Source organism: Myotis daubentonii, chromosome 15 (assembly GCF_963259705.1).
Source record: "Myotis daubentonii chromosome 15, mMyoDau2.1, whole genome shotgun sequence".
NCBI lineage: Eukaryota > Metazoa > Chordata > Mammalia > Chiroptera > Vespertilionidae > Myotis > Myotis daubentonii.
In genome coordinates, this window is record NC_081854.1 from 36,035,605 (window position 1) to 36,107,042 (window position 71,438).

Genomic DNA, 71,438 nt, shown 5'->3' on the forward strand with positions numbered 1-71,438 from the left:
TAAGTAGAATAAGACTAGTAATGCTGCCTGCCTTGAAGGATTGTTATGAAAATAAAAAACGGATATAAAATACTTAGCAGTGTCTGCCATATATTTAAGAGCTTAATTAGTGTTAGCTAGTATTCATTTTTAGAGATTCTACCTAATGTAAAATTAAATAGATTCCTAATTACAAAAAATACAAAAATCCCACTGCATTATTCTGAATCAATTTCTTTTTCCTAATTTTATATTAGGCAGTAAATACCTTGGCTATAGACATCCTTGAATGTATATTTACTGCTCCATCTGTTCTCAAGACTACATTTGAATACAGTATGTGTGTCTGGACCATCAAGACATAATAGGTAAGAGTTCCTTGTATTCTCATTTCCTTAAGCAGTTACCTCTGTCTGGGAGGGCCTCCGTGTGCAGCCTCAAGTGATTCCACTATAGACTGGATAATATGATTAGCATCTTCTTTCAGATTCCAATTGCGCACCCTTGCCAAGCACCAAGGAGAGCTGTGGGCTGTGAGCTGTGAGAAGCCAACCCAGGAGCATGCAGCACCTCTATGTAGACCTAACACAGCCATTCAGGCACTGAGCAGAAGTGCCTGCCCTGTGTGCACAGATGCTTTATTTTATTTATTTATTTTTTTAATATATTTTATTGATTTTTTATAGAGAGGAAGGGAGAGGGAAAGAGACTTAGAAACATCAATGAGAGAGAAACATCGACCAGCTGCCTCCTGCACACCCCCCACTGGGGATGTGCCCGCAACCAAGGCACATGCCCCTGACCGGAATCGGACCCGGGACCCTTGAGTCCGCAGGCCGACGCTCTATCCCAGCCGTGGGCAAACTACGGCCCGCGGATTTATGTAATGATGTCTACTTTGAATTTATATTAGTTCACACAAATACTCCATCCATGCTTTTGTTCTGGCCCTCCGGTCCAGTTTAAGAACCCATTGTGGCCCTCGAGTCAAAAAGTTTGCCCACCCCTGCTCTATCCACTGAGCCAAACCGGTTAGGGCTGTGCACAGATGCTTTAAATCACAATGGTGATCCATAAGAAAATTAGCATTAAGCCCTTGCAGACTCAGTGCCTCACTCTAAGATAACCAAAGTGTCTTTGCTAATTAAATCTAAAAACATATTTTTCACATAAAACCCCTACTGTCTGTAGAAAATACCATTGTATTATAAAGCATACTTTAACTCCTTTTTCTGATTGTATTTATGTATCTGTACAGTAAGCCTCTTTTTGATTTTCATCAAAAGTAACTTATGTATCAGTTTTTAAATATCTTTATTCACAAATCAGTATAAAATTGGTCAGTTTGAATGTCATATGTATGATAAAATAGATTATGAAAAGTATATTTACAATGAAACCATTATTTTATATAACTAAATCATCTGATACACTACCTCCTGCAATAACTTAATGGACCCAAGTTTACCCTCTGAATGTACGAAGTTTATGATTCTCCTAGAAAGTTTTTGAATTGGGTATAGTTTCTTGGTATTTCTTTATGTGATCCAAAGCTTAAGAGAAAATTCCTAAAAACTAGCAATTGGAACCAGACCTCTCTAGGATAGAGGACAGGAGTGAGAAAAAGGACATCCTGTCACTTACAGACCCACAACTGCTATGCTTTGCAGGATATGAGGAAGAGGGAGCACACAGTGAAAGAGGAAATAATCATTCCCAACAATTATATTGAACATTTTAAAATTGTCAATATTAAGGGTTCATGTTTAAAATAGCTAGCCATGAAGTGAAATATGTATGCAATATAGTCAGGGAGATGTGATGCTTACAAACCATGTATGTCTTATTTATCTTTAATTTTAAAATAATTCATTCTTTTTTGGGGTATGCAAGTGAGCAATGGAGAAAGTGGTGCATCTGCAATACCTGAAATTAAAAAAAGAAAAAGAGACGATTAAAATAATCACAGGACAAAGATTTGAGTCAGTTTAAAAATGGGCAAGATCATGGACCCTCATTACGTGCAGAAGCAGAATATGCAATATGGGGTAAGATGGGATACCAGACTGGTCATGAGAAAGCTCAGAGGTAATTAGTCAGCAAAGGGAGGTTTGAATGTAGGTATGCTGTTAATTGTTCTAGCTTGCAAAATAAACTGACTACTTACCTGCTGGTGCTAAGGATTTCAATGCTTCCAGAAGATTCGGGCTAGAGAACTTTACTAGGCACCGGAGAGGTTCTTTTCTTTCAGCCAAGATGCCCCTATTTAAGTCACTTTTGAATTTTGTTTCAAGCTGTCAACAAATATATTTATAAATGACTATTAAATATATCAGTTGGAATGGCAACATGTAACAAAATTGGATTACTCATTTCACTAATTATTATCACCAAGAAATACAGGGCTTAATGGATGAGAGAAGCATTAATTTGCTAACTGAAAATGTAGAGGGCAACCAGCATATCAAACGATAGAACACACAAAATGCTAAGTGTGCACAGTGCCTGACACACAGGAGACCTTGGATGGCAGTTTCGCCCGCAGGTGTCCTATTTTGCATTTTTAAAAAAAATATATTTTTATTGCTGTCAGAGAGGAAGAGAGAGGGAGATATAGAAACATCAATGACGAGAGAGAATCATTGATTGGCTGCCTCTTACACACCCCCTACTGGAGATAGAGTCCGCAACCTGGGCATGTGCCCTTGGCCAGAATTGTATCTGTACAACCTGGGACCCTTCGGTCTGTAGGCCGATGCTCTATCCACTAAGCCAAACCAGCTAGGGCCTATTTTGCATTCTTAATGGAAAATTAGCACTATCTTTTGTAACCTGTTATTTCAATATAAAAATGTCATGTCTTTTGAATCACTACCATGATTTCTTTTTTACTTCTCATTATGGAAGATTTAAAAAAAAAAACACACATACACAAGTAAGGCGCACAGTATGAGTCCCATGTGCATATCACCGAGCTGAAACAATGATCAACTAATGGTCAGTATTTTTTCATTTATTACCTTTCTTCCCATTCCCTACAGCTCACCCACACTGGATTATTCTGAAGCAAATCCAGGACATCATAGTATTCCATCTGTAAATATTTCAGTATGTATCTAAAAACACCTAAAAAGGACTCTTTTCATCCCCTTACATTACCACACATAAAAAAATTAATATTATCAAATATCCAAGTATTGCTAATTTAATAGGTACTTGGCTCTTAGATTCTAATTTCAATTTCTTTTAAAACTTAAAGTGATCCTTCGCATTTAGAGGCAGTATGCTGAAATAGCTGAAGACTGAGTAATGCCTGCAACTAACTCAAATGGTTCAGCATCAAGAAAGAAAAAGAAAGCAACTGTGGCAAAATGTTAACAACTGGTGAATTGAAGCAAAGGGGACATGGATATTCACTGTAATATTCTTGCAAGTTTTCTGAAGGTTTGACATTTTTCAAAATAGGAAGTGGGGAAAAATTAGTAGCAGGTATGCATCAATGTGCACCTTGACTTATAGAATAGAACCATTCTAAGATATATGTAAAGGGAAATTTTGTAGATTAAATCTTCTGTATACTCCTTCAGTGGATCTCTAACTTTAGTGTGCAAAATTAGCTAGAGAGGGCTTGTAAAACCAGATGGCTGGGTCCCATCTGCAGAATTCTGATCCATTAGGACTAAAGTGGGGCCGAGAATCCACATTTCTTTTTCTTTTTTCTTTTTTTTAACAAGAGAAAACAACCAAATTTAATTACATACATACAGACGGGAACCCCACATACAGGAGACAGTCAGAGACCCTAGGTACATGAGAGGTTCTGAGACAGAAGAGAAAATGAGTGTAGACATAAGAACATTAAAAAAAACACTAAAAATTTATTTGAACTAAAAAAAGGGTACACCTGGAAGCAAGATCTCAACAGACTGAGGAAAATGCTTCCAGGAATAACAGTTTGCTGTTTCTTTTATGTGCTTCCACATTTCTTATCTATTCCCAAATGATGTTGGTACCGCTGGTCCAGGGACCACACTTTGAGAACCAGTGTCCCACAGTATGAGCTTTCTAAAGGAACTGGATTAAAACCTGCCACTCAGGGAACCAAACTTGAAAGGTGTTAATGAGCTATTCGTACTGAAAACACATAAAACCAAATAAGCATTAGGCCTAAATGAGCAGAGCTATGGCAGATTTGAAGTGTGGCCTGTAGGGGCACTAAGCAGAAAGAATTTTAATGAGGTGTTTAAGGGGAGGAGAGTGTTGTATGAGCATGAGTATGAGATTAATGATCATGACAAAACCTTGAATTCTTGTAATGGTGGCAATGGGCTTGTCCCTGACACTGGTCTTCTTGGTGGGCAGTGGTACACTTCCGGGATGAGCTAGGTTTACAAAACTAACTAGGCTACTGTTTTTTTCTCCATGTGATACCAACTGGACTATATAATGACTTATTTATTCACTCTTTTATTCAACAAGTCTTTATGAGCACCCACTGCATTGTAAGTATTGTTCTAGGTATGGATGGATTAGAAAGGTATAGCCTACAATTTTTTCACCTCAAAAATAATAGATCACAGCCAGTTATAATTAATTGAATTAATATGAAAGATGAAATGAAAAGGCAAATTTAAAATTGCTAAAGGTCTTCTTTATTAATAGAGAAACTTACTAAATATTATAGAAGTCTATTTTAACTCATAAATTGATTATATAAAATTAAAGTGACAAATGAGTAAGAAAGTTTCTTAGAACCAGTTCACTTAGATGTTTTATTCTCTTAAAAAAATATTGATAACTGTAGATAGTTTATAGCAATGTCCTACCTTATACTGTGCAAATTCTAGTCTTGGTTGAGGATAGTCTCCGAAAATTTCTTGAGTCACTCTTTGTACTCTGTTTTTTTCTATTATGTTTTCATGAATGATCCTTGAATCCACTATAGATGGAAGATTTCAAATAAAAGAGCTGTTAGGAGTATATTTCATCCTTAAATTATCCCCCTTTTAATTCCTAACCTTTCAACTTGCTTGTATAATTTAAAGATAATGTTTACAGGTTCTTCTTTTGATTGTAATATTTTCTTATTGTAGAAAAATTGGAAAGCACTGATAAAAAAGAAAATAAAAACCACTAATAATTCTACCACACAGAAATAAGTACTGTTAACAACATTTTATATATTCCTGTATAGCCCTTTTTCAGAGAATAAAAAGTGTATTTTTTAAACTGGGATTATAAAATACACAAATTTTCTTTCCTGCTTCCTTTACTTAACATGAAATCAATAGCCATTCCTATGCCATTGGAAAGCCATAAAAATGTTTCAGAATGGCTGTACCATTTCATTTTATTGCCAAAAAATTGCTAAGAGATAGAAAAGTTTTCATTTTTAAAAGTGTACTTTCAAATTTCAGTTTTTGTTTTAAAACACACATACTGTTTATATCTAGCCCAAGGTTTCTTTCTTGTAGAGGTGTAGTAGCGTTGTGAGTTTCAAAAGTCTAGAGGAAAAAAAGAAAAAGTGAATGTTTTCCTGATTTTAACACCTTGAAGTACAGCTATTATTTGTTTTAGTACATAAAAGTATGTCAAGTTTTACCTTTTTTTTTTTTTTTTGTTAATCCTCACCCAAGGATTTTCCCCCTCAGTGATTTTTAAAGAGAGTAGAAGGAACGGAAAGGAAGAGAGAGAGAAACAGGAATGTGAGAGAGACACATCGATTGGTTGCCTCCCGTACATGCCCTGACTGGGGCCAGGAACGAACCTGAAACCCAGGTATGTGCCCCTGATTGGGAATTGAAACTAAGACCCTTCGTTGCTTGGGCCAATGCTCTACCACTGAGCCACACCAGCCAGGGCTCAAATTTTATATTTATTTTTTCAAGCAAGAAGAGATTTGAGCCCATATCCAGGCTGAGTGGAGCATTTCTCCTAGAGCAGGATATTGGCAGAGACATCTAGGGTGAGCAACGTGGCTGTTTTGCCTGAGGAGCTCTGTCTATACTTTGTTATCATAAAAATGGACGTGGAAGAAATAGGTGGTGAGTACAAAAGCTAGAGAAATCAGGGCACAATTTGCAATGTGAAGTTTTAGCTTTATGCTATGTCTTTATAACTCCAAAAAACTCACTGAGATTCCTTTTGTAAAAATAATTTTCCTATTAAAAGTCTGAATTTTTCAAATCCCTTCTCTGACCTTCCCTCATTAAAGCCACTGTTTTTATAATTAAGTATTTGACAATGTGTATTTTCCTAGGAGCAAAACAGTTGATAGCAATTTGATGGGAATGTGGTTGGTAAGAGGGGAGGGGGCTGCTATGGGAGAAAAATCACTATCTAACTTCTTAATGTTAGATATGTTTTCCTTAGAGGGCTTACACAGAGCCATTACTTCTTTCTATGTAGAAAAGATGAAGTATATAAATATAGGGTAGGGCAAAAGTAGGTTTAGAATCGTATTAAAACACAAGAGTTTAGTCTTGTATTATTTATTAATCATTGTATTATTTTCCATGTTAACAACTGTAAACCTACTTTTGTCCCACCCTGTATAATATATCTAAGAACTCAAAAATATACATAGGGTATTAATGACCCATCTACAGGAGTCTGAACATATGAGCACACAGATACCATGCACAGGAGCAAATAACCCTGAACCTGTAAGGCCAGATCTATTCTTATAATTAAAAGTAAATGATACATTTAATGCATTTAAATAATTTTAACAAATAAATAAATTGTTGGACTTAATAAACCAATGCTTTTTCCTTAACTTCTAACTCCTGTATCACCTACTGGACTGATGGGACAAAAAATTAATTCTACTTTTCTCTTGCAATAGCAGAGAGTAGTAGAATTAATTTTTTTGGAATTAGCTTAAAAAGGCAGTAAGTTATTCTAAAGAGAAAATAAACTCTAATTAGAATAGCTGATCTGGAAACTGGGATCTAACAGACTCCAATAACTAATGAGCAGTATAAAACACAAAATATGATCATAAAAAGATGATAGTGAGGCATTTCATTATTTTGTTTCCTGTAATGTTAACTAACAAAGTTTTCTCTGCGTCAGTAGTACCTGAAGGGATCTCCTTTTGTTGTAGGTGAACTTCCCACCTGCTCAGTTGCTTGTAAAGAGAAAATGGAGACTTAACTTTAAACAGTCACTGATGGGCTCACCTGATTATACTGTTTAAAAACAACAGCCTTAAGAGAGTCCAGATATCGGCTTCTGAAGTCCATTTTCACAATCCGATGGTGTTTGCTAGCAACTGTCAGTGCCTTAAAGTGAAAGTTAGAAAGAATATTAGGATTCCTGTGTCTATTCCTGTATTTACAGTATTTGTCAAAGTAAAATTAAGAGTGGCAGTAAGTGAATACTTTCTACTTGCGAGTGAAAAGAGAAACCCAGAAAAATGTAATCTCATGTCCTGTTACTCAGCTTTTTTAAAAGACAAAAAAAAGGCTAATGGCATTAAAATGATCATAAATGCAAAATCTTTTATACCATTTTTAGAACTGTGTTCCTATTTAAAGTTAGGATTTATAATACATTAAGTTCTAACTTAGGAATAAACAATGACTACTTAAATGTTACCATTTTGGAATACCAGTCTTCCAATATTACAATGATATTGCCACACTAAAATACAAGTATGTATACTTTAGGACAAATACTGAAGAAAAAAGTACATATTAAGTGCAATTTATAAAAGCTTCCCATTATCTGGAGAAGCAAGTTAGAAGGCGAAAACAGAATTAATAAAATACTTACCTGGAACTAGAGGATAGAGATAAGTTTGCCTTAAGATTCACAGTGGAAATAAACATTAGCTTGTGGGGCAAAGTTTAAACTGGCTATGGCAGGGGCGACTCATCTGGCTGTAAGTGGATGAACCACCACTACTAGTATATATTGAGGAAAAGATCCCAAACATAAAGAAGCAGAGTTAAGTGTTAAAGGGAAGTAGAAGCATGTAGCAGAAATCCTTCTGCCATTTCAGTAAACAGCCAAGGAATTTAAATGACAAGCAAGTCTGCCCGCCAGGATCCTAAGGCTCGTAGATCCATACTGTGGAGTGCTCGCTCTACTAGAGATGATGGAGCCTGGATGGTGGAGCTGCTCACCTACAACCAGCTTATGTGGTAACTCTGGCACCAACTGAGGCGCCACTGTAGTTGTGAACAGAGCGTGGAGGCAGCAGCAGTTGCCAGGCCTACGTAGGGATGGCTTATTCGGGGGGAAGATGCTAGGAAGCCAGAGCTATAACAAGAAGCCGGCTGTGAGTAGACGCTCCTTCTTGTGCAAAGAATGTAAGGAAAATGATTACAAATGAAAATAATGTTCATTAATAGGCAAATTATGCAGTCACAAAAAAGTTGTGAGGTGTATCAGATGGAAACACATGGAAATGTTAAAAAAGCAAATGACAGGTGATATGCTATTCTGGTTTTTGTAATAAAACATCTGAAAGGAAATAACAAAACTGTTAACAGTAATTATTTTGGGTAAATAGGATTGGGAAAAAGGATATGAAGTTTTAAAAGACTAAGGGTTGATCTTTAAAGACCTCTGTGTTGGTTGAAGTTTTACATTAAATACGCATTACTTCTAGATGAAAAGACAATAATGAAGAGCTCCGAACCAATGCTTATACCACTTTCCCATAGGCAGAAGAACCACTCTTCCTTATTTTAGGAAATCAAGAATTACATGTGGCATTTTACATAGTGCTTAAACCTACATAGACCTTTGAGATAAGATAATACAACTTTATAGCTGTAGTAACTGGTTCCATACCTGACCCAGAAGGGGAATGCTGCTCCTCAGCCTGGAAGAAGAAATGAAGGCATACGGAGTCTGGGAATAGTACACCACGTAAGTAGGTTTGTACTGGTTTGGCTTTTTATACTGTGTTCCCCAGGCAATTCGAATCCATACTGCATTCTCTTCAGCGTCCTTGAAGGTGACTGATACCTTATTAAAAAAGAAAATTTAAGTTTCCTAATTAAAATCTTGTAGCACCAACATGTGCTTCTAGGGGTGAAGGATGTCACTGTAATCTTCCACACAGTCTTTTCTCCTACTTTTCATTACAGTGTTTTGGGAATCTTTGAGAAAATATTTTGTGGTTGTTTTGCAGACATATATGTTGCTTTGCAAAGTCTTTTGGAAGAAAAAAAAATAAAAACCTACAATCATGGTGTGATATCAGAATTTTTCAATAATTTCTTGGGCTTGTCCTGAAAAACTGTTCCTCTACCTGTAAGAGTTTATGAAGGCAGCCTTACAAATGATATTTGTTATAAAATGGAGCTTTTTTTGCATGGAACATAGAACTAGGATGCACTATTAAATTTAATAGCAACACTAAAATATATACTAATATATATAGGCTTAAAAATATATTAATCCTAATGCTTTTATGCATTTAGCTGAGATGCTACAAATTAAAGGAAAGTTATGTGATGGGAATAGGAAATTCTATTTGGTGTCCATTTCATGGATAAAATGTAGACCTTCCTAAACTTTTAAATATGACTATCAGTTCGTCTGGAATTCAGTAGCCTACTCTTAGTTATTAGCTCCCCCTTGACTCAGCTCAGACCCTGCAAAGGCAGTATTTGAGACAGGTGTACTTGGCTGGCCCATGTCTCTTCATTTCCACCCTCTCATACCTTACTCCAGTAATTTGGTTGTAATGTGACTGCTGGCATTAAGAAGGCAGTTGCTTTGACTTTGCCCGCTCTTTATTTGTCTGCTTTTCCAAATCCCCTTGGTGCATGAGACAAGGAACCCTCCCCAGTCCTGAGCGTGGAGGGTGCATAGCTGTCTGACCCTCCCTGAGTGAGCAGCACAGCGATTGGTCCCAACAAGCGGACCGCTACTGCCTTGAGTGGAAGATAGGGTCTTATTCTCAATAGCCTCTTGGTGTCACGTTACCAAAGTAAAAACACCTGTAAAATCAAGACTAAATAAAATATATGGAGGGAACACTTTAACTAGAGAGAGAAAACTGGTAGCACTCAACATAGTCAAGTAGTCTCTCTAGCCCAGAATGAGAATCTTTTAAATGAGGGCTCCAAGAAGCCTGTGACCTCCCTGAACTGGATGCACAGTCAGGTATATAAATCTAAGTGTATGTTTTCTGGAGAGACATGCTGTATCACATATCAAGATTTTCATAAGGGTCTATACCCAATCCAAAAAAGGTTAAAAATATCAATGGGCTAAAAAAAAAAGATGTCCACAGAATCAGTATAATTCTGAGTAGCTGGCCTCCAGGTTTCATCTCATACTCTTATAGCAAGATCCTCAGAAAAATGAAGGGACTCCTACATGAGGAACAAGAAATATTTCCTTCCAAGAATTTTATGCTTAAGGATGAGCATGGAGAATGGATGTACTTTTACTAGGACTTGGGCATGTTTATAAGCATTAGAGTAGGCATCAGTAGATGAAGGGGTTGAGAATGTGAAAGAAGAGAGAAAAACCAAGATGTAGGCCAGCCGTGGGCAAACTACGGCCCGTGGGCCTTTTATGTAATGATGTTTACTTTGAATTTATATTAGTTCACACAAACACTCCATCCATGCTTTTGTTCCGGCCCTCCGGTCCAGTTTAAGAACCCATTGTGGCCCTCGAGTCAAAAAGTTTGCCCACCCCTGATGTAGGCCCTATGAGGATGTAGGAGATGGGTTCAAAGCACACGAAGAAGGGTCATTTTAAGAAAGGAGAAAATATGTTCACTGAGAAGTGGATGCGTAGAAAGAATGACAAGTTACAAAGGATGAGGTAAAGTGATGGAAAGATCAAAGAATTGTGTATGAAAAAAGAGGGAACACTACTACTCTAAGGAGGACAGCCATAGCATGGCAAATGTGATTTTTTGGCTGCTTTTATATGTAAGGAGGACTGAGACAGAATAACATGGACAGAGAATGAAGGAGAGTTTGCCCAAACCTACGACAACAAGGTGGTGCTTGTGGAAATGGAATGGCAGAAAGATTCTGTGGGTGGTTTTGAGCTGCTCTGACCATTACAGGAGCCACTAGGCACCCAGGGCTATTTAAGTAAAATCTGTTACAGTTAAATAAGATCCTCAGGAGGGGAGCCCAGCCCATGTGGCTCAGCAGTTGAGCGTCAATCTATGAACCAGGTGGTCACGGTTCAATTCCCGGTCAGAGCACATGTCCGGGTTGTGGGCTGATCCCGAGTGTGAGGCGTGCAGGAGGCAGCCGATCAATGATTCTCTCTCATCATTGATATTTCTATATCACCTCCCCTCTTTTTTTTTTTTTTAAACTATCTTTTTTTTTTTTAATACATTTTATTGATTTTTTACAGAGAGGAAGGGAGAGAGATAGAGAGTTAGAAACATCGATGAGAGAGAAACATCGATCAGCTGCCTCCTGCACACTCCCCACTGGGGATGTGTCCGCAACCCAGGTACATGCCCTTGACCGGAATCGAACCTGGGACCCTTCAGTCCGCAAGCCGACGCTCTATCCACTGAGCCAAACCGGTTTCGGCTCACCTCCCCTCTTCCTTCCTCTCTCTAAAATCAATTAAAAAATATTTTTTAAAAGAGAGAGGTGAGCAGAAAGTTTGCATAATAAAAAGTTCTTTCTTGTTATGAACTACAATAGCACGGAATATTATTATTTGAAATTCTTACAAATAAAAAAAGGTAGTAGCACAGATGCATGGAATTGAATTTCATTGAAGTTCAGAAAGATTTTAATCTTACATTTTTTAATGCTCTCTGAAGAATTTTCTTAAATGAACTTTTGAATTGTTTCATATCAAAAAGGTCAATATCTTCACCTGTCAAAATGAAAAGAAAAGTCAAGAAAAATTAAGGGAGCTACAATGTCTTTAATAAATACATTTCAAAGACCCTAAGGCAAGCATTTGTATAACCTCAAAGAGCAATAATATTCAAATCACAGAGATGCTGCTGGTACTCTGACACAGCATTGCCAAATATATTTTCATTTTCCCAAAGAAGAGTAATAATCACCTTATTTTGAAAAAAAGTCATTTAAGAGGAACATACTGCTATTGATTTTTAAATAGCCAAAATATCAAATGTAAATGTTTATTATTATTATTTTTTAGATAAGTTCTTTATTTTTTAAAATCTTTATTGTTCAAAGTATTAAATATGTCCCCCCTTTTCCCCATTGAACCCCTTGGCCCACTAAATGTTTACTTTAAAAGGGAAAATGTTACCTGGTTCTTTAGTCATCTGAAAAACATCCCAAACTTTCTGGTGCCGATGAAATTGAGTATCTGAGAGAGGGAAGAAGAACTTATTGCTATTATATCATAGAACTTTTAAGTACTGTGCTTATGAATTACTATTTTCTCCACCTTCATGTTATTTTTAATAACATGAAGGTGGAGAAAATAGTAATTTATAAATTCGGTTATACATTTTTATTCCAAGATAAATTTTACATGGATGAAATTTACTCCAAATAAAACACGTCATAAAGAATTACTCAGTCTAGTAGAGCTTTAGCATTTACTCTTAAGTCAGATCATTTATTTTATTTCCACACAGAATGCAGCATTATTGAGCATGCCAGGGATGGTGTGCTCCCCATAACTGGTGTGTGTACTAGCTGGCTGTTCCTTTGTCTGGAGCATTCTTCTAGCTCATTGCATACTTCATTCCTGCACCTCATCTAGTCTCCAATAAAATGCCTCCTGGTCACCCTAACCAATCTGACCCCCTCACCCCACCCTGCTTTAGTTTACTTCATAGCACTTACCATTATCCTATAGCACATCATATATTTAGATGGTCATTTGTATACTGCTTGTCTCCCCAACTAGAATCCTGTGGAATACACGACTTTGTCTTGTGCACTGTTGTATTCAGTGTCTAGACACTGGCTGGCACTCCGTATTATATCTGATGAATGAATGAATGATATAGAAGACACCTTTCAGGAATTATAAACTTAAGAGTGTCTTGGAGTAAAAATGGACCTAGGAAGTTATTAAGTTCAATCCCACTACATTATCATCCGGCTTTACTCTGTCCCTGTACTGACCTCCATCTGCATCCCTGTGTCTTTGCACCTAGGACCAAGGTGCTCTGCATCCCATAAAAAGGGGCTGTTGACCCCAACACACAAGGGCACCAACTTACTGTGCTTTTTGTACTTTCTGTCCTTCCTACAGTTTAGTGGGCTTTTCTTTTGTTTTATATTTGGTGCCTAGTGTCCCCAGGTCTCCCCCTCACCCCATTTATAGCAATGGCCTGACAATTCTTGATTCCCTAAGTTTTGTCTAAACAGGTGTAATCTGGCACAATGTGATACCTGCCCAAGAGACAGCATCTGAAGTGCTTTTGTTCCTTTCTGGTATTTTCTTCTTGATTCTGTATTTCAGAGTTAAGATAGCCTGCTAACTGATCTCTGAATAAGGTTGTTATAATAATAGAAATTAAAATTTTTGTTGTAATGATTCCATTAAACATCATGCAAAAGTTCATGATTAAGTGGCAAGGACTTAAATACATGAAGACACTTCCTCAAACAGAACACGTCCTAGGATAATCTATGATCTTTGTGACATAAACGGTCCACCTCTAGTGTTCCCTATCTTACTTAGCAAGGGGCTCCACTGTCCTTCTAGTTGCACCTATAAACCCCGGAGCCAGGTGTGCTCCTCCCACTCAGTCCCCCTAAACCAGTGGTCTCCAAGCAGTGGTCTGCGGACCACTGGTGGTCCGTGAGGTCCGAAAGGTCCGAAAGGTTGGTGACTGCTGCCCTAGACCACACCACGTGCAAAGTGCAGTCAGTTTTAATCCTTACGTCCCTTACAAAATGCACTATAATAAGAACAAATTTTCAGAAATATATTTTCAATTCTATTAATATGCACTTATATATGCCAGTCATTGTGCTAAGAACCTTTCAAGCATGATCTCATTTAACCCTCACAATGATCCTGTGCTATATTATTATAATGTTATTATATTAACAGGTGCTATTATTATTTCTATTTACTAGTAGAAGTCTGGGGCCTAGAAAGGCAATGTGACTTGGCAAAGGACACAGGACTGGTAAGCGATAGAGCTGGGATTTTACACACCACGTCAACTTGAGCCCTTATCTACAATATTACCTCTCTGATGAAACTGTGTTGGTTCAATATAAATACAAATCACCAGAACTTACAAATAATGTCTAAAAGGGCAGCATCATTGACATTCGCATTCTTCTCCTGAAAGAAAAGGTAAAATATTCAGTAAACATGGCTATCGGTTTGATTCTACCCTAGAATCACAGCACATTTAAGAATTGCTTAGGACAGACTATGAGCACCCTCTCAATACTTTATTAACCTGTCTCTGATCTACTCTTCTGTTAAGTAACAAATACACCTTCTGATTCATGTGTAGTACAGGTACTTACACCTGTTCTCCCACAATTTACTCCTCATTCATCACTTTTTTTTTTTTTTTCATTCATCACTTTTAATTTTTGTTTTGTTCTTCTCATCAACAGGGTTTCTTAACTGGGCACTACTGATGTTTTGTGTCAGATAATTCTATGTTGTGGAGAGCTGTTGTAAGACATTAAGAAGCGCCCCTGGCCTCTATCCACTGGAATCCAGTAGCACCCGACTCCTACCGTTTTGACAACCAAAAATGTCTCCAGACATTGTACCCTCCAGAAGACAAACTTCGTCCCAGCTGAGAACCACTATTTTATACATTATACATTTATATGTATGCATAGCATATAGTTTTTTTCAATGTGCACACAAACATCTAATTTACTCTTTCTAATGGCTGAATAATATTTTATGTGGAGTATAATCATCTTCTATGTATAGTTGTTTGCAATTTCTGTTTTTATAAACAATGCTAGTTAATGTCTTTATTTATATATATTTACATATTTATAACTACATACATATGTTTATCAATTATATTTATATACATTTCTTTATTTTTTATGATTTTACCCACATTAATTTCCAGAAGTGGAACTGCTGGGTCATAAAGTATATTTATTTAAAAGTGACTAAGGGAAGGGTATACTGGAACATGGGAATTCTTTGTACTAGCAAATTTTCTGAAAGTCTGAAATCTTTTTAAAGCAAAAAGCAAATAAATAAATACATGTGAAAGAGTATCTCTTTCTACACAACTTGACCAGCACATCTGAGTATTATCTTTTCATCGTGGACAATCTCATAGGTATAAAAAGAATACTGCTCATTACTTGTATTGTCTGTTTTTTTCTCACATGGTATTCACTTTTTTCTTAATGATTTGTAAGCAGTTTTGATAAGGTGAAAAGCCAATTAAAAATTAGTGTCTTCTCCACTATAGCAGTACGTAGCCTCATCACTTCACAGCTTTGCAGCTGCCTCAAATCCCTTTTGGACAAAGGGAACAAAGAAAAAAAACCAAGGCATGATGTTCAAGGTTAATCATTTTGCACACTGTTACCTCACAAAGCATAACCAAGTCATGAACAAGAGATTCCTTTCTCTTCCGGAAGTTTATGGTCTGCAGTTGACTTTCAGACAAAAAATCCCAGGCTTTCAGGATTGTCATCATTTCAGCCATTGGGATTTTCAAGATGGTCCTCTTGATAAACTCAGCAACAATTTCATCCATTTCTTTGGCACTGTAATAAAACAAAAACAGCACAAGTTTAACTTAACAGTTAATTTTTTTAAGCATATTTTTAGCCTGAGATTTTGATTTGTAGGTCAAACACCCAAATGTTTATTTTATTGTTTCTCAGGCAATCTGCAAAGTGTTTTAACAAGAGGATTTAATAACTTTCTCCTTAAGCTGTATATTTAAGTGTCTTTCAGAGTTTTTAAAAATTAGTGCTCTCTCTCCTTTCTTTTCTTTTCTTTTTTTTAATATATTTTCTTGATTTTTTACAGAGAAGAAGGGAGAGGGATAGAAAGTCAGAAACATCGATGAGAGGGATCGATCAGCTGCCTCCTGCACACCCCCCACTGGGGATGTGCCCGCAACCAACGTACATGCCCTTGACCGGAATCGAACCTGGGACCCTTGAGTCCGCAGGCCAACACTCTATCCACCAAGCCAAACCGGTTCGGCTCTCTCTCCTTTCTTGGCTAGAGTATTTTGAACTTTTGAAGGCAATAATATGGAAACCATTCATTCATTTACTAATTCATGTAACAAATTAAGGAGCACTTATGCATGCTAGACACACTCAAGTCACCAAGTAGGGCTTGGGATTCTGCATTTTAGAGTGCCTCAGAAGACTCCAAAAATGTTGGGTAAAGTATGCAGAATGCCATTCTGAAGAATTTTGGTAGAAAGAGCGCACTTAATCTCACTAACAAAGTCGAAAAACTCTTGCGTAAACTCTGATTCCCTGTGATGACCTAATTTCTTATTTTCTAGCATGCAGCTCAGCTCCTGGCTTATAGAAGGTGCTCAAGACATATTTGTTGAATGAACGCATGACAAAAAAGAGCCCTTTTAAGTGACCTTCCTGTAGAACTACACCGCTAAAGAATTGCAACAAGGACCATAAGAAGTAACGCGGGAGGCTGCATGGACCTAAGAGGACGGACGCCAAGGTTAACTGAAAAATCAAAACACCCAACACTGGGCAAAACAGCAATCTAAGGCTGGGCTAGCCGAGCAGGCAGTCACGTGACCGTTCGGAGCGGCTCAGCTCTGACGCACGCCTTCGTAAGCCCCGCCCCCACAGGGCGGATGTGAGGTCACGACCAAGCGTCATAGCCCTCGCCAGCCTCAACCGTAGTTCCAGCCCTTCTGCCTTCAGCCGAGACCAAGCGCCAGTCCCCCGCCGGGGGGCGTGTGGCAGTCCCCAAAAGTTGTCTCAGAGGCTTGGGATGTGGGTTCTCGGGCCTCCTCCACCCTCTGGGGCCCGCTTCCATGCTGTTAGGGGCTCTCTTACCGTTCACATCGCCAGCCGCCTCACTTCTTACAGCTGTTCCCGCCCGCTGTGCCTTCAAAGCCACCAATGGCAGTCCCCGCAGCCCTGGAGCCCCGCCCACCGGGGGGGCGCAAACTTTGGACTGTCTCTCCTTCGCAGGGGGCCGCGTGGGGGAAGCGGCAGAAGTGAAACTCGGCGAGCTTTCACGTCGTTTTTCTCAGCATAGAATATTGCTTAAATGCAGTTAATCTCAGACACGACATCTGACTTGTTGGCTCAGGTTGTTCTTTAGGCTTCATCGTGCCTCTGTGGGCTGACTCCCCCTTCAGTACCCCCAAAATGGGCCCGTCCAGGCCGGGCGGCGCATGCGCCTCAGAGGTGGCAGGCGGCGCGGGCCGGCCCAGCGGGTCAGCTGTGGAGGGCGTAGGAGCGTTCTCCTTGCGGACGGACCGGCTCTGGCGCCCCGGCCAGCGGGACTTGGGGTGAGGCGTGCTCGCTGGTGAATTCCGCTCCAGCTCTTCAGGTGTGGCCGTGAGGCGGTGAGTCTTGGGAGTCGGGGGGGTCAGAGGAGCGCGCTCTTTCCGACCGCGGCGTCCCGGGAGGCCGCGGGACACCCACCTGTCCCCGCTCTCGAGCGCCCCTCGGCGTCGCGTCCTGGGGGGACTTTCCTGTTGCCATTGGAAGTTGGGTCCTCGGGGCGGCCGTCGCCTGGCGCCGGGGATTTTGTCAGAGTCGCCACAGGTGCGTCCTGAGCTGCCCGCCCGCAGCTCTGGCTGAGGACCTGCTCATAGCTGAGGGCACGGGTGGCCTCGAGCTTTCCCTCTCCTGCCTTCTCTCCCGTCGCTCTCGAGCCTTCTGACCCAGCGCGGGCTTCTCCCTTCCCCGAGCCTCTGCGTCTACGCCTGAAAAATGGGTATAAACCCGTTGCATCGATTGTGAGAAGTGATGTCCTTAGCACCGTGTTTGACACGGCGAGCGCTCAATACAATTGCATGGTTATTGCTCTTGCTTATGTAGTTTAGAATTTGCCTGTAGAAGATAAAAGCCTGCAAAGGCGCATCTCAGCTGCAGTGAACCTTGGCACCGATCCGTCTTGCGATGGGACGGTCCCGTGAGATCCCCGTCAGTACATTGTTCAGGGAATGCGCCGTCCATATCCCTTTCATCGGGCTTAAAGATGACCGTGCCCCTGGTTTCACAGTGGGCGCTGTAAGTAAACCCGAGTTCCGGAAACCTTTATGTAAAATTTTAAACGGATAGAAGAAGTTTGTGCCGGTAAAGGAATTTTGTTGTGACCCCCTTTGGATCTCCTTTCCTATTCATACAGGCTTTTGTACTTGTTCAGTTGATTTTAAATGAGCCTTATTTCCATCTTAAAAAAAAAACAAAACACACCACTATGTTGAGGTCTGAACCAATTTTCAAATCTATGATAATCCTAAACTCTACATTCAGCAAACAATTATTGAGCAAATAATTGTTTGCTCAGTTGTATACTGTGTGCATTTATAAGGATATTCCCTCATTAGCCTGTGTGTTCTTTGGGGTGTATGGACTAAGTCCCCCCACGTCTCCCCGGAAATTCACCTGGCGGGACAGAGCGCTCAGCACCTGGTAAGTGCTGGTACGTGTTCAGGGAAAGCTACAGCTTGACCCATTCCTTAGGAAAGGATGCGAGGAAGTCCGAGCCCTGCAGTCAGTCCTCCCTGAGCCCCGGGGTTGCTCTGTTAGCGGAGGGGCCGGTCTGTTCGTTGGGCATACCAGTCACTTAACAGCATTTGTTTAGATGTGGTCACTTTGCAGCTGTGGTAAGTACAAGTAGGTAGGGTAGGTGGCCTCCTGTTATCTGCTATGTCTGCTACCTCTGCTAAACATGGTGCATTATTTAAAATGATAGTTGGAGAAGCACTAATTTAACTAATTCCAGTGCTTCCTGAAATGTGGGCTTTAAGAATGTGTTTTAGAAAGCTTTAAATACTGGTTTACAGGTTTGTCTGGAGAACAGATTTTTTCAGAGTTTTTTGTGGTCCTGCTTTCTGCTTGTTTTTAAAGTGACATTAGAAATTGCAACTGTCGTGTAAATTTATTTTTGGTGCAGCCACACAATAGCAAGATCCAAAGAAAACAAAAGCGGCATTAAAATAATAATGGGTTTTCAAACTCCTTGTAATTATAGACCTGCTAAATGGTATAATTGGAAGGCTTACTCCCTTTTCTTTATTAGTTATGTATTGCTTACTCTTGGTTAGATTATTTCCTGAAATGGTGCCACCTGGTGGTTGAAATCTTCTATCATAGAATGCTCATTAGGAATCTTTCACCTCAAAAGTCTTGGTAAAATAAGGTAAAGGAGTACATATAATATGATGAATTTTTATATTGTCAGAGTACCCTACTGCTTCTGCCCACCCAGGTTACCCCAAAATAAAAGCTAAAATTGCTTTTTATGGGCCTACTAGCCATTTATCAAAATATCAAATTGTCACAGCTGAACAATTTTAAAAATTTCAGCTATTTTGGTATCAATGTTTGCAAAGTTGAGGAAGTGGGTGGGGTTGGCATGGGGAGGGGAGTTTTGTAATTGTGACAAGTTAACCCTTCTGATGTTTTCTAAATGCGAGTGGGACTGAAGTTTTGTTCTTTAAATGAATAATAATGAGCTTTATCCCTCTCTTTCTCACTGCAAACATACATGCTTGAAGGCTTATCACAAATGAATATTCCGTTCCCCTTTGTTTCAGTGGTGCAGCTGATGTTCATAAGTACCTTGGCACTACCCTTTTGAAATTGTTTTTGTATTCCTAGTAGTAACAGGTGTTTATCATTTGAGTGTGAATTTTGTTTTTGGAATTGGCTTAAAGTCATTTAATTGTGAGCTTAGATTTGAGAAGAAACTTAAGAATGTAATGTCAGAATATACTCTGTGGCATCCTTAATTGATGTAGCCAGTCTCTTTTGGGCACGTTTGGACAATAACCAAGAGCTTCATACAACATGGCATTTCATTGTTGGACAGCTCCATGAAGATGACTGCCTCTGTAATTTCCACCTTTTGGTTTATAGTCTTGTTCTTGGAAACACCTCAGAGTAAATTCAATTCAACCTTTTCTATTTTGTGACAAAGCATTTCAGATATACAAATAATACTTTACATATGTCACACACACTGTTCCCTGTTTCAGAGAGTCACGTATATGTTATTTTAAACCTCATGATAACATGGAGGTATAGATTAAGAGTTAATTCCCTTTTAAGAAAGAAGAGACTTGGGTCTTATATCAAGTAAATAAAGTGATATAACTTGTGAATAACTGAGTCCACAATTTTTGCTTTCAAACCATTTTCTCCCATCAAATCCATTGTTTGTCCAACTTAACCAAGTTGTATCTTTTATCTGTCTCCTCTATTGGGGATTCCCCTACATTGGTAAATATTGTCAATTTCATTCATGATTTTCTGTTTAAATCTAGTGTCAGAACCATCACCATCCTGAGCACTCTCCCCAGGAATATTTAAATAGTAAATATTCTGGACATAGCAAATCAGGATGAGTATAGTACTGCTCTTTTTCTTGTTGTAGACAGACCCTCTGTTTCTAATAATACAGGATAATATTACAAGTATATTGACTTCTTTGGAAACTAGGCCTAGAATTAGTACCCGTTGAACTTGTAGCCAACCAAAGGCTCTTTGGGAAATAGTAGTTTTTCTAACTGAATTTATTTCATTCACAAACTACTGGGAAGGTATGTCTTTTCAATTTTGAATGTGGGAAAAAATATGTTGTGATAAGAGATGAACTGCTACTTACTTTGTAACTGAGGCTTAGTTTTGCCATGGAAATGTGGGTAATGTATATTTTGACCTACAAAAAGGCAATTTCTTATGATTCAACTGAATTTTAAAAGGTACTTCCTGTAGTTATTGGGAGGATTATTAAACTTGTGCTTAGCACATAGTGTTTTAACAAATTATTTTGTACATTAATAATGTAGATATGTGCTTATGGCTTTGAAGAAACTTCAAAAATAAGCATTGGCATATATGTTTAGCTTTTCTTTACTTTATAAAATTACTTTGAGTTATACTAGTGTTATTAGAATAGGCTTTAGAAAGATTTTTTGAGAGAGAGAGGGAGGGAGAGGAAGGGATGGGAGAGTTGGGAGAGATGGGATAAAGAAACATTGATTGGCTACCTCCTGAAACCCACGTATGTGCCCTGATGGAATCAAGCCAGACTTTTTGGTGTACGGGACAGTACTCTAACCAACAGAGCCACAACAGCCAGGAGTAGAATAGGCTTTTAAAGATAACTAGTGAAAGGTATCAGCACTTATTTAAGTGTGTTCTAAGAATAATGGTATTGTTTTATGGTTAAACTAGAGGCCCCATGCACAAAACTTGTGGAAGAGCAGGCCTTCCTTCCCCCAGCTGCTGGCACTGGCTTCCCTCCGGCATCCAGGACCCAGGCTTCCCTTACAGCCTGGCTTCATCCGGAAGGTTGTCCGGAAGGACGTCCAGTCTAAATTAGCATATTACACTTTTATTATTATAGATATTTCATGATATTCATTTGTGCTTATATACAACATGCATGCATGTTTTTATCTCTGCAACCAAGTGTCTTCTCAGGTGTTTACTATGTCAGTTAAAAAAGTCATTTTAGTAAATCATAAGTTTGTTTCTGAACTGTAAAAGCACACATTTGAGGGCTGATTGATAGATATATGCAAAAATACTTTGTTAAATATATTTATAAAATAAAACAGAGATATATGCTAGGTGACTAAACTATGTACAGCTTCTTTCAGAAGAAAAAGTGAAGCAGAAATCAGATAACGGATACTATACATAACAGCGTAGTGTTTTGAATCTGGCTTTTTTTCATTTAGCTTTGTGCTTTTGAGGTTCATCCACATTGGCACATGTGTTAGTTAATTTATTTTAACACATTGTATGCGGGAAACATATTTATACGTTTTACGTATTTATATGTTCTAGCAGTGTAGTAGAGTGCGGGACACGTATTAATACGTTTTTTTATAGACTAGCGGTAGAATGCGGGTAACGTATAAATACGTAAACTAAAGTTATCGTAATTTTACTGAACATTGCCATTTGCGCAAAAAATTAGCAAAAATGGCCCACGCCACCTGTTAGCGCGCGATAAAAACTACCCGCAAACAATGTGTTAATTGAGAAATAGTATTCCATTGTGTAAATATACTACATTTGTTTATCCAATTACTTGGTTATTGAACATTTGGGTTGTTTCCAGTCTTAGCTATTATAAATAACTAGAGGCCCGGTGCACAAAAATTTGTGCACTCAGGGCGGTGGAGGTTCCTCAGCCCAGCCTGTGCTGTCTCACAGTCTGGGACCCCTCAGGGGATGACCACCTGCTGGCTTAGGCCTGCTCCCCGGGGGATTGGGCCTAAGCTGGCAGTCAGACATCCCTCTGGCAGACCAGGAGCCCTCAGGGGATGTCCACTTGCCAGCGGGGAGCAGGACTAAGCTGCAGTCGGACATCCTTAGCGCTGCTGAGGAGGCAGGAGAGGCTCCCACCACCACCGCTGTACTGGCAGCTGTCAGCCTGGCTTGTGGCTGAGAAGAGCTCCTCCTGTGGGAGCTCACTGACCACCAGGGAGCAGCTCCTGCATTGAGCGTCTGCCCCCTGGTGGTCAGTGTGTGTCATAGTGGCCAGTCATTCCCAGTTGTTCTGCTGTTAGGGTCAATTTGCATATTACCCTTTTATTATAGAGGATGTTGTGAACATTTACATACATATCTTTGTGTGGATATACAGGGTGGGACAAAAGTAGGTTTACAGTTGTACACTAATCCTATCTAATAAAAGAGAAACATGATAATTGGCGTATGACCGCTACCCTTCCCATTGGCTAATCAGGGCAATATGCAAATTAACTGCCAGCCAACATGGCGGCCAGCAGCTAGGCAGCTTGAAACTAACATGAGGCTTGCTTGCTTCAATGATGGAGGACTCCAATGTTCCCCGCCTGCCGCTTCAGGCCTCTGAGCTGCAACTCTAAGCAACTATGTAACAAGTATAGAAGCTAAACAAAACCCCAGAAACCTGCTTTAGCCCCGGGCTTCAGCCAGCAGGATCGCAACATTGTAAGCAAAGGCCAGAAACCTACTTTCAGCAGCGGAGGCCTAAGAGCTGGAGCCAAGCCTCAAAGCTAAGGCTGGCCCAGAATAAAAAAGAAAAAAAGAAAAAAAGGAGCAGTTGGGAGCTTCAGTCACCCGCCAGCCTGAAAACAGCCATCAGCCCCTCACCCAGACTGGCCAGGCACCCCAGTGGGGACCCCCACCCTGAAGGGTGTGTGACCAGCTGCAAACAGCCATCATCCCCTCACCCAGGCTGGCCAGGCACCCCAGTGGGGACCCCCACCCTGATCCAGGACACCCTTCGGGGCAAACTAGCCAGCACCCACCCGTGTACCAGGCCTCTACCCTATATAGTAAAAGGGTAATATGTCTCCCAGCAACGGGATCAGTAGAGCCGCGAGGCCTCCGGGCACAGGGATCAGCGTGACAGGGGGCAGTGCCCAAACCCCCTGATCGCCCTGGGGCTCTGTGTGTGACAGGGGGCGGGGCCAAAACCTCCCTATCCACCCTGCTCTGTTCGTGACAGGAGAAGGCGCCCCAACCCCCTGATCAGCCCTTCTCTGTGCCTGATAGAGGGGAGCTCCCCAACCCCCTGATCGCCCTGCGGCTCTGTGTGTGACAGGGTGCGGCGCCCCAACCCCCCGCCCCCCCACGGGCCCTGCTCTGTGTGTGACGGGGTAGAGCCATAACCTCCCCATCGGCCCTGCCCTGAGTGTGAGAGTGGCGGCGCCCCAACCCCCTGATAGGCCCTGCTCTGTGGGTGATAGAGGGCGGTGCCCCAACCCCCTGATGGGCCCTGCTCTGTGCGTGACGGGGCAGCGCCCCAACCCCCTGTTTGGCCCTGCTCTGTGCGTGACAGGGGGTGGCGCCGCAACCTCCCCATCAACCCTGCCTTGAGTGTGACGGGACGGTGCCCCAACCCCCCAATCAGCCCTACCCTGAGCGTAACAGGGTGGCATTACAACCACCCGATCTGCCCTGCTCTGTGCATGACAGGGGCGGCGCCCCAACTCCCCAATCAGCCCTGCCCTGAGCCAGACCAGGGGCTGCACCTAGGGATTGGGCCTGCCCTCTGCCCCCCGGGAGCAGGCCTAAGCCAGCAGGTCGTTATCTCCCGAGGGGTCCCAGACTGCGAGAGGGCACAGGCCGGGCTGAGGGACCCCCCCTTCCCCCTGAGTGCACAAATTTTTGTGCACCGGGCCTCTAGTAAATAATATAAGAATAAACTGTTTCAAGTACTCACAACTGTAAACCTACTTTTGCCCCACTCTATACATTGTGTTTTCATTTCTTTTGAATAGATTCTTAGGAATGTAATTTCCAAATCTTATGGTAAGTTTGCATTTAACTTCTTAAGACACTGCCAATTATCTTCCAAATTGTCTGTTCTGCTTTACATTCTCCAGAGCAATGCATGAGGTCCATTTTTTCCACATTCTAACCAATGCTTGGCATTGTCTGACTTTTTGATTGTAGATATTCTGGTGGATATGTAGTTCTATCTCATTGTGGTTTTAATTTGCCTTTCCCTAATGACTAATGGTGCTCAGCATCTTTTCATGAGCTTAATTAACTAGTCCTGTACCATCTTTGGTGAAATATCTATTCAAATCTTTTGTCCATTTATTGGGCCCATTTGTAACATTGGCTTGTTTGTAAGCATTCTTTATTTTATTCTAGATATAAGTTCTTTATCATATATGACTAGCAAATATTTTTTCTTAGTCTGTGGCTTGTGGTAGATTTTATTTTTTTAGAGCAGTTTTAGGTTGGCAGCCAAATTGAGCAAACGTAGAGAGGTCCCATATACTTTTTGCCTCCACACACTCACAACTTCCCTCACTATCAACATCCCCCACTAGAGTTTATATGTTTATTACAATTGATGAATCTAAATTGTGGCATGTCTTTTAATTTTCTTAACGGTGATTTCAAATTGAGAAAGTTTTTAATTTTGATGAGTTTTTACCAATTTTTTTCTTTCATGGGTTGTGCTTTTTATGTATGTAAGAACTCTTTGCCCAATCTAAGGTCATAATTTTCTCTAATGTTTTCTTTCTTAGAACTTTTAAAAGATTAAAGCAATTAATTGGTTCTTCCTTTCGGTTATCTTTTCTGAGTTAAAAAGAATTGGTTTAAAAAAGACAATAGGTGTATAGTGATATATAACTGTAGTACACCTCAATATAATGTTTTTCCTTTGACTGTGGCTGCTAATTTTCTTTGTGAATGAACCAGTTAAACCAATTTTAGGGATTTCAGCTTCTTGTTTTCATGGTAATAATAGCATTTTATGAGTATATCTGCTAAATTTTAAAAATTTATTTCCCATCTGTTTGTTGTTTCTTTTCATTGGTTAGTTAGATTTTAATAGCCAGATGTTAGGAAGAAAGCAGTCTATATTAATTCACACTAATGTGAGATGACTAATTTTCCCTTTAACACTCTCAGAGGAATACACATTTTTAAAGGATTAATAAGCCAGTTCTCTTAATTAGGAGAATTTCATCTGAACAAAATGAGTTGTAATCAGTTTCAGGAATGTGGGGCTTATTAACATAGGCAAGCTGTTTCTGCTTGAATGCTTATTTCCAGGATAGGGTCTATTGAGGAGTCCTGCTTTTTTTCTGAACCTGCATGTTCTCTAAACACTCCTGATAAATTACTGAATCTGTTCAATCTTTGGATAAGGAACTTGAGGCTCAAGTTTGATAATTTGCCTAAGGTCAACATTCTTTTCTGATAAAGGTTCTTACTAAAAATATGAAAATAGTTTTAGGTCACATTAACAAATAAAGTCACAGACATTCAAGACACTCTTGTATCCACAGGTTGCTCTGCTGTGCTCCATCACCTCCTAAAGATGCATCCTGACTTATCTCCACACTTGCACACTGAAGAATGCAACGTCTTGATTAACTTACTTAAGGAATGTCACAAAAATGTAAGAGTTCAGAAAAAATATTATAAAGTAAAAATGAAGCTTAGGTACAACACACTGATGTAATTTAAATGTTATGTCCACTAATGGAAGGGAACAGTAATGTCTTAGCTTAGTAAAGACTAGCAACTGATGCTGTGATTTTTTTATAAATCACTTCCTTTTATGATTAGTAAAAATCAAGGATGAAAGTTTGTTAGGGATCTTTTGAAATGATATGCATTAGTTAGAATCCATATTCTTACAATAAAGTACTTTTCCTAATTACAGGGCACTAGAACAATATGTTCAGCTCTGATTCTTCTGATTATAATGGAATTAATCTAAGATTTTCTGTTCCTTGATGTATGTCATTCTGTATTTAAAGGAAATTGAAACATTTTAATAATTAGATATTAATAAATTTAAATTATGATTGGCTTAATTTGACAGATTTACTTGTTAGTAGAATGGAAGTAAAATTCCATGGTTAAAACCAAAATAGAAAAAAGCCCATTTTTGGAATGCATTAAGTTGAGCTGATATTTTTTACAGATGTTGAATATGTAGCTTTTTCCATTTACATCATGCATGAGACAGTGATAAGCGTCTTTAACTTTGCATGATGCATTATTTTCCTCATGATATTCTTAAACTATAGATATACCAAATTATAATAGTAGTAAGTGTGATTTAAATGAGCAAAATTTTAAGACTGAAAGTAAGGAAGTAAGTAAAACCCATGACCTGTGAAGTCAGGTATTTTTACTGGTTCAAAGAATGTTGTTGATGATAGTAGGCAAACTATTTTCAGCATACATTTAAATCAAGAATTGGTATTGTATGTCTTCTTAACTTTAGCTGTTGAATGGTTATGTTGTAGTATCTCATTTGGTTTTAAATTATTATTTCCCTAATGGCTGATGATTTTGAGTATCTTTTCATGTGCTTATTAGCCATTTATATAAAGTCTTTACCAGTATTTTAAAAAATTGAGTTCTTTGTCTTATTACTGAGTTGCCAGAGTTACTTTTATCATTGGGTATACAAGTCTTTTGTCTGATAAGTGTATTCTGAATATTTTCTCCCAATCTGTGGCATCCTTTTTCATTTTCTTAAGAGTGTGTTTTGGAGAGAAATTAGTAAATTTGATGAAGTCTAATTTACCAGTTTTTTCTTTTGCTTGTGTTTTTTATGTTCTACGGATCTTGTATATTTCCTGGTCACAAAGATTTTCTATTTTTTCTTTTAGAAGTTTTACATTTAGGTTTGTGATTCATATAATGTTTTAATTTTTGTGTATGGTGTGAAGTATGAGTCAGTTTCTTTCCCTATCAATACCCAATTATTCCAACATAACATATATTACTTATTTATTCTTTCCCCACTAAATTACCTTGTGCCTTTTTAAAAAACCAACCGACCACTTGTGAGTGGGTCTATTTCTGGGCTCTCTGGTCTGTTCCACTGAGATAATATATGTCTATTCTTAACACCAGTTAATTCTAAAGTTATCTTACTGAGGTCAAGTGGACTATTTTGTACTCTTCTCTGTCTTAATTTACTTTCCACAATGCATCTAGAGCAGTGATGGCCAACATATGACACGCGTGTCAGAAGTGACACGTGAACTCATTTTTTTGGTTGATTTTTCTTTGTTAAATGGCATTTAAATATATAAAATAAATATCAAAAATATAAGTCTTTGTTTTACTACGGTTGCAAAGATCAAAAAATTTCTATATGTGACATGGCACCAGAGTTAAGTTAGGGTTTTTCAAAATGCTGACACGCCGAGCTCAAAAGGTTCGCCATCATTGATCTAGAGTGATCTCTCAAATACAAGTTTAATCATTATTCCACGTTTAAGGCTCCCTTTGTCTGTAGACTAAAATCTTCTTTCTTTCCTTGTGTTGCAAGATTTTCATGAAACTGGCCCCTACTTACCTTGTGGGCTACACCACTGTCCTATACCTCTGTTCTTCCCCTCATTCCTGTTGTTCTTTCTGCAGTTATACTGGAGCATGTTTCTCTCTTGTAAGCCTTTGCACTTACTTTTTCCTTTGCTTGACTTAGAACCTTTCTTATAATCTTCACTTCCCATTTGCTATACCACTTGTCATCTCCTAGGTTTTATTCAGATTAATTTATCACTTCCTCTTCCTTTTCTTCTTTCCTGGCCTAGATTCTCTTGGGATAATTAACCTGCACTCCAATAACACCATGCATAACACAGTTCCTACTTTATGGCAGTTGTTCTCACACTTTTTGGTCTCAGGACTCCTTTATACTTAAAAATCATCTAAATTAATCAAATTAATTTAGAAATTAAAAATAATTTAAAAATGATAATAAACTCATGTTAACATAATTAAGTTTCATAAAAAGCTCTTAGTTTCCAAAAAAAGAGTGACATTGCTTTTGCATTTTTACAATTCTTTTTAATGTCTGACTTAATAGAATACAGCTGGATTCTCATACCTGCTTCTACATTCAATCTGTGATGTTACACTTCATGTAGTCTCTGGAAAATTGCACTGTACCCTTATTAGAGAAAGTGAACAAATCAAATAAGATCTTTGATTATTAGGAAAATAGTTTTTTACCTATGCATCTCCTAGAAAGGTCTTGGGAACTCCTGGATATTCCTGGACTATACTTTGTAAACCATTGCTTTATAGCAATCACTTCATTTTTTGTCTCCTCCCTTTGACTATGTGCAATGAGAGTAGGGCCCAGGTTCACCTTGCTTACTGTGTATCCTTCTAGTGCCTGGGACATTGTCTTCCAGACATTGATTGATTGATTGATTGATTTGCTTATTCAATCAATTGCTTAGCCAGTTTAGTTCTCTAGAAATAGACATCAGACACTAGTGCAGCTGTGGGCAAACTACGGCCCGCGCGCGGGCCGGATCCGGCCCATTTGAAATGAATAAAACTAAAAAAAAAAAAGACCGTACCCTTTTATGTAATGATGTTTACTTTTAATTTATATTAGTTCACACAAACACTCCATCCATGCTTTTGTTCCGGCCCTCCGGTCCAGTTTAAGAACCCATTGTGGCCCTCGAGTCAAAAAGTTTGCCCACCCCTGCACTAGTGGCATATGCTATGTGTGTAAAAGAGAATTGTAGTACATGGACATGTCTTTTACCAATTCCACTAGGCATTTTGGGTTTTTCACATAATGTCACAAGAGTATAATTCTTATTTGGGCTCAATATTGAGGTAAAAACAAAAATATAAATTAGTTTTTTTCTTGGATTTTTAAAATAAGATGTATGTATATGGGATGGAATAAATATAAGCTGAACTATGAAATACTGCCTTGCATTCTAAAAGTCTAATCCTTTCTGTTATTTCTACTTGACCAGAGGGGGTGTAAGCTGCATTGTCCCTGCTTATTTGTATTTAAGTATTTAGGGAAAATACACAGGAAATATTTATTCTGAAGAGGTCATTAGGTAGCCAGTAGGAGCTCTTAGCCTATCTTAAATGCTTGCCAGAAAAACTGACTATTTTCCAATGTGGACCAGAAAAGCACATTTAAAGTGGTAGTGAATTAGGAAAAAAAGTAATAGCAAGAGGCATACCTTACTAATTATGAGTTGTCTGGTTTTCATGAAAGTCTTAATTAGAAAGAAAAGGAAAAGAAGTGCTTATTATTACAACTATAAGTTCAGCATTTATGGCATTATTATAGGAAATCACCATGCTCTCCAATCTACCCTTAAAAATTGTGGACATGCAAACACACTAGATATGGCCCTACTAAAATTTAGCTTCTTGACTTCAGTCTTCATCTTAATCTACTTTGGAACACAATTTTTGCCATGATAATAGTTATAGGACTTGAATCCACTAGGAGATATTTATTTTTGCTTTTCAAACCAAGCAGACTGAACTTCAGACATAGACATAGATTTCCTTATATGTATTGTGAATTAGTGGCTTATTTATGTGGCCCATATAGGCGATCTAATAACTGTTACGTGTTTCGGATTTATTTTGATGACATTTTGAATGGAGTCAAATGAGAAAATGACTTTGGCATCAAACATTTATTTAGTAGCTCTTCTACAAGACAGTGTGTTAGCTAGTGAAGGAAATTCATTGTGTTACTATGGCCACACTGCTCTTTGACATTGCTCCCTGTAATGGAGAATGGATTATGCTTTTATTTTAACATGCTTTTAAAAAAGGAGGTATTAGGAAATAAAATTGTTTACATACTGTCACTATGAGGTTTTGGCAAGCAAATAGACTTCCTGTTTATCACGGAAAAGTTTTTTTTATTTTTAACTATAGAGTATTTATCCCTCTTTTTTAGGAAGGCCAGGATAAACCTGTTTATTTGTATATTTTATACTTGGGATTTAATTATTTGCTTATTAACAAGGTGACACATTAAACCCATGATCTAAGAATAAGCATTTAAATTCTATGTGCCAGAGACCATAGCACATTATGGGATGAAATATTTTATCCCTTTTCTTCCTTTTAGCACAGCATTCTGAAATTTTTTGGTCATTGCAATGATCTTGATCGGGAGATGAGAAAATGCTTGAAGAAGGAGGTAAGAAAAGTGTTAAAGGATGGAAATCGTTCAACAATAGAACAGAACATTTTAAAACAGTATGATATATTACTGCTGTTATTAACTCCTTCCCCTCCCCTCCCCTCCCCCCAATTTTAGTATAACAGAATAAAATAGATTTTATATGTATGTCTATAACCTAGGGGAGAAATGAAAGCCTCTTCTGGGGACAATTTTAGAATACTGCTGTTGTTCGGCATTCATATACATGAAACAACTTCCTTTTTATAATCCTTGTAATTCCTCTGGATGAATTTTACCGTTTGGGAAATTGACTTTGTATGCTATATGATTGTCTAACCACTATGCTATATACCTGAAATTAATAAAAAAATAATATTGAATATAAACTGTAATTGAAAAAAAATAGATGCAATGGTAAAAGAGGATTCTCTTCATTGGAATTTGATCTATAATTGTCTTTGTTTAATTTTTTAAAAGTTTAGGAAGTTGATTCTCTTTCAAACAAAAAAGACTTGTCAGTCAGCTATTGGCTACAGGTAACTAAAACTCTCTGGACCTCAGTGTCCTTATACAACACCAGTAGCCCTGTGCACGAATCCGTGCGCCAGTAGCTCACTGCCACCCTCCTGTAGCTCCCCTTGCCCCCCTTCATAGCTTGCTGCCCTGCCCCTCCTGTAGTTCTCTGCTGCCTGCTTGTAGCCAGTAGCTCACTGCTGCCCTCCTGTATTTCTCCCCACCCCCCTCTTTCCTGCCCCCACCCCATAGCTTGCTGCCCTACCCCCTCCTGTAGCTCTCTGCCACTTGCTTGTAGCTCGCTGCCCCACTCTCCTGCTGATCCGTCATCCGGTTGTTATGTAATGACCATTTGCATATTACATCTTTATTATAAAGGGCTAGAGGCCCGGTGCACAAAAATTTGTGCACTCGGGGGGAGGGGGTCCCTCAGCCCGGCCTGTGCCCTCTCACAGTCTGGGACCCCTCGGGAGATAACGACCTGCTGGCTTAGGCCTGCTCCCGGGTGGCAGAGGGCAGGCCCAATCCCTAGGTGCAGCCCCTGGTCAGGCTCAGAGCAGGGCTGATTGGGGAGTTGGGGCGCCACCACCTGTCATGCACAGAGCAGGGCCCATGAGGGGGGTTGGGGCTCCATACCCTGTCATGCACAGAGCAGGGTCGATCAGGGGGTTGGGGAGCTCCCCCCTGTCACGCACAGAGCAGGGCCCATCAGGGGATTGAGGAGCTCCCCCCTGTCACTCACAGAGTAGGGCCGATAGGGGAGTTGAGGCACCGCCCCCTGTCACACACAGAGCAGGGCCGATCAGGGGGTTGGGATGCCGCACCCTGTCACACGCAGGGCAGGGCCGATGGGGAGGTTATGGCTCTACCCCGTCACACACAGAGCAGGGCCTGTGGGGGGCGGTTGGGGCACCGCCCTCTATCACCCACAGAGCAGGGCCGATCAGGGGGTTGGGGCGCTGCCACTGTCACACTCAGGGCAGGGCCGATGGGGAGGTTATGGCTCTACCCTGTCACACACAGAGCAGGGCCCGTGGGGGGGGAGGTGGGTTGGGGTGCCACACCCTGTCACATACAGAGCAGGGCGGATCAGGGGGTTGGGGCGCCGCACCCTGTCACACACAGAGCTGCAGGGCGATCAGGGGGTTTGGACGCTGCCCCCTGTCATGCTGATCCCGGTGCCGGGAGGCCTCGCTGCTCCGCTGATCCCGGTGCTGGGAGGCATATTACCCTTTTACTATATAGGGTAGAGGCCTGGTGCATGGGTGGGGCCAGCTGGTTTGCCCTGAAGGGCGTCCCGAATCAGGGTGGGGGTCCCCACTGGGGTGCCTGGCCAGCCTGGATGAGGGGCTGATGGCTGTTTTCAGGCTGGCGGGTGACTGAAGCTCCCAACTGCTCCTTTTTTCTTTTCTTTTTTTATTCTGGGCCAGCTTTAGCTCTGAGGCTTGGCTCCAGCTCTTAGGCCACCGCTGCTGAAAGCAGGTATCTGGTTTGTTTGGGTTCTATAATCGAAACACTGTTTCAACTCCAGCTCTGAGATCCCGGCTGGCTGAAAGCAGGTTTCTGGGGTTTTGTTTAGCTTCTATATTTGTAACAATGTTTCAAACTGCAAGCTCAGAGGCCGGCAGCGGCAGGCGGGGAACGTTGGAGTCCTCTGTCACTGAAGCAAGCAAGCCTCATGTTAGTTTCAAGCTGCCTGGCTGCCGGCCGCCATCGTGGCTGGCAGTTAATTTGCATATTGCCCTGATTAGCCAATGGGAAGGGTAGCGGAGGTACAGCTAATTACCATGTTTCTCTTTTATTAGATAGGATGGTGAGGCTGGACTTAGGCTCTTGACAGCTTTCAAATTTTGAATTTCTTTATAATTACAGACAGTCCTCAGGTTACATTGGACTTGACGTATGGTTACGTCACCATCTCCCATTTATTTATCAAAAAAAAGTTTCGTCATTTCAATGTATGTACATATGTGCTTTATGTTCTTTTATTATTTATTTACCACAAGTAAAGGTCGGGAATTACCTTTCTTTTAAATTTTTTTTACTGTTTCACTTCATTACTGCTGTGTATGTGCTCCATGTGAGTGATGTAGGTGCTTATGTAGGTGGGTTCCAACTTAACGGCGAAAATTGCATTACGTTGCGCTGTAGGAATGGATCTCCAACCTAACCCGAGGACCTACTGTATGGTATATATAAACCACAGGGATCTAGTTTGACTTATTTGGAAAGACTAATTTTCTGAACCCAATTTTAGGCTAAGACTTGAACTTGGGCACATAGTCAAAATACCTAATTCATTGTATTTTTACAGGTACTGCTAACCAAGCAAAGTGCATTTTAAATCTTTGAAAATAAATTTAATGTTATTTCTGTTTTGTACATCAGATATTTTATGTCTAGAAACTTTAAAAACCTATAACTACTAATAATCTGACCTTCAGTTTTCTGTATCTTTGAACTTTCCCCCCCATTAGCCTTATATTGAAAGATATCCTATGTAATAAAAGGCTAATATGCAAATTGTCCCCTCGGGAGTTTGACTGCTCGCTCTGACGTGCACTGACCACGAGGGGGCAGCATGGAATGAAGGAAGGCCCCGGCCGGCAGCCGGGGGAAGGAAGGCCCTGGCTGGCAGCCAGCAGCCGGGGGAAGGAAAGCCCTGGGCGGCAGCAGAAGGGCCCAATTGGCCCTGATTGCTAGCCAGGCCTAGGGACCCTACCTGTGCACAAATTTCGTGCACTGGGCCTCTAGTTATCCTATATAATAAGAGACTATCTGCAAAGTGATCGAATGGCAGAACGGCCGGTCACTATAACGTGCACTGACCACCAGGGGACAGACACTCAACACAGGAGCTATCCTCTGGTGGTCAGTGCACTCCCACAGGGGAGTGCCGCTCAGCCAGAAGCTGGCTTCATGGCTGCCAAGCGCAGCGGCGGTGGCGGGAGCCTCTTCTGCCTCCATGGCAGCACTAAGGATGTCCGACTGCCAGCTTAGGCCTGCTCCCCACAGAGAGTGGGCCTAAGCCATCAGTCAGACATCTCCCAAGGGCTTCTGGATTGCGAGAGGGTGCAGGTCGGGCTAAGGGACCCCCACCCCCACCCCCGCCGAGTGCACAAATTTTGTGCACCGGGCCTCTAGTTAGATATGATATTTGAAGCTGTCCAGCATCTATCTTTATTTTTATATTTTCTACTTTGGGCTTTTTTGTTTTGTTTCTTTTTTCTTCTTCCTGGAATCCCTTTCCAAAGTGTCTTTACTGTTTGAAGAACTTTCCAGAGTTCTGAGTTAAGGGTGATAATTTTCTTTGTGAACAAACATGTACATAGAAAGTGTTATAAACTGATTTTTGTAAAGAGTTTTTCTTTATATGCAAAGGCTCATTTAGATGGAAACTAAACTTAGGGCTCTGGTCCTTTTTAATAAGATTATGGGAAAACTAGAGGCCCAGTGCATGAAATTCATGCGGGGGGGGGGGGGGGTCCCCTCAGCCCAGCCTGTACCCTCTCCAATCTGGGATCCTTTTGGGGATGTCTGACTGCCGATTTAAATTGGCAGTTGGATATCCTTCTCACAATCCTGGACCGCTGGCTCCTAATTACTAACCTGCCTGCCTTCCTTGTCGTCCCTAACTGCCCACCCCCTGCTGGCCTGATAGCTCCTCACTGCCTCTGTGTGCCGGCCTGATCACCCCTAACTGCCCTCTGCTGGCCTGGTCGCCCCTAACTGCCCCCCCACTGCTGGTCAGGTCGCCCCCAACTGCCCCCTCCCTACTGGCCTGGTTGCCCCTAACTGCCCCCCCCCCCCCCCGCTGGCCTAATTGCCCCAACTGTCCCCCTTGCCGGCCTGGTCGCCCCTAACTCCCCCCCGCTGGCCTGGTTGCCCCTAACTGCCCCCCCCCCCCCCCCCGCTGGCCTTGTCACCCCCAATTGCCCCGCTCTGCCAGCCTGGTTGCCCCATCTCCTCCCCTCCCCCGCTGGCCTGGTCACGACTCATAGCCCCCCCCCCCCCCCCCCCCCCCCGCTGGCCTAGTTGCCCACACAGCCTGCTGTCCAGTAATTTGGTCGTCCCTCACTAACCCTCCTGCCGGCCGGGTTGCCCCTAACTCACCCCCTGCTGGCCTGGTTGCCCCTAACTGCCCCATGCAGCCTGCTGTTCAGTCATTTGGTTGTCCCTCACTAACACCCCTGCCAGCCTGGTCGTAGGCAGCCATCTTGTGAAGGTGTGATGGTCAATTTGCATACCACTGCTTTATTATATAGGATAAAACCCACACTATTGTATTTGATATAGCTGTTTATTTCTCACATGCTTTCAGTTGTGTATAATAACTTTTTTCCTACATTTATATTTTTATCTCCTTGTAGATCAATGATTTTGCCATTGGTGATCATCAAAAATTTTCTTCCGAGGTAGTCCTAAACTGTTAGGGACTATTTGGTAGAGTGTTGTAGAATCTACAGTATAGATACTCTTGTCTAAGTTTGTTTTCATATAAATTTCAAATTTTCTCCTTGATTTATTTTTTAACTCCTCTGTGTGGTTTTTATGTTGCTTTATTACTTCATTTATAGACATTTTTCTTTCCTTTCATCCTTCAATCCTCTGAACCCATGCTCATTTGTTTTCTCTCTGCTTTCAATGCTTTCTAGTTTACCATTTATTGCTTCTAGTGCTCTCTTCCTATTTCCTTGATGTGTCATTTGAGTACTTCATTCCTTGAAGCTTTTAACTAGAAAAAGGATCCGCCCAATTTTGTTGAGCCTCTCTTTGATGTTGTGTGTTGCTTTTGTTCATTTATTGAAATAATCACTAATTTTACTTCTGTAGCATCCTCTTACTTGTGTTTTGTTTGGTTTTTGGTTAATTGACCTTCCATTCTATCTGTGTTATTCAGTAGAGTTTTGTGAATAACATTATATTCATCCTTTTCTCTCTTCTTTTATTCAGGGGCCATTTTGACTCACTTAACATGTATTTTAATGTAGACTATATTTTAATTTGCTCTGTGCTTATTTTATTGGTTCGCTACAAAGTATTATCTTCAGAACTCTTACTCTTAAGACCCTCCTCCCAGCCTAATTGCTGGAGGCAACATGTGATTAAAAATATCAAACATTTTTCTCAGAGCATATATCTATCCATGTTCTGGACACTATTTTCCCCCCTAAATTTTTTTTTTATATATCTATATATATATTTTTTATATCTCTCTCTCTATATTTTTTATTTCAGAGAGAAGGGGAGAGGGAGAGAGAGACAGAAACACCAGTGAAGAGAGAGAATCACTGATCGGCTGCCCCCTTCCTCCCACTCTATCCTTCTTCCCCCCCCCCCCCCCCGTCCCTCCTCCCCCCACCCTCATGCCCCACACTGGGGATTGAGCCCGCAGCCCAGGCATGCTCCCTGACCAGGAATCAAAGTGTGACCTCCTGGTTCATAGGTCGACACCCAACCACTGAGCCATGCCAGCCACGACCCTTAAATTTTTTAAAGCAATAAAATACATTTTCCCCTTAACAATCTTAAGAGGAAATTTAATGTATGACAGGTAAAAGGAATGGTTTTTGTTAAAGGGACCTGGTGCTTCATCTATAATTTGAAGATGCCCTTTGATGGGGAAGAAAAAAAAGTTTGAAAACTATCATCCCAGGACATACGTTAGAACCCTTCAATCAAAACTTTAGACTTAGAAAAACTTCTTAAAGATTATCTAACCCAACTCCTTATGTTTGAGGTTACTGGACCAGAAGATAAAGTAACTCAACATCAGGAATCGCCACACTCGGAGTCAGGGGAGGGGATCCAGTCAAGTCCTTGGTTAACTCTATCACTAATCTTTTGTTTCTGTGACCTCTTTCCATATCTCTGTCTCCTAAAAGATTTTGATGTCCAACAGTTCACATATACTCAGTGTTCCCCCTTCTGCTAGGTATTCTTCATTCGCCTTTAAAATATGTCTATATTAGTATATATATTATAAGCCTCTACATAAGTACTTATAAGAGCACTTAAAATCAAGTTTCTCTGCTTTAAATAAATGCTTTTTAAAGTGCCACGCTCTGTATTTCCTATTATTTATAACCTACTAGCCAGATCAGAATACTAGGTTGAAAACATTTAAGGTTAAAACTGCATTTAGAGCCACCTGATTACAGAAACATAGAATTTGGGGAGAATTTGGGGAGAATTTAATTCAATGGCTTATCATGTTGAAAAAATCCTGGGAAGTTCAGCTGACTATAAGTTTCTATATGAATCAATAGGATAATATGGTTGCTAAGAACCAGTTACTCTTTTAAAAAAAGAAAAAGATATATTTTGTTTATTGATTTCAAAGAGGAAGGGAAAGGGAGAGAGAGATAGAAACATCAATGATGAGAGAGAATCATTGATCAGCTGCCTCCTGCCTGCTCCCCACTGGGGATTGAGCCCACAACCTGGGCATATGCCCTGACCGGGATTCGAACTGTGACTTCCTGGTTCATAGGTTGACGCTCAGCCACTGAGCCACGCCAGCCGGGTGAGTCAGTTACTCTTGGTAATATTTATAGAAATGTAATGTGTCCAGGTCATAAGAACTAGTAGGCCCATTGTACTCCACATCTGTCAGACTACTTCTAGAGCACTGTATTTAATTCTGGGTGTAATATTTTTTTAAGGAGTATTGATATTAAAGTACTTCATAAAGGTGCTTTATAGAGAAGATAATAGAAGTCAGAAGCCAGGTTCTGTGAACAGTTGTAGAAACCAGTGACATTCAGCCTGCAAAAGAGATTGTGAATGGGTTATCTGTAATCAGATATTTGAAAGACTATAACAGGTGAGAAGAAGTAGAGGACAGTGGGATAATTTACTGGGAAACACTTACTGGTTCAACATAAAAAACTTTGGAACAGTTATTCGAACAATAATTAAGTAGATAGTGAGCCCTCCTTGTAACTAGAAGTGTTCAATCAGGTTGGATAATTAGATTGTGAGCTCCTGGAGAACAGGGACAAAACTCATTCATCTTAAATATTTACTGAATTCATATTTTGGGAGGAAATTAATTCGGTAAAGACTTAAACATCTGTTAGAATGTAGATACTGTATTATATTAAATGAACTTGTACTAGATAGCCTCTAGGATTCAGGGAAATGAAGAGTTTTGCCCGCAAAAACATTATTTTTATTCTGCAAGTATTTTATTTAATATAATGGTAATATAATCTACTCTTTTCTCCCCCTTCCTTTTATTTTCCAGTACATGGAAAAGAGGACCAAGAGCAGGGAGCTTGGCAATGCGATGCGAAAGAGACTTTCAAATCCTCCAGAGGAATCTGAAACATAAATTATATTATCACTGGATGCCTTGGCTGAGAGAAGATCTGAAGACTCTTGGTTGATAAAACCAAAAGAATTCTATCTCATTTGGTCTCCAGAATCTTTTGAATAGCAAGTGACCCATGAGAAATCGAGGCATGGAGAAATACAGAAACCCTGGATTCAGAATATTTTTGGGGCAGAGCCTTTAGTACTCTGATTCCTTTACCAACACACCTGACTTTTAATATGTTTCTTTCCTTTGCCTGCAGCCATTTAACACTTGAGTAATTTATCACCCTCAATAAAATAATTGATTTTTAGCATATTTTCTCTGTTCTGTTAGTCTCTTCTGGAATTAGGGAGAAATGGTTCCATTAGACTTTCCCTTTTGACAACATGGCAGTTCTAGAGCTTAAACATTGAAGATACAAGCTATGGCTCAGTGGTTAAGCGTCGACCTGTGTATCAGGAGTCACTGTTTGATTCCAGGTCAGGGCATATACCTGGGTTGCGGGCTCCATCCCCAGTAGGGGGCATGCAGGAGGCAGATAATGGATGTTTCCCTCTCATTAATGTTTCTATTTCTCCCTCCCTCTTCCTTCCTTTTTCTCAAATAAGTAAAAACATCAAATCAAAAAGATACAAGCTAAGGCAAAAAGAGTTTGAGGAAATTCCCAGCTGTGTTAACTATATGAAAATGTTGCGACTTTCTTGTTCTTAAAAGAGCTGTATTCTAAAAGGGTGTTTAACATTGACAAAATTACTTCTAGTCAGGACTGAAGTCTTGGTGGACTTTGGTTCTTGTTTGGTTGAATGTGCCCACCCTGGATGCCAGTTAACTCCTGGGCATTAACCTTAGGCTAGCATACCTACTCTTGCTGGGTACAGGGCTCTTCTTCCCATACTCACTTTTCAGCAGCATTCTTTCTGCCTGGTGTTTCTGAGACCTGTGAGAATCTGAAAGTCAGCAATGTCCAGCCACATTACAGCATGGCTTGATCTTCTTATCAGATAAATTGTCAACAGACTGTGAACTGTGAGCTCCTTCTCTTGGAATCTTTGTGTTCAGCATGAGGCCTTGTTGGTGTCAGTGTTTAATAAGTGATTTCTGTATCACAAGAGGTGTTCAAGAGGCTGGACATTCACTTAGTGAGGTGGTTACGTGGTAGGCAGTTAGACAGACATGAGCAGAGCAAGGACGATGGGCCAGGTACAGAAGATCAGCAGGATGGAAAGCCCCAAGTGCCTAGCAACAAACAATTGTAGGGGGGACTTCACCCCCCTGGGGGACTTTTCTTCCCCTAGCATATCTGATCATGAGGTTTGGACCCCCTGACCTTTCCTCCTTAGAGATAATATCTAGGCATCAGCAATGTTCCAGGTCCAGAAAAGCAGCAAAATCAGACCCCTAACCCCATGGCTGACCTCAGGACTGCTGCATTGAATAATGACCCCCTGCCCTGGTGCCAGCCATTCAATCAATGTAGACAACAACCCTGAAAGGACACACCTGGAAAACTGCTGAATATTCTATTGAGATCTTCCCTGGAACCTCCCTTAAGATTTCCACCCTTAAAACCCTTAGGATGTAGGACCCAGTTCGCTTACGCCTTCCTTCCCAGGGCGTGCTCCCAAGCGCCAAGGACCCTTCCTTTACCTCTATAATTTGTTTCCTAAGTCCATTTCTTTTAGGATTGCTTCTCCTACCTCTGATTTATCAAATAAATGTTCTTTTACTGTTTGGGTCTTGGCTCTGAATTCTTTCCTAGCCAGAACCCAAGTACCGAGGTTGCTGAACTCAGGATAGGTCTGACCCCTCTGGTCAGACACCTGGTGCTGTTCTGCGCCTACAACGGTTACACAGGATAACAGATATTTGATGAAGGGTTGGAGGAAGAAGCAGAATTAATTCGGAGGTCGCTTTCAAGACTGAGGCTTACAAATATTCAGTCGTGTTTCCCCTTCTCCCTCCCTCCATGTCAGGCAGTACAGATACAGAAATGAGACATTTTGTCCTTAGAAGCTTGTAGTACTGACAAGTTGACTATTACAGTAGTGTAGTAAGTGACATGATTAGGTAGGTGTCACAGAAAACAGGGCATCCATGCCCAGCCTTCAGGACGAAGGAGCCAAGCCAAGAAAGCTACTCAGCACAGGTGACCTTTGACAAATGAAGTGAAAATGGAATACATTCTGGGGAACATCAAGTCATTAGGCATGACTGGAATATGAGAACTGTTAGTGGAGGAAGATCAGAAATGGCGTTTAATTTTGGAATTTTTTTCTTCATTGCTGTGACCAGTTGCAGATTTTACTATGGTGATTTGGATTTGTAGAGGGGGCTTAGGAAAGGGATATGTTTCAATTTGTATTTTTAGTAAGATTTTCTGGTTGTAGTTTTGTAACTGGACAATCAGTGGGTCCGTGCTACCTGTCACTACTTGAGCCAATTCAGCAGAAACAAGATTGAATCATATATGAGCATTTATTCCAATAATGCCAGCAGTATGGGAGAGCAGCAGGTCATGCACAAAAATCTGCTCTGTAGCCCCCCATAAGCCAGCTGCTTTTATAGGGTAGGACAAAGATTACATGGGGAGTAGGCAATGCGGGCTGTGATGGGATTCCATTGTTTGGGCTGAGCAACAAGGTTGTTAATCTTTCCATGATAATAAGCAGTTCTTGTATGAGAATGGACCACATTCCAAGATTGACTCCCAGGGCTCTGGGGGCGTATAACTCCCAGTGAGGTTAGAATGTCCTTTCTTAACCAATACAAGGCAATCATGATTAATAGAGCATGATTAATATTTCCCATAACCATAGCTAGTCCTCAATATTCTATTTGCCCCTAACAGATTGGAGAACACACCCAGGGAGACCAATTAGATTTTGCCCTAATTTAGGTGAAAAATGAGGGCCTGGATTAAAAGAAGTGTCTTGGGGATCAAGAGCAGTGACTAGTTGAGGGGAATCAATCTCTCTCTCTCTCTCTCTCGCTCTCTCTCTCTCTCTCTCTCTCTCTCTCTCTCTATATATATATATATATATAGTGGGGCCTTGACTTACGAGTGTCCCGACTAACGAGTTTTTCGAGATACGAGCCGTCTCTTGGCTGATTTTTTGCTTTGAGTTGTGAGCTAAAATTCGGGTTACGAGCCAGCTTCAGATACCCCACCGCTAGTTGGCACAGCGAATGTCACAGTGAACCCAACAACATCAGCCCAGCATCATGTGTCTCACTCATTCACTTCTTGATTTGACATACGAGTAATTTGAATTACGACCTCCATCACACTGTGTATATATATATATATATGTCCTATATAATAAAAGCCTAATATGTTAAGTGTCCCATTGTCCAGTCATCCATTCAACCAATCAAAGCGTAATATGCTAATGATATGTTAAGGCCACTCAAGCACTTGCTATGACGTACACTGACCACCAGGGGGCAGATGCTCCAATCGGTAGGTTAGCTTGCTGCTGGGGTCCAGCTGATCGGAACTGAGCGAAATGGGCTGGACATGCCCTGGAGCCCTCCTGTGGTCCCTCCCCCGCTGGCCAACCTCCCACGTCCCTCCCTGGCCCTGATCATGCACCAGTGGGGTCCCTCGCCCTGGCCTGTGCCCTCTTGCAATCCAGGCTGAGGGACCCCCCCACCGAGTGCATGAATTTCATGCACTGGGATATATATATATATATATATATATATATATATATATATATATATATATATATATAACTTAAATAAATAAATAAATAAAAGGCTAATAGGCTAAGTGTCCTTCCCTCTGTCCTGGTAATAACGACATGTAGCAACACCCGGCTTCCTTTCCTTAGCGACCACTAGCCTCCTTGCACTTTCTTTAGCCCAGGAACATGACCTGCTTCATAGCCAGGTGGAAATACTTTACACTGTAACCAAATGTTTGTGAAGCATTTTCCCATGCCTCATCTCATTTGATCCCTAGAGTAGGTAGATAGGAGACTCAATGGAATCCTATTTTCTTTTCATTAGCCAGAAAATGGAGATTTAGAAAGCTTAGAAACTTGACCTGACTGAAAAGAAGTAAGAAATGGCGGACCTTGAAAATGACTTCAGGTTTTCTCGCTGCGCAGAATATAGTCAAACACTGCTGCAGTTAAATATTTTACCCTTTGTTCTCCCTGCGTGATCTACAATAATAATCTGCTTCGTGTTGATATTTACTGCTGTGTTGCTGACAGTTACCTGAAAGAGAAGTTGGGGTGCTTCACTGGGCTGGAAAAAGTTTAGCTAAATCAGAAAGCAGGTCTAATTAAGCAAGTTTATTCTCTCTATATAAAAGACTAAGTTGACTCACGCATGCATGATACATATAAAGCTCTCGCTGGCACCAATCAACGTGTGTGTTTCGATCTGTCATTGTTGATCTTGAATTTGGTTGACACTTCTATTATAGAGAAATAGCAGTCTTAAAATATTTCTTCTAATTAATTTCCTTTCAATGTGCACAAATTCATGCACTGGGCCACTAGTTTGAATATAAAATCAGCATGACTGACAAAGTATGGGGTATAAGAAAAGTCTAGGAGGTCTCAGGCATTTGATTTGTGCTTTCCTGCTGCTGATGCCCTGCCCTGCCCTGATGGGAGGGGGTGCAGGAGAGGTGTGGTGTGAAGTGCTGAGTTTGAGGTGTGTGGAGATGGCTTTTATTCTTCGTGTACTCAAAGGTGGAGCTTATCAGAGCCCCCGGATTGGAACAGATTTAGGAGACAGCAGCATGCAGATGAGAGCTAACAGCCTGTGGCCAGTGTCGTTAGTGGTCCGCGAGAGTTTTGTAGAGCAGAATGGACTTTTTGGGCCACTTGATTTTTAAAATTATGTAAGTACTACATTTTTATAGAACATTCAAACAATTTGTTTTACAGAGCAAAAGGTATCCTTTATATCCCAGTATCACGATTTCCTAGAAGTATCTATAATTGACAGTTGGGTGGAGCTTCTAGGCATTTACATTAATATATCAGGATAGGAGAGGGAGCCCCAGGTACAGAGGAGGAGCAGACATAGAGGTAGAATGCAAACCATAGTGAATGGTGCCACAGATTACCAAGGGGGTTACAGAGGGAGGAGTGTCACTGCATCAGAGCTGAAGTGGCAGTTGATTGGCCTCCTCTGTCTTCTGTAACCTTAGAGCCCTTTGGTGTTGTAAGGAGTGGGTGGGAGCTGAAGTGGAGCTGGAAGATATAAGCACATTTGAAAAGACTTGGCTCTGAAGGGAAGGACAGTGTAGGATTGAGAGAAGGTCTTACAAAGTCAAAAGAAAATGGAGAGTGCCACTTGGAAATGACCATATTTTGAAAGAATGTCAGGAAAGAGGGAGGGATTAATTTATTGAGCGGAATATTTGAGGATGCAGGTATGGATGAGATTCAGGGCCCATTGGGATGGTGATGATGCTTTTTTCTAGAAAACAAATTAGAAACTGAAAACTTGAAGCACTGTAGGACACGCAGAATATTCTTTTCAGAAAGCGTTAAATGCCTGTTTGTGCAGAATGTAATGCTGTTTCTTCTACAAAAAATTAAGAGCAAGGCTCTCTTTCTGCTCTCTGAGGACCAAAATCGGATACACTGTGTTCACCAGTGATATGCCAGTAAATGTTTAATGACTGGCTTTCAAAAACAAAGGCACTAATTTGTAGCTTTTGCCATTTTTTAAAAACTGATTTTTAGAGAGGAAGGGAGAGAAACATCTATGTGAGAGTAGAACATCAATCAGCTGCCTCCTGCATGTTTCCCAACGGGCATCGAGCCTGCAACCCTGGCAAGTGCCATGACCTGAAATCAACCAGCAACCCTTTGATTCACAGGACGATGCCCAACCAACTGAACCACGCAGGCCAGGTTGCATTTGCCATTTTCTGTATTGTAAATATTCCTTCTGGTGCTGTCACTGAAGGTGTAGTTGGGAAGAGGTGTCTTAGTAGGTTCTCCTGAGCTTCCACCAGTTGACTCCAGCCTCCCATGGCACACCCCTGCTGTGCAGAAGGAACTGCAAAGAATCATCAAGTCAATTGCCCACTGATGATCACCTTTCCCACCTCTAATGTTTTGTCAGTTGAAAGCACCTGTAATATGAGATGTACACTAAAGAAATACTGTTGTGACTCGTGTGACAGAACAGCTGTAGTTGAGGACTCCTGGAGTTCAAAGAGCCTCCAGGGGTATGTCATCATGAATAACCATATGCCAGGTGGATTAGGAAAGAAATGACACCTGCCTGTGCCATTATGGATGGTTGGAATTGTGCCCTGGCAGCAGAGTTCAAGAGCTCAGACACCCTCATCCCTCTTCTTTATAGTCACATTACCTTGATAGCCATCTCAAGAACTGTTGGGACCTGCAATAATGAGTCTGGGCTTGTCTGTAAATTGTTACCTAGCTGTATGACTTCTGACAGGGTGCTCAGTCTGGATTTCAACTCTTATTTTTAAAAGGAGATTGTTGGACTGCTTTACTGTTTTGGTTACCACTGAATCCTTGTTATCTCAGTCCTAAGCTCTAAATAATCAGTAGGAGGTAGCTTTGTGTGCAATAAAAGATGCTGTGACTGAAAAGGCAATTTGACCTGGGTTTTTGTCGTTTTGTGTCATTTTCTTTTAAAATTTCCACCCCATCTTGGTCTCAGCTTCCTGTCCTCACCTCTCTCACTGCTGTAGGGCTCCGTCTTTACTAACATTGGTATACCACATCCCTCAAGAGTATTGAGGCTAAATTGAAGCTCACAAAGTCCCTCTCAAAACTTCTCTCCTGCTCCTGTCTGGCCTTCCTCCAGACAAACCTCAGTGCTGCCAGGGAAACACCGGCGCACACTATTGTTCAGGTCTTACTCTCTGAATATTCCAGGTGTTCTTAATCCCTGTAGAATAATATGCACACCCAAGACCCTGGCAGTATGAGGCCTGTCTGCCTTTTTAGATCCTTCTAGGAAGGGAGTTTGGGAAAGAGAAAGCTGGAGCATTGGGAGCAAGGGATAGAGTGGAATGAGGTGAGAGGAGAAAGGTGGGCAGGGGCCTTGGGAACCACAGCAAGGAACCTAGATTTTATAAAGCCAGAGAGCTGGGTGAAGAATAGTTATGGTTAAACTAATTCAACCCAAGTTTAGTTACTTAAAAATTTTTAAGCCTTAGGTTCCAAATCTGTTAATGACAGATAATATCAGTACTTATCACGTAGGTTTGCTGTGAGGATTAGTTAAGATAATGTATGTAAAGCTTTTAGAAAATTAACTGGCACAAAGTAAAGGCCCACTCAGTATTTTTCTTTATGAGTGCATCCAAATCAGAGTATTGGAAACAATGCCTACAATTTAGTAGAATGCATCAAATCACTTGGGGTGGTCTATTTGGGCAGGGCCCCAGCACAGGGAATGGGGAATTAAAGGGTAAGGAGCTTGGAATGAGGAAAAGGGAAGGGCCTGGTTGCTAGGCCTTAGAAACTCACCATTCCCTAGCTCCCTGTATATCCTTTCTTTTCTAGAATAAGCAAGTCCCATTGCCCAGCTATCTGCATTTTTTTTATTTTTTATTTTGTTAATCCTCATCTAAGGGTATTTTTTCCATTGATTTTTAGAGACTGTGAAAGGGAGGGAATTTGGATGGGAGAGAGAGAGAAACATCAGTGTGAAAGACGTATGATTGATTGCCTTCTGCAAGCATCCCAACTTGGCAGGCGATCAAACCTGCAACCCAGATACATACCCTTGACCAGAAATCGAACCCAAAACCCTTCGGTGTGTGAGCCAACACTCTAACCACTGAACAATAGGCCAGGGCTGTCTGCATTTCTTTCCATTTTCATATCATGACCTGGTTTAGGTAATGTTTCCGGTCTCACCTACTGTTCCCAGCCCTCTGTGGATCAAAGTGAAATCTCTCTAGATCAGAGTTTTCTCTCTAGAGCAAGCACACTTTCCTCCTGGTGATTTCTGTCTCTCTGTGTGGTTTTCTTTAAATTTATTAGTTATTGCCACTTGTAACTGAGAGCACTTCCCTGAGATGGCTTTTGTACTGAAGTTTTTGAGAATGGTTCCTATTGGTGATATGTTATATTGAGGAAGTGTTGATGGGACATATTGTAATATTGAATATGACAGCAAAATCTTAACTCTATAGCAAAGCCATTATGAAATTCTCAGGACATTTGCCTTCTACACCACTCTGCAGGGTAGAGAACTCAGAAAGTGAGGCATTCTGTATAGAGCTTTAGACCTATTTCCCAATATTCATACAGTGCACAAGGGTTCCCTTTTCTCCACATCCTTGCCAACACTTATTATCTCTTGGCTTCTTGATGATAACCATTTTAACAGGTGTGAGGTGATGTTTCATTGTGATTTTGATTTGCATTTCTCTGATGGTTTGTAATATTGAGCACTTTTTTCATGTACCCGTTGGCCATTTGTATGTCTTCTTTGGAGAAATATTTAGTCAGTTCTTCTGCCCACTTTTAAAAACCGGGTTTAATGTTCTTGAGTTGTAGGAATTCCTACAACTATATATTTTGGATACTAACCTCTTATCAGACATATGGTTTGCAAATATTTTTTCCAATTCTGTACATTGCCTTTCACTTTGTTGATTATTTCTTTTGCTTTGCAAAATCTATTTAGTTCGGTGTAGTCCCACGTGTTTTTGCTTCTGTTGCTTTTACTTTTGGTGTCGTATGCAAAAAATTGTTGCCAGGACCAATGTCAAGGAGCCTTTTCCTTACATTTCTTCCCCTAGGAGTTTTACAGCTTTGGGTCTTTAAGTTTTAATTTGTTTTGTGTTCATTTTTGTGAGTGGTGCTAGAATAAGAGACTTAAAACACATAAGAACCAAATGCAATGTATGAATCTTGTTGGATTCTGATGGGACTAAATCAACTGAAAAAAGACATTTGGGACAGTTGGAGAAATTTGAGTATGATTGGGTTTCAGATGATGTTAAGAGATTACTGTAATTTTATTAAGTGTGATATGGCATTGGCATTATGTTTAAAAAGGTGTCCTTATCTGTTAAAAATGCATTATTGAAGTATTCACAGGGGAAGTGATAGATATGTGAGGTTTACCTTAAAATACCAGGAAACAAAGTGAGTGTAGGGGGATTAGATAAAACAAGATTGACCATGAGCTGATACCTGTTGAAAATGGTTCATAAGGATGTATTATACTTTCCTTTCTTCTTTAATGAATATTTGAGAGTTTCCATAATAAAATTTTTTTTTAAAAGTCCTGGATTTTTTTTTCCTTTAAGAATAAACACCTTTATTACATGAGTTAAAGTAGGAGGGAAGAGGATTTCTGGGCCTTGATTTTCCTCAGATAGAACTGCAGCTCCTTGCCCTCGAGCACGTAGCCATCTGCTTGGCTACACTGGCCTGGTCTTGAAACAATGCATGAAAGAAGCTTGCCCTGTTGGAACTGCTCCTCAAGAAGACTGCTGATTTTGGTATTTCTTTTCCTTTTATTGTATTTGTTCTGAATTTTCTCTGATCTTTTTTTGTTTAAAATATCTTCAGGAGTCATCTTGGCCCCCTTCTTGCAGTCCAGGGGCAGTGCTTATTGGGACTGTACCACTGTTGGTACAGTGTGCTGTCAATGAGCACGATGCAGTTCTTTACTAGGGTCTTGGTGCGGACCAGTTCATTGTTGGATGCATTGTAGGTAACATCAATAATCCTTGTTTTGCCGTACAACACTCTGAGCCCCAAGAGAAGTTGCCCACGTCCAGCCTCAAGGCTCGGTACTTCTTGTTGCCTCCCCACACTCTGTATGCGGCGGGATCCAATCTTAGTGTTGCAGCAGTGCCTCCCAGCTCATATTTTCACTTTTTGTGGTAGGGTTTTCTCTTGCCCTAGGTCTTGCTGCGCTTGTGCCAGTTGTCCCGAGAGATACCCATGGCTTGGCGCTGGCTGGAAAGCGAGTCCTAGATCCTTAAAGTCAAGAAGCAATTTCATCTAGAAATTTAACTTGTCATGAATATGTACTCTTCTAAGAAGAGGACTCAGAACTATTGGTTGTTTCATTCCTAAATGCTTAATGTTTATTTTGATCTTTGTGACTAAAAGGGCTCTGGGTTCTTCTGCTAAAGACAAAGGGCAGCCTTTTTAAAAAAGTGAATGTTGATAATAGAAATGCTGGGAGCAGAATAGGAATATGTTCAAAATATGATCTATATGCCCACATTGAAGCTTACAACTATTTTGAAGACTTTTTATTTTCACCCTAGGTCCTTATTTTCCATGACAAATTCACATAAATCCACAATGTCTATTTTAGATTTTGTTGAGAGTCAGAATACTAGCATAGCCAGGAGTTTGGAATCAGGCAGACTTATATTCAAATATCCCAACACTGTGACCTGTGAACTGTAGTGATGGAGGATTTACTTAAATTTACTTAAACTCTCAGGACCTAAATTTCTTCCAACTGTGAGGGGCTAATTATAGTACCCGTCTCATAGCATTATGATTAGAATTAAATGGTTACATTCACATGTGAGATTTAAATTATGTTCTTGGGATACTATGAATATCCATAGAATCGTGTGTGTGTGTGTGTGTGTGTGTGTGTGTGTGTGTGTGTGTGTTAGAAAACCACTAGAAACTTTAGAATATGGCCATATGAAGACAGATGCCTTTTGTCTGCCTTTAAAACCCCTTCTCAATCATGATATATAATCACCTGTGTCAGAATAAGGAATTTAATCCTCGGAAGTGAATTTGTACAAAATTCCTATATTTCTGGAGTTGAGCATTCAGAAGTGCAATTCCAAATATTTGTCTTGTTTCCTTTGAACTTGATTTGTCTTCTCAACCTCCCCACTAGAGAAGAGAGTGAGATGTGAGAACCAGGCTTTAGGGACCATTTGATTGAGTGAGGATGGTACTGCTAGATGTCACCTGGGCTACACAGATGAGCGAGACTCAGCCGGTGTCCTTAAGAAGGCCTGAGACATATGTGTATATCTTCAGAGAAGAAGGAAGAAGAGGTGGTGTTAAGAAAGGCAACTTTTAAAGTCAGAATTTTTCATTGGAATCTTGGTTTCTCTGCATATCTTTGGCAAACCTTACTTCTTTGAATCTCATTTTTCTCAGTTGTAAAATGGGGATCTTTGTTTTACCAGTTGTTGTGTGTATCAAAGGAGAACTATGACATTACTTTTGAACTATAAAGAGCCATACAGACATTAGTTGATCTTTTATAGAGAGGGAGTTTCAGACTTGGGATCCCAAGAGGCATCAGAACAAGCTGAATGTTCTATAGACTCTTGGAGGCTGGGTCTGGGAAGGGCCTGAAAGAGGGTGTTAGCCCACTTTCTCTTGTTCTTTCACTCTCTTGTTCTGACACCCTGCACCCCCGTGCTTCCCCCCCCCCCCCCCGTGTTGCTCTTGGGCCCAGACAAGGAAGCTTCCCAGCATTGGGTCCAGTACTGTCCAGTAGAACTTTCTATTATGGAAATGTTCATGTATCTGTGATATGTGATTCGGTAGCCACTAGACCAGGGGTGGGCAAACTTTTTGACTCGAGGGCCACAATGGGTTCTTAAACTGGACCGGAGGGCCGGAGCAAAAGCATGGATGGAGTGTTTGTGTGAACTAATATAAATTCAAAGTAAACATCATTACATAAAAGGGTACGGTCTTTTTTTTTTTTTTTTTTAGTTTTATTCATTTCAAACGGGCCGGATCCGGCCCGCGGGCCGTAGTTTGCCCACGGCTGCACTAGACACATGTTGGGTTCTTGAAATGTGGCTGTGTGATGGAGGGACTGAATTTTAAATTTTATTTTATTAAAAATATTTTTTTAAGATTATATTTTTATTGCTTTCAGAGAGCTGGGAGGAGAGAGATAGAAACATCAATGATGAGAGAAAGTCATTGATTGGGTGCTTTCTGCACTCCCCCCACTTGGGATCAAGCCCACAACCTGGGCATGTGCCCTGACCAGGAATCAAACCGTGACCTCCTGGTTTATAGGTAGACACTCAACCATTGAACCACCCCGGTTGGACTGAATTTTAAATTAAGTCAAATTAAATTATTTAAAATCCTCATCCTAGGATATGCTTTTATTGATTTTAGAGAGAGAGGGAAGGAGAGAGAGAGAAAAACATTGATGTGAGTGAGAAAGAAACATCGATTGATAGCATCCTCTACATGCCCCGACTGGGTACAAACCTGCAACCTAGGTATGTCCTCTGACCAGAAATCGAACCTGCAACCTTTTGGTGTACAGGATGACACTACAAGCAACTGAGCCACCTGGCCAGGGCTAAATTTGATTTAAACTAATTAAAAATAGCCACATGTGGCTAGTAACTACTATATTAGACAGCACTGGAAACATTCTGAGAAAGTTATAAAGGGTACCTAAGCAGGCCAGAGACATGACTTGCCTTCTTAAGAAAGCTGTGAGACTCAGAAGACCTGGTCCTGGCTCTGCCTCCCACTGTGCGTGTGGATTTATGGCATCTGGCCTCCCCTCTGTTTAGCTCCTGATCTGTAAAGGGAACAGAAGGAAGATTGTATTAAATTCTTTCTAGTGCTAAATTCTTGACTCTATTGTGATTTGCCTTTTATTGGTGTAAATATTACTTCACATAGTAATATTTAATGGTGGGTTTGCTTCAAATAGCATACTGTGGCTGTGTAATTGTATGTGTGAAATTTGTTGTCTGCCCACATGCTGTCCTAGGGAAAATTTTCTCAGCTTTCTGAATGGGGACTTGAGTTTTATAAAAAATAATTCTTTTCCTGCTCCTGCTCTTATTTATGCCACACTATCTTTACTAAATAAGTGATTAACTCATGAATGTGCCCCAGTTTATACACTACCAATATTGAAATATTCCCCATATCACCCCTAGTCTCTAAAACGTGTGTAAGAGAGCTTCGACTGGGATTTGAGTCAGGAAAACCCAAACTGTATTGCATGTGATTGAGAGGAGAGAGCATTTGTTGGATCAGCTGGGTAAGTGATGTTTCTCAAGTAGCATACTCATAAATTTGAAAATATAAAGGATTGGCCTGCCACAGCCCAAGAACAGCTTGTAACTCTGATTTGGAATGTCATATTTTACTCTTACTTAATTAAATCTGAAAGCAGTGATTGGGGAAGTGGGTTTTGTAAATATTGCTCTGAAGCTTTCACATTTCAACAGAAAACAGATGCCAACTATTTTCATGATTATCGATGTTCAGTTATTGGAATAAAACACAAATCTAAGCCTTAGTACAGCAAAATGCCAGCAGTGGCCTGGGATGATGAGGGTGGGGGAATAAAAATGAATTTGTCAAGTTTGAGGAATAAATTGGCTAGGAAGACCTTCCCCCCCCCCCCCTTCAAAAGAGGCCTGAAAATGAAATATTTATCAGCAGAAGAATATAGAAACACAATTATAATTTAATCTGAGTCATAACACAGTGTTGTTCAACCAGGGAACAAAATAACTTAGAGGCAGAATAAAATTACTTCATTTGTGTCTCTGAAGAACACGATGTTCTGTTTGTCTGCTTGTGTCCTTGGGTTAAATGTCTGAGTGTCTATTCTTGTTCCCCAAGTGGTCAGTAGCTTTATTACTGGCCATTTGTCTAGAGTTGCTTTTCAAATAGTAATGATAATAATGATAAGTGTTTATTAAGTACCAGGTTCTATGCTTTGTGCTTTAGTTGTATCATCTCATTTAATCTTTACATTACCCTATAAGGTGAGTATCATCACCCTCATTTTATAGATGAAGAAACTGAGGCATGGAGAAGTTTGGCAACCTACCCAAAGTCTAGGTATCTAATCTACTAGGTGTCACAGCTGAGATTTGAACCCATGACCTCTGCTCTAGAGCTCAGCTCTTAGTCACTTGCCCGCTCCTCTCCTAGAAAGATGGGCTTGAGAGCTTCCTTCACTTCCTCTCAAAAGCCCATGTAACTGCTTTGGCAAATTTTGCCCTGCCATGTTCATTCATGGTCACTGTCATTAGGGAGGATTAAAGTGCATCAGGTTTTGGCTGCTTTGTGATATCTGAGCATTTCTGTGTTTTGTTTTTTACTCTGACTGTTCTTCAGCCCCACTTAGATCCCTAAATGGGAGATGATGCAGGATTCAATAGCTTCTCAGGGATAGAGAACAAAATTTTTTCCTCACACCTAAAGAAAATTTCACTTCTGGCCAGGGGGGATATTTTTTCTTCAGATTTTGAGTCTGTTTATGACTGATGAGTTAACACCCCGGTTTTCAAAGTATGCTTGTAGCTGGCACTTGAGTTCTATGAGCTGGTGCCACAGAATACTGCGTTCACACATGCATTATTTCACTCTCCACGTATTTAGGGTGCTCCCAGTCTGTACCAGGCCCTGTGCTAGGTGTTGGGGACATACTTGTGAACGTCACAGGCCTCACTCTCTGCCTCCCAGCATCCACAGTGTTTTCAGCGAAGGCACTATTGACATTTTAAGCCAGACAGTTCCTCACTGTGTGGGACTGTCCTGCTCATGGCAGGCTGTTCAACATCCCTGGCCTGGACCCAATACATTCCCAAGCAGGATGCCTATAATGCCAGCACACATTTCCATACGCCTCCAGAGGGCGCTGCTTTCCCTGGTTGAGAACCACTGCCTGGAAGACAGATTTGGAACAAGCATAAGTTTGAATGCATTCCCCCTCGTGTGGGTGTGGTACTAAGAAATTTGGCTCATACTAAGGACAGTAGAAGGAGGCATTTGCAAAAGCAGAGGGAAAACCAAACCCATTTCTCAGTGTCCTGCACTGAGAAGTTGGTGTGTTTATATGCTCCCCGCTGAGGTGGGACCAGGAAGCCTGCGTTCCTTCTCTTTTTCATCCCCTTCTCCTTGCTTACCCACCTACTTCACTACAACCCCTACCCCCAATCTTTACCAAAGGGTAAACCAGATAGACCTGAATGACAGCCTGAGCCAGGGGCTGAGGAAGACCCTGGAAAGAGGCATAGTGAGGGGTTAAGTGACCAGGAGTACTGTGGGGAAAGGAGAGAAGAAGCAGGACTCCTTGATAAGACTAATAGGCAGCTTGAGGACAAAGGTAGACACCTTTCCCATCCTCTAGACCCCGTGTGTGTGCTAATTCAGCTAATAGCAAGGTTTTCCCTATACCCTGCCTCCTCCTTACTGTTAACAACATAAATGTGATGGAATGTAATTTACCAGTTTTCTTCTTTTATTGTTTATGCTTTTTTGTGTTCTAAGGATCTTTGTATATTTTCTGTTCACAAAGGTTTTCTATTTTTTTCTTCCGGAAGTTATATAGTTTTAGCTTTTACATTTAGGTCTGTGATTCATTTCAAGTTAATTTTTGTGTATGGTGTGAGGTATGAGTCAAGATTTCTTTCTTTCCCTATGGATACCCAGTTTTTCCAACATCATTTGTTCAAGAGACTATTCTTTCCCCACTAAATTACCTTACCTCGGTGCCTTTGTCAAAAATCAATCGACCATTTGTGAGTGAGTCTATTGCTAGGTTCTCTGGTCTGTTTCAGTGATTTAGATGCCTAATCTTTTTTTTAATCCTCACCCAAGTATATTTTTCCACTGACTTTTTTAGAGAGAGGGGGAGAGAGGGAGGGGTGGGGAAGAGAGAGAAACATCGATTGGTTGCCTCCTGTATGCACCCCAACCAGGGCTGGGGATCAAGCCTGCAACCGAGGTATGTACCCTTGACCAGAATCGAACCCAGGACCCTTTAGTCTTCGGGCCAATGCTCTATCCACTGAGCCAAAACAGCCAGGGCATAGATGCCTCTTCTTAAGACCAGTTATCTTACTGGGGCCACCTGGTCCCCTGATCTTTTTTACTGTTAACAACATAGCAAAGGATTTATGTAGAAAAGAGTAAGGCTGGGACCTTGCCCTCCCTGGTGAAACCTGTCAAGTGCTAAGCATTGTGTGGGGCTGGGAATGAATGAAGCAAACGCAGTCTTTGCCCACATGGAGTTTGGAGACTAACAAGAGCAACAGATCATTTAAGGAAGAAAAAAGCCTAACAGCCCAAGTACCCAACAATAGAGGAGTGGATAAAAAAGCTGTGGTACATTCATGCAGTGGAATACTATACAGCAATAAAAAATAAGGATCTCTTACCCTTTGCAACAGCATGGATAGACCTGGAGATTATTATGCTAAGTGAAATAGGCCAGTCAGAGAAAGACAAATATTGCATGATCTCACTTATATGTGGAATCTAATGAACAAAATAAACTGACAAAATAGGTCCAGAGGTATGGACGCATGGAACAGACTGACAGATCTCGGGGGGGAGAGGGGTGGGAGGATGGAACGAGAGTAAAGAACTTATATGCATGTACAGACAACAGTGTGGTGAAGTCCTGGGGTGGGGCAGGGGCTGGGTGGAGGGTGGGGTAAGGGGAGAAAATGGGGGACATCTATAATGCTGCCAACAACAAAGTTTTGAAAAGCCTAACAAATTTTAAAATTGGGCTCAGATTATGTTGGCAAGGGTATGGAGATGTAACTTGGTATAGCTTCCATTGAGAATAACAAAAGTTAAAGATGTACACACCTTATAAATTAGTAATGCCACTTCTATTTATATACCCAAAAGAAACTCTTCTAGGAATACACAGAGTTGTGTATTGAGAATGGTCACAGCAGCTGTTTTGTAGTATTCACAGAAAAAACAGTTAACCTAAATGTTCACGAACAGGAGAAGGAATGAATACATTCGTTCATTGGGAGGCGCCTGTGAAAAGGTGTGGACTGGAACCTCGCATATTGCTGTGGAAGTGTCTCACAAACCTGATGATGAACAATGAAAGCAAGTTGCAGAATAGTGTATGTACAATAGGATCCCATTGTATTAAGTACAAAAACATACAAAAGAATGCACTATTCTGCGTAGGCATACAAACATAGTAAAAATAGAATCAAATGCATGGGAATGATAAGCCCGAATTTAAATTGGCAGGAACTCTTAGGAGGAGGAAGGGAATGTGATTGTGCAGGGGGAATGCAGGCATCTTCAACCATGGCTGTATTTTTATTTTAAGGTAAAAGGGATGGTGGGCACATTGGTATTGTTGCATTGTCATTTACATACAATACCTACCCACCATCTGTTCCCCTCCTTGTCCTTCCTGACGGAACCTCTGTTTTGTTGACTTATCTACCCCCCTCCCCCCGCCCCCATTCTATGCATCCTGTGATGCTAAAGGAAGCTGACCCACCCTCCTTAGTTTGAGGATGACCCATCATGCTTACCAGCAATTGGTTCAAATAGGGCATGTGTTTCAACTTGGGCTAATGAACGTGGAGAGGTTTTGCTGAAGTCTTTTGGGAAGCACCTAGTCTAAGATAAGAGCAGCAGGGAGCCTCTTTCTCTGTCTCTGTCTCTTGTCTTTCATTCTCTGATTCTTCCAGGACCCAAAAGAGGAAGCATGGAGCTCTGCTTGCCTATGGCAGCCTTCCTCCAACAATGAGGGGCGCAGCCTTCCTCCAGCAATGAGGGGGGCAGCCTTCCTCCAGCAATGAGGGGTGCAGCCTTCCTCCAGCAATGAGGGGCGCAGCCTTAAAAAGTTACCAACACTGGAGAGATGGTTCAACCTGTTGACTGTATTGCCCCTGCTCTGAGGTCCAGCCCACCTTTGCTCTTCCAGAATGTGAGCCAGTAAATGTTCTGGAGGCTCAAGTTCCTTTGGATTGGATTTTCCATCGTCTTGCAGCATTCTAACTGTTCTACATAGGTTGCTATGGAAGCACACAGCAATCATTTGCTAATCAGTAGGAAACTTAACTCTTTCTTAATTTACTCAATTTTAAGTTTTCCTCCAATTTTTACTTAAACAATTGTAGCCAGGCCCTGATGGTTGGCTATCAGTACTAGCAAGGAAACCCACGAACAAGAAGGAAACCAAATATTAATGGGAAAAATCTCAGGGTCTGTGTGGTTAGTGTCAGATTGTCTTTTTCTGAGAACATGTGTATTAATTTTCTGCATCTGCTGTAACAAATTACTACAAACCAGGTGTCTCAAAGCAGCAAAAATTTATTCTCCCACAGTTCTGGGGGCCATAAGTCTGAAATCAAGGTGTTGGTAGGGCTGTGTTCTCTCTAAAGCAGTGGTTCTCAACCTGTGGGTCGCGACCCCTTTGGGGGGTTGAACGACCCTTTCATGGGCGTCACCTAAGACCATAGGAAAACACATATATGATTACATATTGTTTTTGTGATTAATCACTATGCTTTACTTATGTTCAATTTGTAACAATGAAATTGGGGGTCACCACAACATGAGGAACTGTATTAAAGGGTCGCGGCAGTAGGAAGGTTGAGAACCTTTGCTCTAAAGGCTCTGGCAGGGATTCTGTTCCGTGTCTCTTCCAGCTTTTGGTGGCTGTTGGCATCACTCAGATCTCTTTACATTGTTTCCTCCTTGTGGTTCTGTGTCTCCACTTCTGTCTCTTACTAGTATAAGGACACTTGTCATCGGGTTTAGTGCCACCTAGATATCCAGGATGGTCTCACCTTAAAATCCTCAATTTAATTATATCTGCAAAGACTGGTTTCCCCAATAAGGTCACATTCACAGGTTTTGAGGGTTAGGACGTAGATATATCTTTTTTTGGGTGCCAACATTCAAATCACTACCACATAGTGCAACTGCTCTTCATTGTGATTTGATGGTGCAAACAGGTAACATGGTCCTATTTTCAACCTAAAAAAGGTTCCTAATTCATAAAAATAGGAATAAATTGGTTGGTATTCACTAGTGTTGCACAGAAAGCATTGTCTTATCCAAGTTGGATAATTGCTTAGTTAACACTTGAGAGGTGGTTTAAAAAATTTTTTTAACAAAGGAAATGAAGGTGTGGGGATGTAAATGTTGGACAACATGTTCAACATGTTGACAGTGTAAGTTCCGGGCTCCGGGGGAGGCAGGCAATGCTCAGGCTCAGATATGTCCTAAGGCAAATGCGGACAAAGAGGCCCAGCAGCAGATACAGGTTTGCCAGAAAAGATGTATGAATAAAATTAGCAGAGAGCAGATGGGTGTGAGAAGGGAAAAACCAGTCACGTTTTGGGGCCATTCACTCTCCCCTGAGAGGTGGTAGTGAGACCCCAGAAAGACAGCTGTGGACCTTGGAAAGGAAAGAAAGGATATTGGACTTGGAATCTGAGAGACCAATTCATGTTTCTGACATATTTCCATATGATCCCCGGATCTGCTTATCTCCCTAAATTATAGGAAAATTGCACTTCCTGACACAAGTTTATTTCATTAAAACATGGGGATGATGATGCATACTTCTCAGGGTTGTTATGAGGATACTTTGTCCTCCATGAGAGAACCTTGCTCATGATGTAGGCACAGGACGTGTCTGTTGATTGAGAATCTGAAATGTCTTCAGTGAGTGACAGGTGGGGAACACCTACAGTGTGGACATGTCATCATAATTCTTTAGACTCATCAAATTCTACAGGGCTCCAACTAGAAATAGAAAGACCAAGATAAACACCTTGGACTTCAGATTCTAGCCTTGATGCAGTAACTGGTATAGATTAACTAATCCTCTGCCAGAAACAACTATAAACTTGACAGAATATATGGAGAAACTTATCTCAGGCAGTGGAAATAAGAATAGCAAGACTGTGATCCCTGAGAGAGGGGGAAAGCCAAGAGTGGGGTCCCATAATTGTCCATCTCCTTGCCTGGGGACAATATTTCAATTATGGCAGGCAGATCTGGAATTTGAGCAGAGCACAAGGGTCCCACAGACTGAAGGAGGCATAGATCAGAGCTCAGGGCAAGTGAAGAAGCTAGAATCCACAAACAGGATATCAGAGAGCAGGGAGCTATGTGTGGAGGTATTTTCTGAGCCTGTGGCTGAGACACATGTGTGAACCAAGACCCACTGAGGCTCACCAGAGAGCAGCTGCTACAGGGTTGAGAGCACAGTATGAGGCACTAGAGCAGTGGTTCTCAACCTGTGGGTTGCGACCCCTTTGGGGGTTGAATGACCCTTTCACAGGGGTCGCCTAACACCATCGGAAAACACATATATAATTACATATTGTTTTTGTGATTAATCACTATGTTTTAATTATGTTCAATTTGTAACAATGAAATTGGGGGTCACCACAACATGAGGAACTGTATTAAAGGGTCGCGGCATTAGGAAGGTTGAGAACCACTGCACTAGAGGATGACCAGGGCTGGGGCTCAGTGGACTTTCAGCCCTGCCATAGTGGAGATATGTCATTAATGGTGTGCTAATACCCCTGGTGTCTGGCTGAAATGCTAGAAAGACCACACCTTAGGAGAAAGGATTATGATCTAGAGCAGGGTTTCTCAATATTCATCCTACTGACATTTTGGATGGGAGAGTTCTTTGTTGTGACGGTCTGTCCTGTGCATTTTAGCCTATTTAGCAGCATCTTTGGCCTCCACCCATAGGTACCAGTGTTGCCCCACCACCAACTTGTGACAGCCGTTGTCAGGCATCCCCTAGGGGCAGAATTGCCCCTGTTGAGAACTACTGCCTATCCCCTAGGGTAGAACCTACTTTGGATCTTCCCTAACAAAACCCAAAGTGAAGTCATGACAACATTTGCAGTAGAGGCAGAGTTTGGAAATTGAGTTCTACCAAGTTGGAAGGTCTTGGGAAACACTTTGGTCACTAGCAAATCATAAAACTGAACCTACGTTTGTTCAAAATGACTTGCCAGTAACTAAACTTCAGAATCAAAAGCTTTCAGGGGAAGATAACAAAATGGAGATATGTATATAATGATTTGTACCTTACTATATATTAATCACAACATCCAGTTTTCAATCAAGAACACTAGACATACAAAGACACAGAAAAATGTGATCTTTAGTTAAGAAAAAAGCAGGCAATAAAAACTAAACCCAAGATGGCCCAGATATTGGACTTTGAAAATGAAAGGTTTAAAGCAGCGATTATAAATGTGTTCAGAGAATTAAAGGAATAAACAGATAAGTATTTTGGCAAAGAAATAGAGACCACGAAAAAGAACAAATGGAAATTCTAGAAGTGGAAGTAAAAACAAATGAATAATACCTAAAATTATTTAGCAGCAGATTTCAGATAGCAGAAGACAGGGTCAGGGAACTTGAAGACATGAGTAATAATGATCCAATCTGTAGAACAGAGTGAAGAGATCTACAAAATGAACTGAGCCTCAGGTACTTGTGGGATAATATCAAATAGTTTTAAATATATGTCAGTAGAGTCCAGAAGGAGAGGGAGGCTAAGAGAATTTACCTCCAGCAGACCTGGATCACAAAAAGTGCTAAAGGATATCATTCAAGCATAAAGGAAATGATACTAAAACATATAGACCAATGTAGGGACCATGTACTATTAAAGCAATAGCCAACAAAAATTGTATAATCAAAGCAAAAAAAGTTCTAAGCCTCCCATGCTGTCCCCAGTAATATTCAAGGGACTCAATATCACAATCACAGCAACACTCCCTTAAGTCCTATCCGTGGTTTTTAAATATGTCCACAAGTTCTTTGACACTATCCCCTTCCAAAGACGGAGTCCTATCCCCTTCCCCTTTAGTGTGGGCTGGACTTAGTGACTCCCTGTAGAATACAGTGGAAGTGATGGTGAGTGATTTCCAAGGCTGGTTCATAAAAGGTCTTGCAGCTTCCTCTTTGTTCCCTTCTGGAGCACTCACTCTGGAGAAGTCAGCTGCCATATTATGAAGACACCTGGGCAACCCTCTGGAGAGCCCTTGTGGTGAGAAACTGAGGCCTGCCCACAGCCCCTGAGTGAGCCATCTTGAGAGGAGGTCTTCCTGTCTATCAGGCTTCAGATGACGGCAGCCCTGGCTAATATCTTAACTGCACCCTCACGAGTGACCTTGGGTCAGAATAAACCCAGCTAAGTTTCTCCCAAATTCCTGACCCACAGAAACAGATAATACATCTTTATTGTTTTGAGCTGTTAAATGTTGAGGTAATTTATTATGCAGGAATAGATAATGAATTCAATTCCTTTCCTTGGTGTATTTCAGTTACCACCTCTCACACTATGCAACAGTTCAAAAATATCTCATCCTGTTTTCCATTTTCTATTCTTCAAAACTCTCACATATACCCCCACTGTTCAGGCCCACTTCTCTCCCTACCTCCTGCTACTCCCTTGCTCTCTTGTTAATTGTTTGCTTGGTGTGTGTGTGTGTGTGTGTGTGTGTGTGTGTGTGTGTGTGTGTGTTTTGTTGTTGTTCCATTTGCAAATCCCTTTCCCCATTTCTCTGATCTCTCATTGTTTAGTGGATTTCTCCAGTAAGACCCCAAAGTAGAGGAGAGCATGGGAGGAGGGACAGAAGGAAGAAACTCTGACCAAGTAATGCCAGCTTTTCTTTAATAGGAAATGAATGGGAAAAGCTACAAGCACACATATATCAATCATTTTTTTGTCCCTATTACATTAGTATCTATAACCAAAATTTGTTATTTGCTTACTATATATATAGTCAATACTGTGTTAGGAGCTTTGGATGTGTGTATTTAATCCTAAAAATATCTCAATGAGGTAGATGTTATTATTATCCCATTTTTCAAGGAGAAAATTGAGGCATAGAGAAATTAAATTACTTGCCCACAGTCACAGCGCCATCAAGTGACATGACCAATATTTAAAAGATTTGTATAACTCCAAAGCCCTGGCTTGGGTCCCTGTGCATATTGCATCAAATTGGGCTCAAATGGACCCAAACTCATTTTAACTTTTACAAAACCACAGGGCTGACTTCTCACAGATTCAGTTTCAGCTAGGCATTTTTAAAACCCATGTTGCCTAATCTTCCTTCTTGGGCCAGAAAGAAATCCAGGTTCTCCAGCTCATACTGAACTCACAGTGGCCTTTTTCTGTCTTCAACCTCAGATGGGACCTGTGAGTGGAAAATTCCTGGAATGTCTAGGTTTTGGGAGTGAAGTCCAGTTTGTTCACACAGACAACCTGAGGGAAGACATTATGCTGATCACCACCTTTCCATGTGTCAGTCATTGCAGTAGGTGGCAGGACCATTTCCCCCACAGACTGAAATTACACACCCTTGGTGTGTTATCAACATATAAGCCTGCAACATTGTGAGTTTTGGCATTGAAAAGCAGTTGTTTCTGCTGCCCATGCTGTTTAAGGTTCAGGAAGGGCACATCTTTTTAAACAAATGCTTATCTATACTAATAAAAGGGTAATATGCAAATTGGTCATGACCAGATATGCTAATTAGTCATGACCAGTATGCAAATTGACCACCACTCCAACACACAAGATGGCTGCCCCCATGTGGCCACAAGATGGCCTGCAGGGGAGGGCAGTTGTGGGAGATCAGTCCAGTAGGGGAGGGCAGTTGGGGGTTACCAGGCCTGCAGGGGATGGCAGTTGGGGGCAATTGGGCCAGCAGGGGGGGCAGTTGGGGGCAACCGAGCCTTCAGGGGAGGGCTGTTGGGGGAGATCGGGCTGGCAGGGGAACAGTTAGGCATCGATCAGACTGGCAGGGGAGTGGTTAGGGGGTGATCAGGCTGGCAGGCAGAATCGGTTAGGGGCAATCAGGCAGGCAGGCAAGAGAGCAGTTGGGAGCCAGTGGTCCCGGATTGTGAGAGGGATGTCCTACTGCCCGTTTAGGCTCGATCCCAGTCGGACATCCCTCGAGGGGTCCCAGATTGGAGAGGGTGCAGGCTGGGCTAAGGGACAACTCCACCCCCCAGTGCATGAATTTCGTGCACTGGGCCTCTAGTTTTTTTATAATTAAGAAAGTAACACAGCCCTGGCCCAGTAGCTCAGTTGTCTGGAGCATTGTCCTATACACCAAAAGGTCATGGGTTGATTCCCGGTCAGGGCATATATCCAGGTTTTGGATTTGATCCCCAATTGGGGCTACCAATTGATGTTTCTCTCTCACATCAATGTTTCTCTCTCTCTCTCTCTCTCTCTCTCTCTCTCTCTCTCTCTCTCTCTCTTTCTCTCTCTCTCTCCTTTCCTCTTTCTCTAAAAGTAATGGAAACACATCCTTGGGTGAGGATTAAAAAAATAAAATAAAGTAGCACAGTAACACAATAGAAAACAGAAGGGGAAATTATTCACAACCCAATGCTCTGAGAAAATGATTATTCTTATGACACACCCATTGGGCCATTGTATTCTGGCCTTTTGCTAGGTCCCTGTTTGTGCTCCAGATGTTGAAGGTTTTAGCTCTCAAGACTTTCTTTTTTGCCATTGAAACCTGGCCTGTCTGTAGCTGAAACTCTGTCTTTGCTCAATTCAGAGAGTCTGGGAGCTTTGCTCTCTCCCATCAGCCCTGCTGGAGGGCTGCCTGGGATGAAAGGTAGATTTGTCATATGTTCCATTGTTCTAGCACATGCTTGTTTGTTGGTATAATTGATTGTGTTATTGTTTGCAACCATCTTCCGTGCTGTGAGGGTATTATGCATTTGCACCCTGTGCCACGTGATTTCCAGGAGTGATTCAAGTGAGAGGAATACATATTTCTTCCAGGAGTTATTCCAGTAGGTGGAAATATTGTCAGACTTGGCTATGTGACTTATTTTGGGCAATGAAATGTAAATGGACATGATTTATGCTATGTCCAAGGAGAAGCTTTCCATGAGATTGCATAGTTTGGCTTTCCTGCCTTCTGCCATAAGCTTCTCATGTCCCAAATGGTGGCTGCTCCTGCAGCCTGAGTCCTAGAGTGAGAAGACACATGGAGCAGAGCTGAGCAGAGATGCAACTGAGCCGCAAATCTGAGTGCAAGAAAGAAATCTTGTTGTTGTAAGTCACTGCGATTTTTGGAGTTGTTTGTTACAGCAAAATACTAATACTTTGGTTCTCTAAGTAAGCTAGGAATCATTCGTTTTTTGGGGCAAACATTCCTCATTGGAGGTATTTAAACTACTTCTAGATCCCTCCCCCAACTGAGGCATAACATCTCTGCTTTTACTGATAGGATTCAAAATTGGCATGCACTTTCATTATGTTGATGGAAAGCAATATAACATGGTGATTGAGTTAGAGCCCTGGCATCCTAAGTTCTGCTCTGCCACTCACCTGTGTGTGACCTTAGGCCTTTTGCTTAACCACTTTGCTCCTTATTTCTCTCATTTTGGTAAAAGCACTATAGCCTATCTTAACGTTTTCATGTGAAAAATAAATGCAAGGAAAGGTATTTATGAAGTTTAATGTTTTTGCACTTTCACCCACTGACTATCGGTCTAGGCCAGTGGTCGGCAAACTCTTTAGTCAACAGAGCCAATATCAACAGTACAACGATTGAAATTTCTTTTAAGAGCCAAATTTTTTAAACTTAAACTATATAGGTAGGTACATTGTTATTAACTTAATTAGAGTACTCCTAAGGCTTAGGAAGAGCCACACTCAAGGGGCCAAAGAGCCGCATGTGACTCGCGAGCCACAGTTTGCCGACCACGGGTCTAGGCTATTATGAGAGAAGTAAAGAACTTCTAGAGCTGGAAGCTCCTGTTGCCCATCTCTCATCTCTTCTGGTTTCTGATTGACTTTATTATCTCTTCTTGAAGATGAGCTTTCTCTAAAACCTAAGAGGCGTCTTTGCTGTCTCTGTTTATACAATCCAGGGAAGAACTCCAATGACTTGACTTGGGTCATGTTTCCATCCCTAAATCAATCTCTCTGTCCACGGGATATCCGAGGGAGCTGTGCCTAGATTCACATACCCTTGGCCAGGGGCAGAGACAGGGCTCACTGCTAGAACCATGTGGAAGGGGTATCAAGACAGTAGCACCATAACCAAAGTTACCACCAAGACCCACGTGCGATTATCCCTTGAATGTGGTTTACTGTAGTTGTTGGCAGCATGAAAAACACAAGGTCTTGGCAGCTCTGTTACCTTGAGGAAATTTTTTAACCTCTATAAATCTTGGTTTCTTTCTATAAAAATGGGGATAATAATTACTCTCTCACAGGTTTGTCATGATTAAATCAAATAACATGAAAGCATCTGGAAGATGATAAAAAATACTAATTCTTATTCCCCAAATTCTGTTATACTTGCATTGGGGCTGCCTAGGACAGTGATGGCGAACCTATGACACGCGTCTCAGAGGTGACACGTGTACTCATTTTTTTGGTTGATTTTTCTTTGTTAAATGGCATTTAAATATATAAAATAAATATCAAAAATATAAGTCTTTGTTTTACTATGGTTGCAAATATCAAAAAATTTCTATATGTGACATGGCACCAGAGTTAAGTTAGGGTTTTTCAAAATGCTGACACGCCGAGCTCAAAAGGTTCACCATCATTGTCTAGGACGATGCACTCCCTCCTGTCCCTGATGTCCCCATTGCTCACTTCACAACGAGAAGCACAGCTCTCAGTGGAGCCACGTGCCCCTATCAGTTGCTCTCTGCATTTGCTCTCTAGAAGCAAGCCACATGGGATAGCTGATTATCAGAGGGTAATGTCCTGAGAACAAGACTGGAATATACAAAAGAATTTGGGTGCCTGAAACACTTTCACTTACTACATGAGCAAATGTTCACCTACTTAGCGTAACAAACCCTCCTAAGAATTGCATTGAACTTTGGATACTCTTCTGTGCAAGATGCGCCATCGCACATACAATTTCAGGAGATTCACAAGACTCCAGGAAGCTCAGCCATAGGACCCTGGTTCAGAGCCCCAACCCCAGATGGGGAATCTGGCCAAGGGAACTCTGATACCTGGATGGTGCTTGGATGGGCACTGCCAACTTCTTCTCCACTACCCTTCTTTGTCCAGGCACCCATGTCTGACCAACTCTCCTTGTGATGGACACTTTCTATGTCAGGTCTTAGAGCCCAGGCACAATGTGTACCTTCAATGAGTCTTTGTTCAGTTAGGTTGCAGTCAAGTCTTGCCAGCCACAGGGCCATTCTGCCTCCAAGTTGATCCTATATTTTTATCTTGGTGCATGGCATATGGGATTTAAAGTTTTTCTTAAAGGGGTATTCTTACTTCAATGTTCTTTAAGGGTATCAGGATTTTTGTTGTTTGTTTTTGTTTGTTTGTTTGTTTTTGTTTTTTGGCTTGCCATAGATGGAAAATCCATGTTCAAAATGGCTTAGGCAAAAAGAGGGAATGGCTTACACAACTGAAAATTTTGAGTTGTGTCTGACTTCTGACACAGCTGCATCTGGGGGCTCAAATGTCACCATGGGAACTTGGTCTCATTCTATGCACAAACTCTGTTTTTGTTTGTTTGAGGTCCACTTCCAGGCAGTATTTTCCTCACAGTGGCAGCATGGCTGCCCATAGTTCCAGGCTTGCATTTTATTAACTCTCAGAAATGTAAACAAGCCCACATCAGACCAGCTTCCCATGGGAAAAAAGCAAACCTAAGAATATCTCCTTTCCCCATCTTCCACCAGAATGTACTCATTCACTCATCCTATTCTGTTTGAGATGGTGTGGCAGATAGAGGGAACAGATTGAGACATGACTTGCAGGATAAATGCAAAACAGTAAAATATGTGCTTAGTAGAATTGGGGAATCGGTGAAATGGGAGCTCAGAATGGTAAATTTCTGCTTGTGAGGGATAGCAAAGGCCTCTCAGAATAGGGGATGTTTGAGTTTGGTCTTAAAGCGTAAGAACAAGTTTTCTAGGTAGAGAAGAGGGTGAAGGGCATTCTAAGCAGAGGAACATCATGCAGGAAAAGGCAAGGAGGCTCAAAGAAGCAAAGACTGTCCAGGAATCAGTGAAGAATTTCATGTAGTAGCTAGAGGAAGGTGCTTGGGTAGGATGTTGAGAGATAAGAAGAAATGGGACAGAGTCACATGGGAGACAAGAACTTGTTTATCATGATAAGGAATCTGGTTTTACTGAGAGGCAAGAGGCAGGGTATAGAAGAGATTCAAGCTCCTGACATAGCCAGATGTAAGGTTTTAGAAAGAATCCCCTTAACATGGAAGATAGGTTGGAAGAGAAAGGCCTAGAGGCAGGTGGCATCTTCCTAGAGGTAACTTCCCCAAAAGAAATCAAGCTGGTATTAACTATAAAGAGGAGAAATGGATGCCATGTGACCCCCAAATGACAAATGTCCACTTATAACCCCACTGCTTTATTTTGGTCTCAGTTTTCCTCCTGAGACTGTTTGCTGCTGGGAGGCTAAGAGAGTTACTTCATCTAAAACTCTGGCACCCTCCATCTGCACCAAAGCAATTGCTTTTTAAGTGTTCATTATTATTTTGTACCAATAATCCAAAACAGTTCTTTAGGTAGTGGGCACGGGGCCAGACTATTTCATAGGAAATATTTCAGAAAAGAGGCATTTCCCCAAGCACTTGGTTACTTCATGACTCAGGGCCTAAGTAACTTTGATGACATAAATCATTCCTGACCAGGTGTGGTTAGAGTGGAGTTGGCCAGCACCTGGAGCCATCAACTGGCGCCCCGCATAAAGCAGCTTCCTCATAAATGAAACTAGCATTTATATTGAGCCTCCACCAGGTGCCAGGAGCACACGGCATGTGCCCGCTGCCCCTTGAGGCATTTCACACACGTTTATTTTATTTAATTCTCACCCTGATCGTGAGATGTAGATGGCATTTTCTCCATCTTAAAAGCAAGAAATATGGGAGACTTTCCAAAGGACACGGGGTGGAGAGTGGCAGAGCTAAGCTGACAACCTGAGGCTGTTGGCCTACCAGTCAGGGGCAGATTCTGGGAGGCTGACTTGGACCAGGAAGAGAGAGAGAGAGAGAGAGAGAGAGAGAGAGAGAGAGAGAGAGAGAGAGAGAGAGAGAGAGAGAGTGTGTATGTCCATGTGGGCATCCAGCGGCCTGGAGGGGACATCAGTGGAGAGGCGAGGGTCCCAGAGCACCAGGGGTCTAGTTCTCTCCCAGGATGAAGGGAGCCTGGTCTCTGGCCATAGATCCCATGGGGCGCCTTGAGATAAACTGAGGAAACCGGCTGATCTCTTGGAGAAGGCAGTGCCCCAGTCTGTGAAGGGATTGCACCTTCCTCAGGGGAGCCAGAGGGGACAAAACGGACAACTTCCGCGCGCGGAGGAGGGAGCAGTAGCGGGATCCTCCCGAGTCCGTGCGTCTAACCCTGGCAGTGGCTGTCTCAACAGTAGCTTTGGCAGCAAACAGATCGACCCAAGAAAAGTAGGTCAGCACGCTGCCAGGCTTTCTCCGTGGCCAGGCAGCGCTGCCGGCTTCTCCCTGCGCCCTGGGCCCTCCCCTTCTCGTCGGGTCCTTCCTCCGCTCCCTCCCCTTCCTTCCCCCCAGTTCTCTCCTCTTCTCTGCCCTTCCTCCCGGTGCGCTGCCTTCCTCCTGGGTCTCCCTGTGCGTCCCCTTCCCTCATCCCTCCTTCCTGCCCTCTCCTTTGTCAGGTCCCTTCCTCCTTCCTCTCTGTTCTCTCTATCCTCAACTCCCTCCCTTCCTTCCTCTCTTTTCCTCTCTCCTTTAACGTCTTGGCACAGTTGATTCTGGTATCAGTATTTAATGATATAACCCATCTATTGTCTTTTTAAAGAGACAGAGTGCTTGCTTTTAAAGAGATCAAAGGTGGAGAAAAGTTCACGCGATAAAAGAAAAAATCCCACCACTCAGAAACAACCATTGTGCACACTGGCTGAGCACTGCCTCCAGTATATTTTTATTATGTACGACTGTGTTATGTGTATGTATACAGGTAGAGGATAGCTATAAATATGAACTGTAAAAATGACATGCTGTTTTTATTAAAAAGTATTCAATTTAATAACTTACTTTTATTTGAATTCAATACAAGACATTATAATGAAATGGAAAGAATTGTTGAATTTTAAATAAATGTGTCTTTACCAGGAGATATAATAAAATATTTCTTTAAGAAGAGAGGAAAGAAGGGGGAGGGAATGGGTCAGGAAGGAAGAGAGAATGAGAACTAAGATTTTTAAAAGCTACATGTTTCAGTTTTTAGCTAGTATAATTTTTTCCTTCCTCCCCCATAATTAATTCTTGCTAAGAAAGATGAGAGCATTAACATTTATGCATTTTCTCCTATCACTTCTTTGTTTCCTGATTTTTAAAAGTTACACAATGATTATTTTTAATTTTCCAGGTGTATAACATTCATGTTTAGTTATAGAAATATATTTCCCATAGTTCTTTACTGTTGATTCTATATTTAAATAAACTCAATGTTCATCACCAACCCTTTTTCCATTTCTTCTACATTCCTGAATGATTTATTTAAGGCAGGGGTGGGCAAACTTTTTGACTTGAGGGCCACAATGGGTTCTTAAACTGGACCGGAGGGCCGGAACAAAAGCATGGATGGAGTGTTTGTGTGAACTAATATAAAGTCAAAGTAAACATCATTACATAAAAGGGTACGGTCTTTTTTTTTAAATAGTTTTATTCATTTCAAACGGGCCGGATCCGGCCAGCGGGCCATAGTTTGCCCACAGCTGATTTAAGGTCATCTCTCAATTGTCTGGATTTCATTTTGAAGTCATTGTTTCAAGAATGACTTACAGTTCCTATATTGCTTGAACAACATTATGGATTGAGTATAATATTCTTAAGATGCACTTTCTTTTATTTAGAACTTTGTAAACAGTATTCCATTGTCTTCTGGCATTGTTTGAAGATAGCTATATATTTTTTTCTTCCTTGTAGGCAATTTATTTTTGTTCCTGGATGTTGGAAGAATACTTGATCTATATCAGTGATGGCGAACCTATGACATGCGTGTCAGAGGTGACATGTGAACTCATTTTTTTGGTTGATTTTTCTTTGTTAAATGACACTTAAATATATAAAATAAATATCAAAAATATAAATCTTTGTTTTACTATGATTGCAAATGTCAAAAAAATTTCTATATGTGACACGGCACCAGAGTTAAGTTAGGGTTTTTCAAAATGCTGACACGCCAAGCTCAAAAGGTTCGCCATCACTGATTCTGTATCATCCCAGCTTAACTGGGATATATTTGGTATTAAGCATTCCGAATAAAATTTTCCTGCAATGGATTTTGTGTCCTTTAGAGTTGACAAGTAATTCTGATTTTTATTTCAGAAAAATCATTTGTATTATACTTTTAAGTATATCTTCTTAAATCTTTGTTAGATTATCAATTTAAGGAATCAAATATCCATATGTTAGATAATTTTTGTCTTCCATATCTGTTAGCTTCTGTCCAACAGTGTTGTTTGTCATTTTACCTGCATTGCAAGCCTTTCATTTCAGGAGTTCAGTTTCAGATCTATCCATTCTTTGCTGTCCTGAATTATTTATTAGTTTCATAATTCTGTTTTTCTGGTCCTCAAATTGTTTCCTTAGTTCTTCGGTCTCCATTTAGAAAATCTCACACTGTTGTTGTATTATCTTGCTCAGAGCTCTTGTTTTATTGAGATTCATATTCTTATTTGTTGCTGTACAACATGAAGTAGTTATAAGGGATTTCCTTCTCTTTTTTGGGTCATGTTTTCTTTTTGCTTGAGTTCTTTGTTTTACATTTTCTTCTTTCTTTCCTCCCTCCCTCCATCCCTTTCCCTCCTTCCATTCCTTTCCCTCCCTCTATCCCTTCCCCTTTCCTCCCTTCATTCTTCCCTTCCTTCCTACCCTACTGTCTTTTTTTTTCTTTTTTCTTTTCTCTGAGTCTGCATAGTTTCTATGACATTTCTTTTCATCCTGCTTATGGTGGGACAGCTCTGAGCAGACATTCTACTTGCAATTAAATAGTATGAATGACTTTTTTACTCTCTTCCTATCATATCTGAAACCAGATTGTTTCCTCTACAAGCTATATATTGAGGGCCAGATATTTTGTGTTCCATCCACTAATCTGAACCTGGGAGAATGATGGAGGGAGGGAGAAAGATCAGCCAGCAAAAATGCTTTCTGTTAGAATTGCCTGGGCTCTATTCTCTCTTCTAAATGATGCCAAACATCCTGGATCAATGTTCACTCTACGTGTGTGTGTGTGTGTGTGTGTGTGTGTGTGTGTGTGCGGGGGGTGGGGGGGTGGGGGGTTATACCCATTTTCCTGGGGGTTGGGATATCCTAGTGTTTTGTTTTCCAATTCAGCATGTAGGTTGGAGCCTGCCTTTCTATCTGATCACTTTTCTTCATTGTTTCCTTCCTCTGTTTCTTCCCAGCAGCCCTTTCCTCTATTTCTATATCAAAAGAGAAAAAGGTAAGAATTGGGGGATAAAGTAAAACTTCTCTAGATTTTGTTGATTTGTAGTTATAACTAATGGAGGATGAAGGTAGCCATGCCATATTATACCTTTTGCTTTGCTCCAAACATTTTTTCTTTTTAAAATTGATCTCTCATTAGTTTATCCATTTGATTACTTTTTTTTTTTTTTTCTGTGCTGGTTTAACTATTTTGCTTATTGTGTTAGATGTTAGGGCTGGAAAATTTTGAGATGTAATTTCAATCACCATCTTAACCCTGTTAACCTGGAATTTCTGTGGTTGTGTTCTGTCTGTGACACTCAGTTGGCCAAAGTTCCATTACTTTGATTAAAAAAAAAAGTTCTCACTGGCCCTTATCCATATTTATTCATTAGATCCTTCATTCACTTGTTCAACAAACATTTATGTTCAAGACATTGTGATAATTATACTGTTTCTTCACTGTTGTTTCCAAATTGCAGATAGTGTATGTCCCCATATCAAATTTATCCAAACAGTTCAACTGGATTGAGAGTATTGTCACATCATGTAAGAACTACCCCCAAAATGGAAAATTGAAGAAACTTTTTAAAAGTTGTTAAAAGGTAGCTTGGGGAATAATTTAAGTTATAAACACATTCTTTCAATTTTAAAAACATTTTCATCCTTGGCTGGGTGGCTCAGTTGGTTAGAACTTCATCCTGTGCACCAAAAAGGTTGTGGGTTCTATACTAGTTGGAGTGAGTATGGGACGCAACTGATCAATGTTTCTCTCTCCTGTCTCCTCTCTCTTTCTCTCTCTCTCTCTCAAATCAATAAACATATCCTGGTGTGAGGATTCAAAAAACACATTTCCAGTAAGGGATACTTTAAAACTGGTTTACACACACACACACACGTTTACATTGC

General features: G+C 41.1%; 2 protein-coding genes and 1 pseudogene across 9 annotated transcripts; 1 reads left to right on the forward strand and 2 right to left on the reverse strand.

The window, feature by feature from the left end:
* Nucleotides 1-1,269: 1,269 nt before the first annotated feature.
* On the reverse strand, nt 1,270-17,084 carry CENPN (centromere protein N). 3 transcript variants are annotated; one of them, XM_059667319.1, is made up of 11 exons: nt 16,929-17,084; nt 15,464-15,644; nt 14,181-14,226; nt 12,220-12,279; nt 11,735-11,811; nt 8,785-8,961; nt 7,164-7,265; nt 5,420-5,483; nt 4,806-4,918; nt 2,147-2,273; nt 1,270-1,905 (listed from the first exon to the last, which is right to left on the reverse strand). In XM_059667319.1, exons 2-11 carry the CDS (start codon nt 15,632-15,634, stop codon nt 1,823-1,825), a joined length of 1,020 nt encoding a protein of 339 aa, XP_059523302.1. In that variant the 5' UTR covers nt 15,635-15,644; nt 16,929-17,084; the 3' UTR covers nt 1,270-1,822. The 3 variants fall into 3 exon arrangements, with proteins under 3 accessions (XP_059523302.1, XP_059523304.1, XP_059523303.1); XM_059667321.1 differs by having other exon boundaries at nt 15,464-15,636; nt 16,929-17,044; XM_059667320.1 differs by lacking the exon at nt 16,929-17,084 and adding an exon at nt 16,565-16,620.
* A 208-nt stretch (nt 17,085-17,292) lies between these two features.
* CMC2 (C-X9-C motif containing 2) lies at nt 17,293-38,668 on the forward strand. Of its 6 annotated transcripts, none has more exons than XM_059667324.1 (5): nt 17,307-17,446; nt 24,338-24,368; nt 25,868-25,980; nt 30,463-30,534; nt 38,282-38,668. In XM_059667324.1, exons 3-5 carry the CDS (start codon nt 25,900-25,902, stop codon nt 38,366-38,368), a joined length of 240 nt encoding a protein of 79 aa, XP_059523307.1. In that variant the 5' UTR covers nt 17,307-17,446; nt 24,338-24,368; nt 25,868-25,899; the 3' UTR covers nt 38,369-38,668. The 6 variants fall into 6 exon arrangements, with proteins under 6 accessions (XP_059523306.1, XP_059523308.1, XP_059523307.1 ...); XM_059667322.1 differs by lacking the exon at nt 17,307-17,446 and adding an exon at nt 17,885-18,116 and having other exon boundaries at nt 30,468-30,534; nt 38,282-38,349; XM_059667323.1 differs by lacking the exon at nt 24,338-24,368 and having other exon boundaries at nt 17,293-17,446.
* An 8,903-nt stretch (nt 38,669-47,571) lies between these two features.
* LOC132217240 (small ribosomal subunit protein eS8-like) lies at nt 47,572-48,561 on the reverse strand (annotated as a pseudogene).
* Between the last annotated feature and the right edge of the window lie 22,877 nt (nt 48,562-71,438).

What these genes read in the sequence shown, in the direction of transcription:
- CENPN (XM_059667319.1), bottom strand. Translation starts at nt 15,634, where the DNA reads ATGGATGAAATTGTTGCTGAGTTTATCAAGAGGACCATCTTGAAAATC. An exon ending in TTCAGAGAGCATTAAAAAAT is followed by an intron (nt 8,962 to 11,734) that starts GTAAGATTAAAA and finishes TTTTTTAATAAG; the next exon opens with GTATCAGTCACCTTCAAGGA. An exon ending in GAAATCCTTAGCACCAGCAG is followed by an intron (nt 1,906 to 2,146) that starts GTAAGTAGTCAG and finishes TTTTAATTTCAG; the next exon opens with GTATTGCAGATGCACCACTT.
- CMC2 (XM_059667322.1), top strand. Translation starts at nt 18,006, where the DNA reads ATGGGACGGTCCCGTGAGATCCCCGTCAGTACATTGTTCAGGGAATGC. An exon ending in CTGGTTTCACAGTGGGCGCT is followed by an intron (nt 18,117 to 24,337) that starts GTAAGTAAACCC and finishes TCTTTTGAATAG; the next exon opens with ATTCTTAGGAATGTAATTTC. An exon ending in TGTAATTTCCAAATCTTATG is followed by an intron (nt 24,369 to 25,867) that starts GTAAGTTTGCAT and finishes TTGTATCCACAG; the next exon opens with GTTGCTCTGCTGTGCTCCAT.